General features: G+C 47.2%; 2 protein-coding genes and 1 long non-coding RNA gene across 7 annotated transcripts in view; 2 read left to right on the top strand and 1 right to left on the bottom strand.

The window, feature by feature from the left end:
- ELP4 (elongator acetyltransferase complex subunit 4) overlaps positions 1-10430 on the top strand; it is a 255115-nt gene extending 244685 nt beyond the window's left edge. The window contains exon 10 of one of the 2 annotated variants that reach the window (XM_073904814.1): positions 10043-10430. In XM_073904814.1, coding sequence (XP_073760915.1) covers positions 10043-10081 — 39 coding nt within the window. In that variant the 3' untranslated portion in view covers positions 10082-10430. Of the gene's footprint in view, positions 394-10042 lie in introns of those variants that run through there. The other variant, XM_025878935.2, reaches the window with a different exon arrangement.
- On the bottom strand, positions 4851-22439 carry PAX6 (paired box 6). 4 transcript variants are annotated; one of them, XM_025878934.2, is made up of 12 exons: positions 22361-22439; positions 21928-21988; positions 18125-18255; positions 17276-17317; positions 16966-17181; positions 16011-16176; positions 9988-10146; positions 9394-9476; positions 9035-9185; positions 8823-8938; positions 5877-6027; positions 4851-5164 (listed from the first exon to the last, which is right to left on the bottom strand). In XM_025878934.2, the coding sequence occupies exons 2-12, from the start codon at positions 21935-21937 to the stop codon at positions 5079-5081; spliced, it is 1311 nt and encodes a 436-aa protein (XP_025734719.1). In that variant the 5' UTR covers positions 21938-21988; positions 22361-22439; the 3' UTR covers positions 4851-5078. The 4 variants fall into 4 exon arrangements, with proteins under 4 accessions (XP_025734719.1, XP_073760912.1, XP_073760911.1 ...); XM_073904811.1 differs by having other exon boundaries at positions 17167-17181; XM_073904810.1 differs by lacking the exon at positions 17276-17317.
- Positions 22440-31998: 9559 nt separating this feature from the next.
- On the top strand, positions 31999-65094 carry LOC141374734 (uncharacterized). The gene is made up of 3 exons (XR_012381853.1): positions 31999-32102; positions 62325-62392; positions 64952-65094. It is a non-coding gene; the product is annotated as an uncharacterized lncRNA (long non-coding RNA).
- The last annotated feature ends 5756 nt before the right edge of the window (positions 65095-70850 follow it).

The following is a 70850-nucleotide window of genomic DNA, read 5'->3' as shown; positions in this document are numbered from 1 at the left end:
GGATGTCAAATCTCTCCATCATATCCTGTCACCACCAGTTTATTTTTTGTGATCAAAATCAAAAAGACAACTATTTTGTCACCCGCTATTTTATTAGTACTAAAAATCAGGTTTCTTCTATTTTTTTAGAATGTCTGGTTTATTTTTTTTCACTTCTTTTAATTCAAAAGACACAAATTCTTCCCCATTTTCTTTTCAAAATAAAGTTTCAGAATTGATCTGTCAGTTAAAATTAAAGGGCTTTTATATTAAGCAAAGGTGCTTTTAAAATTTAAAGCAACTTAAAAAAATCAATTTAGTCCATAGATAATAAATAATGTGCAGATACTCCACAAAAGCTTTGCTACGTCCTTTGAAAGCATTATGAACAATTTGAATAAATTTAAATGAATATTTTAGTTGGATTATTATTTTAATAACTAACCTTTTTCTTATGTTGTGATTCATTTTATACGAACACACAATGGAACAATTATATAGCATTGGACTCTGAAAAGGAAGTGTGAGGTCATCAGATATGTAAATTGCTTGTCAAAAATACTTAATAGGTCATTGATTTACTACCCTGGCTACCATGTCTATAAAATTAACACCCAATTACTAGTTAATATATGCTTTGCAAATAGATAAATACTATAAAAATTGAATGTGCATATTTGAACCGTTATTTTAAATATAAAAGAAACTTTTCAAACTCAGTAAAAGTGCATGTTGAACAATAATCGTAGCTGGGCTTTCCAAAACGCAGATCCAAATACTTTGTTGTTCTGATTCTCTAGGCAGGCTTTGCAAAAATAAGCTACAGAGGGATATATATTTTTGTTTTCCTCTGATAAAAACCCACTCTAAAAATGTGTTTTCCTTTCTTCTAGAAACATTATCAATTATCCATTTGCTAATAACTTACTACCCAAAAATACTGGTCTTCAGTAAAGCTACAGTAGGTATACAGACCATTTTGATACATTATGAACTCCATTAACAGATTTTTTTTTCAATCATCAACTTGTCTCAAAGATATAAATATTTAAGTAACAGTGCCAAACATAGTATTTGAAATGTCCTCATATCTTTTAAATGTTTCTAAAACTTCATAACCCTATCTAGCATTCATTTCTTACACTAGATTTGCCTTTCTTTAACATGAGGTAAATATTTTGACTACCGCACCCTGCTTTCAGGTGCTGAGGTTCTAAGACCTGAATTTCTTTCTAGTAGCCACCAGGAGATTTCCACTTTTCTCTTCCTCCTCTTCCATTTATTTTTTATCTCTACCTCCAAGATCTGCAAATACTAACATTAGCCAAAAAAAAAAAAAACACCACTTCAAAAGGAAGCAACACTCTTCATGCAATCAATTCCCTGTCTATCAATTTTAAAGAATCAGACACACGCATACACATACAAAAGGGAAGGGGGGGAACCCTTATTCATTTGTTTAGAGCCCATTATCAATGTCATTTCTAAAACATCCTCTTAATGCTTTCCAAAGATAGTCACCATCAGCACCGTCAAACTTTAATACTAACCCTAAGCACTTGCACTTTGAACTTTAAAAATGAGCAGTGAAATCATTTCAGGACCAGGCAAAAAATAAAAACAAAAAACGCTACAGATGAGGTTTTTGCTTGAGAAACAGAAAAGGGAAGCATTTGTGCTTGGCCTTGGTGAGCCAAACATTATAGAGAAAAGAAAAGCATTTTTTTTAATCTTGCTAACATTAAGGCCCAGTGCAAAAAGAAATAAGCAGGAGAATATAGACACCGTGCCAAGATGGCAAAAATTCACAAAACAAAGCTAAATCTTACTACTGTGTAAGTGAATTTGAGGAAACCTAGTTCTGAGGGGGGTGGAAAGGGTAGGCAGAAATGATTGTGAGCCACATCAAGAAGCCAGTTGTTTACCAGCTTTGGGGGAGGAATATTCTGGAAACTCGTTGTAGTAAAAAGCAGTTTTTTACTCAAAGTAATTTGAATGTTTCCTATTCAGACACTCAGCTCTAATTCTGTTCACCTGGTCTTCCTAAGTCGGTCAAGTTAAGAGAAAAATCATAGGCTGTGGAGCCTTGGGATTCTACTGAGGACAGCACAGGTAGGTAGGTGGGCACCATCCTGGACGATGGCATCAGGGCATCCGTGCAGCGTTCCCATGGATAAATTATATAAATATACCTATCAGTAAATAAAAATGAATTCTTTCAACGACGAGTAAAAGGCCACCTCCGGAGCCCTGCTTCCACATACTGGCCCCGGGGGAGCGCCTGGAGCGCCACTCGGAAGGACGGTTCATCTCCCTGGGGTGAGGGCAGAAGGCAGGGCAGCCGCTCTGTCCTGCTGGACCCGGGAGCTTCTGCAGCTGAGCCTCCGCTGCTTCAGACGAAACCAGGCTGTGCCGCGGCGCCCTGGCAGCCTTGACCCTCGGAGGACACGGATCCGTGCCCAAGCGCGCGTGCGCACACACGGACCCTCCGCACACAGCGCTCCACCCCCCCTTCTCCCATCCGCGGCTCCAAGCACCCAGAGAGCCGCACCAAGGGCTCCGAAGTCTGTGCTCTCTGCACCACGGAGCCGTGGGCCAGGCCTGGCTGCCTGACCCTGGCCCACGTTGGAGCCAGTTGGAAAGTGTCCCTCCTTTGCAGGGAAGAAGTGAGCCAGCCAGCAGCTGCAGCACGCACCACACAGCCCTTCTCTGACAGTGCCCTGGGCACCGTCCCTCGGGGAATCGAGGCTGCAAAATGTCAGGAGGTGGAAGTATCTGCGCAGGCAAGTGCGCCGACCGAGCGCCCGTGTGCGCACTGCAGAAGCGTGCAAGCGTACAGCGAAGGCTGACACTGAATCCACCGACATGCACACACATCTAAAAACCGCAATCAACCGAGGAAGTTGTCCCTAAACGTGCAGCAACTCTGGTGGAATACAATGATTAACACCTGTAATGCCACAGAGATGAATCACAGCTATCTGTCCCCAAGTAAGCCCTTCGCCAGAAAAGAGTGGATGGGGAACTAGAAGTCTCTTTCTTAAAGCCTCCAATTAATTTCTATATTTCTGACCATTTGCCTTTGGGGATTCAAAACAAAACAAAACAAAAGAGCAGAGTACAATTCAGTGGAAGTGTGTCTTTGTCCCCAGAGCTTTCTGCCTGTGCAAGCATTTCATGGAGTCGGCCAGCAGCCCCAGCCTCCGCCTGAACTTGGCAGAAGAGAACTTATCTATATTGACTTATATGTTGCACAGAACAGACAGAAATAAAAGTCTCAGACGGGCCCCTTTTCACCCAACAAAGGCTTATTTTTTCCCCTCCTTCGCTGGGGCTCAAGCACTCCTGCCCTGCATGCTGCCACTTTAAACATGATCAGATCTGTGCTTCATTGCAAATAACAACTGACCGACAATAGGCCCTGCTTCATAGATTTGGGAATGTTTGGCTTCAGCTGCCAATGACTGAAGGCCTTTCGCTCCCATCGGCCAGTCACAGTCCGCTTTGTTGTTGTCTGTTGATGTGTGTGTGCTCATTATTCCTTGACATGCAACATCCCCCCTCCACCCTCCAACCATCCACCACCTCACAGAAAGCGAGATTCAAATGGGAACAGCTGTAGTGGTTCAATGGGAAATGATGCCTCTTGTGCAAAGGGGAGGGAGAGAGGAAAGGGAGAGGACCTATTGGAGAAAGGCGACAGCTTTCAGAGAGTCTTGTATGAGAAATCTACTTTTGAATATACTTCAGTGAAATCGCTGTTGAAATAGGCCGACAATGGAAATCTGCCCAGATTGAAAATGCCAGCCCTAATTCCAAAGACAATTCCTAGTTAATAGCTGTTGCATTTTTTAAATCATTTCTAGCCTTTGAGCTTTTGAACTAAATGGCTAGCTGGGGAATGTGACCATTTTATGTGTATGTTGTGGGTACAGATGGGCACAGATCTACACAGAGCTCTAAGTGGAATTTTTTTCCTAACACATTTCAAATTAATGAAATGATAAGAATTATTTCTTTAAGAATTAGTGTATGTATGAAAGGAACCGTTGGTTTAGAATGATAATCTAACATGGAAACAAAATTTGTAACACCACACTATAAGGTTAAAAAGAAAATAGTATAATAAAGGAAATACAAAGGCTTTGGCATGGTTCTTACAATCAACAATGGTTAATTTTGATATGTAGTTGTGAACAACTTCAAAACACTTAAGTTTAAAACTCTTGCAAGCACTTTTAATTGATTAGGAATGAATTCTAGATGCACAAAATGATTGGACTGTGAACAGTAATACAACTATATCTAAGAACAATTAATTTTTGCTGGCCAAAAAAGAAACGTATGATTGCATGAAAATGTGTATAAAACATCTATAGAGTATTCTTGTCAAATATAAATGAAATTAACTTTATTATAGAAATCATTCTGAGGATTTCTAGGGAAGACAAATACTTACATTTTGACATAAAACAAATTGGATTTTATCGAAGACACACTCTACCTTTTAGCTATCAACTTTTTTCTTCCTTGAATTTATATCTTACCCTTTTTTGCACATAAACTTCATCTGTTAACAACCTTTGGAAAACCAACAGATATTCTTACATAAATCTAGTGCATGTTGTTCCAGGTTTAATTATATGCAAAGGAATGATACAAACTTGGAACATCAGTCCATAAACTATGAACAGATGGGTAGAAGTATTTGATATATCTTGATAAAACTCTTAAATTCGTGGCAAAGCTTGTTGATCATGGTTTCCTTTTTTTTTTAAACAACTTCATGACCAACACAGATCAAACATCCATCCAGTCTACGTTGTTCTTTTTGTCATAACATACAAATGCCCATTTACAAATAATACACCAAAATGAATAAAAGTTTGGATACCAAAATGAAGATTTGTTCCAACTGATACCGTGCCTTCTGTATACAAAGGTCCTTGTTTCAAGTCCATTCCCCAGTGGTACAATACAGGACACAATTGCAGAACTGAAGTGCTTCTAATAGCCATTTTTCTTTCCTTCCTGAACGCCCAACTGTTGTGTCCGCATAGTCACTGACTGAATTAACACAATATATCCTTTTTTTTTTTTTACTGTAATCTTGGCCAATACTGAGACATATCAGGTTCACTTCCAGGAACTTGAACTGGAACTGACACACCAGGGGAAATGAGTCCTAGAAGTGGATGAAAGAAATAGCCATGTAGAAATTCCCTTCGAGAGACAAGCACGGAGTATGAATTTATAGGTTAAAAAATAATCTCTAATAATCTCTAACGTTCTAACTGTATTTTTAAAAATACACAAACAGAAGAAGCACCTTCAGAAACCAGATAACATGTTTATACATATCTATTCAATCCCAAGTCCTCCCACACGAAAGAGAACAACAACACCAAAAAAAAAACTCCATTTGTTTGTATGTTTGGAACTTCAGCAATACAACTATCTCTGGAAAGCCCTTGTGGTACTTCTTCATTTGCAGTGAAAGACAGGGAGGAGTCGGGAAGGTGAGAAGTCTTCTGACAACACTCACCATGCTGCTCCCTCGCTTGGGCCCTCACCCCCTCACCACTGAGCTCTGGCTAATAACCCCTCTTCAGAAAACTTACATTCTCAGGTATTGTCTTCATATACAACTTCTGTGACCAAATTCGGGAAAAACAACTTTGCTTTTTGTCCACATGGTATCAGGTTACTAACTCACTTGACTGAATTTCCCCCTTCCAATCAGTTTTCCCCAGAGAAGCGAGCAGCAAAGAGTTAAAACACACCATGACACAAGGCCAGGAGGTTCTTTTGAGGTTCACTTTGAGTGAAGGGAGATCACGTGGCAAAAGAAGCTGTGAAGGCCACCTCCGTGTAGCCTACAGGGAACGGTGGCTCACCTGTGGAAGTGGTGCCCGAGGTGCCCATCGGCTGACTGTTCATGTGTGTCTGCATATGGGGGGGGGTGTAGGTGTCGTAACTCCGCCCGTTCACCGAAGGGCTGGTGGGCAGCATGCAGGAGTACGAGGAGGTCTGGCTGGGGACGGGGGGCTAAGAGGAGAAAGGCAAACCAATGGTTACCGAGCAGCACATCCCACGGCCACATCCCCAGGCTCTCTCCTCCCCAGGAACTGTGCCAACAAGTCAGACCATTAAAGATGCCCTCGTGTAAAGTATTGGAATTCCAAAGGATAGCTTGGCATTCAGGCCTCCAACCAGGCCTTCCATTGACCACTGCTAGAGTAAAGTTGCCTAAAAGTACTATGCATTCAGACAACTGTCTAGCTAGATGGTGGGCACTATCCATAAAATTAATAGGGTTTTTGTCCATTTTTATCTTGGCCCTCTGACGGCATCTTCAGAGAAGCTATAGCATGAGGACTTCCATTAAAACACCCCCTCTTCTGCAAATCCAATCTATTTGGGAATCTAGTGACCCCCAAATCCTGTATCTCAAGCTTTCGGCAGAGACCTGTGTGAGGAGTTCTCTAGAAAGTCTGCTTCAGAGACCCTGGGAGCCTTTCATAGTTGGACTCATGGGATTAAAGATTCTTTGAAGAGGCAGATCAGTAATCTCAGATTAAAATGGTCAAAAGTGTCAGTAAATATCTAGCCCCATTCTGAGAATTAGCTGTGACTTCCTTATAGATCTAAAAACCCATATTGGTTTTTTTTTTTAAGATTTTATTTATTTATTTATTTATTTATTTATTTGAGAGAGAGAGAGAGAGAGAGAGAGGGAGAAACAGTATAAGAGGGGAGAGGGTGAGAGGGAGAAGCAGGCTCCCCACTGAGCCGGGAGCCCAATGCGGGACTTGATCCCAGGATTCCGGGATCATGACCTGAGCCGAAGGCAGTCGCCTAACCAACTGAGCCACCCAGGCGCCCCCAGATTAGGTTTTATCCATAAAATTGGGTTGCTACCCTCTAACTGTTTGGACTGGTGGTACTGAGGAGGTAAACCTTTCTCTGAAGTGAATAAGAAATACACAGCTGGGACAAATGAGCTCACATGGACCTATTCCAGGGCAGCAAGATTGGGATGAATTAATAGAAACATAATGCCAGGAATAAGGGAAATGATAGTACTACTACTCTGTTCTGCAAACTGCAGAAATGTTTAACATTTCAAGATTCACCTTCTCAGAAAGGGTGACCCATTAGAGAAGGTTCAGCGGAAGACACCCACCCTTTGTAAAATGGTTGAAGATTTTGGTCAACAAGATGAACTAATGGACCTACAGACCAGCACCCGCCCCCCAACTCCAAAATTCAGAGGGTAAATTTTCTCTGAATAGTAGTATTATTAGTAACTTTTTACTTTATGCTTTATGAATGTATATATGTTTTGTTTTGTATAAATTGTGTAACTTAAAAGTTAGTGTTTGAAATAAATTGACCCCACACCAGTCTACAGGTGGAAACAACCTTAATAGAATAGTAGCACCTATGTAATTGCTTCTAAATATTTTCTCATATACAAATTTTGTTATTTTGGCAGAAATCTAGATGTTGCTATAATTTGCAAAACTAAACAAGACACTCGGCGGCCTTATTAAAGTCAGAGGGTGACTGCTAACATCAGGTTCAAAGAGGCAAGCAGGCCTTGAGGGCCCTGCCAGAATTTCAGCTTGCATTTGTTTCTAATTCCCAAAATCATTTCCTCTAGGCAACCTGACTTCTGGAAAATTCCACAGCAGTTGTAGTAATACCAACCAATGGGCTGGTAATCTCTTAAGATACATTAATTGCACTATGGCTACTAATATCCAGATGCAATGTGAATAAATTCCTCTGAAGTTGCCTATGTAGCTGCTCCTATTTTAGTCTGAAGACTGTGAAACATTTATTTTGCTGTTATTTGGAGTTGAAATTCATCAAAAGACATTCAGGGGTGAGTAAACAATCTGTGTAACCCCAGCACTGTTTCCAGCAGGGGCTCAGGCTGGCCAATCTCACGCCACCCGGCATCTTGCAAGTACTGCACAAACAGGAGTCCTGGCAAAGTCACCACAGAAGGCCCACTAGAAGACCAGTTTTTTTCCCATCAAGAATCCATCCAGATCCAGAGCTGTAGTCCACCCCACCTGCCTTAAGCAACTTCCATCAGAAAGGGCTAGCAGCCTAGTACAGGGCCTTGCACATGTAGGAGCTGATAACCGTTCACAGCAGAACTGAGAGTAGAGACAGGTTGTTATACCAAGTGAAGACCATCAACGTATCCAGGCAGCTGGCGTGCCACAGACTCATTATGTAATTCATGGCAAAGATGTGCTAAATTTTTAGCAAGTACTTCTCTTCCTTTTTTTATTGTAAGATATAGAAAGAAAACTCTCCGTTCCTGTATATTAAAGTATATCCCACTATGCAAACAGAAATCTTATTTCTGATCCTTTTTTCCTTCCTCACTGGTTCATCACATATACTCTAAATAATATCCCAAAATGCGTACACAGGTTATGTGATCATTAATATGAACACATTAATATAAACCCAAATTTACGTATACTAACCCCTTACTATCAAATAATGTGCCAGCATTATTTCCACTTTCTGGTACCCAAAACATGGCCCGTCCCCATCCAACGTTATCAAGCTACCATTCCCTCTGAGCAAAAGGCAGATTAACTTGGTTTTTATGTTTTCTTCAGAGCATGAACCCATCAATCCATCAGTCCGACTAAAAGACTGGATTGACTGTTAAAACTTGACTGGTGAAGCCTATCACCGTGGCGAGCAAGGCTCCCCAGGGCGCGCGTGGCCGGGGAGGTCTGCAGGCCCTGACCCCCTCCTCACTACTTCTCCCAGGCACCCGTTTCACGCAGGCAGTCAGCGGCCTCACTTACTTGCATAGGCAGGTTATTCGCCATGGTGAAACTGGGCATGGGGGGCAGAGCGCTGTACGTGTTTGTGAGGGCTGTGTCTGTCCGGCCCAACATGGAGCCAGAGGTGAAGGAGGAAACTGCAGAAGAAGGACACCACGGTCAGTCATGCCGCGAGTCAGAGCCAGGGCAAACAGGTGCGGCACATTTATGAGGACTATGAATATTCCAATTACCAGGCGTGGTGGGTTGTGGGATCGGCTGATAGACACTGGTGCTGAAGCTACTACTGATGGGGATGTGACTAGGTGTGTTGCTGGCCTGTCTTCTCTGGTTCCTCAGTTTTTCTTCTCTTCTCCATTTGGCCCTCCGATTAGAAAACCATACCTGGAAATCAGATGGACCAGGTCAGGCCTGTGCCTACCCCCAGCTCAACCTCCCCCCTGGTGCCGCCACTGCTCCCCACCTCCCAGGCCCCGTCCCCCAGGGGCAGCAAATCATTTAGCAGACTGAATATTCCTTAGAAGCGCCTTGGTCTCCAGAAAGGGCAAATGTTAGGCGTCACAAAGCATGAAACCACATGGCCCCTGGGTACCTGTATTCTCGCTTCAGGTAGATCGATTTTGGCCGCTAGTCTTTCTCGGGCAAAAACATCCGGATAATGGGTTCTCTCAAACTCTGAAAGAGGAAGTTGAGTTTTCCATGTTGTGCCAGAACTACACAAAGTGTGTCAACCAAGCCCCGGCTCAAGCTGGTTCCTACCTCCCCATTTCTGTCACCTCCAACCACTTCCCTTAAAAATGCTACTACCACAGGGATTGACTGTACTTGGAAGAGCTATCCCACCAAAACCAAGTTAAAATTTCTTTGGAATGACATTCATTCAAGGACCCTTCTGTGGCCTGAATTAGCCAAATCATCATTTTCTTCTTTATGAGAAGTCAGACTCTTAGCCTTTGAATTATGGGTACAAGAAAAGAAGAAAGAAAACACACACACACACACACACACACGCACACACGCACACAGAAAAAATGCGGGGGGGGGGGGGGGGGGGGGGGCGGCCAAAAGGAAAAAGAAACCTTTTCAGTCCTCTATGCAAAGGGCCCTGGCTAAATTTAGCTCTTTGTACTGAAGATGGGGCATTTAGTTTGATTTACTGCTTGTCTACTTTGAAAAACTCCATCACCTTTCTCCAGGGCCTCAATTTGCTCTTGGGTAAAGGATGTTCTATTTCTCTGCAGCTTCCGCTTCAGCTGAAGTCGCATTTGGGCCTCATCTGAATCTTCTCCGTTGGAACTGATGGAGTTGGTATTCTCTCCCCCTCCTTCCTGTTGCTGGCAGCCATCTGGAACAAAAAGCATAGGGCAGTAAGAGAAATCTGGAATAACTTGGAGCCGGGGTATAGCCATAAACTCCAAGAACAGTACATTCTGACAGTCTCACCAGGACATCCCCTAGGTCACTAAGTGTCTCCTAATAAAAGACATGAGTGACATCCGTTATCTTTCTTTTTTTTTAAATCAAGTTTTTATCTTTTTATCTGTTTTTGTCAGGAAGAGACTGTACAATATAGACGTTACGGAGTAACATGTCTTTGAAGAACAAAACAAGCCCTGAAGTTTCCAATTCAAATGGTCTCATAACTAACCTTGAGTCCCAAATGCCCCGCTCAGTTCCCTTTCCCTACAGAATTTATTTACCTATAGCTCTGTTGGGAAAATAGAAGAGTGATGTTCAAGATTTCAGCTGATCTATAATCAGTAATTCCTATCTAATCAATTAGATGTTGATAGGTTTGTAGAAAATGCTATTAAGAAACCAAACCAAGCTTGTAATCTTTTTAAAAAAATATTTATCTAGTTTTTATTTGAATTCTGCACAGTCAATTTCATTTTAAAGGTTGTGAATTTAGAAATGCTCGCATTGTTCTGCAGTTTTATTCAACTATTGTATGAGTGCGCTTTGCCTTGACACCTATTACGAGCACAGCTGTAATTATATCATCACCAAGAACAGGCTATAATTGCTGAAAATGGAATTTTATATTTAGATAAAAGGACTGTCCATTCTTTGTAATGTGTTGCACCAGAGAAAAGTAAGATTTCTTTTAAATTTTTAACGTGTAATTTTAAAAAAGAAATAGTAGAGAGTTCACTAACTAGCTAAATATGCTATGCTGCAGCTGAGTCCCTGGCATATCATTTAAGTGGTACATTTTTAATTAGGGCATTTCCACCACTTTTAATGTAATTTCTATCATTAAACAGGGGAAAGTTTTATTGTTTTCCCTTGCTGCTTGGAGGGCAAGATGTACACTTGGGCTAGCTGCATCTTGCCTTACCTCTTGCTCCTGTCTGAAGGGAGGACTCAGCCCTCACGGGGCCTCCAGGGCCACTGCAAACTGGGTCCCGGGTTTTAGGTCCTGAGGCTCCCAAGGGATACCAACAGGGGCTGCCCCCCCAATCCTAGAAATTTCGCGGGGGGGGGAGGGGCGTCTTGGTGGGAATCGACTTGGCCAGGAATATCATTTATAACCAGGAGACAATAGGCAGCGCCTTCAAAGAGTTCAGGGAATTGTGACAGGATCTAGTGGGATCTTTTCAGGAACTTTGAAATGTTTTAAAACCCCAACTTTCTCCCCCATTTAAACAGGCGGATTCATCGGCACTGGCCACCATATGGGCCCTTGGAGATCTATTGAGATGACCACCAACACTTGAATAGCGAGGGGCTGCTTTTCAGCGCTGCACAATGCCCCGCGAGTAAGGGAAACTATTAAACTCCTGGGGCAGGAGCGTTGGCAAACTTTCGTGGGCAGAATTTTGAGGCCACAATGAGCGCGGACAACAAAAGGATTCTCTTGAGGCGTGCAGCGGGCCACATTGTGTTACAAGAAGCCCAGTCAACAGACTTTTCAGTGAAGTGTGTTAACCCCTCTGCTCTGCTATCATTAATCACTGTCCGAAGAGCGGGCGCCTCAATGCTATTTAGGGCGCTTGGCTGGGGGGATGGAGGGTGGATGGGGGGCCAGAGCAGGGGGTGGGGGGAGGCAGAGAAAGTGGACGGGGACCAGGCAGGCTTGTGTGGGAGGGGCGGATGGGGAAGGCAGGGAGGATGGAGACCAGGTCTGGGGTGGAGGAGGGAGACAGAAGGGAGGATGGAGCCAGGGGGGCGGGTTGGAGGGGAGGCAGGAGGGGGCGGAAAAAGACCGAGGAAGAGAGAAGGCCTCAAAGAGACAGAGACCAGAAAGGTATAAGAAGGACAGAAAAAAGTGCTGAGGGGGAAAAAAGGGCAAGAGGGTCTAAGGAGACGGAGAGAAAGGAGAAAGGGAAGACAAGGGAGAGACAGTTACTAAATAGACCGGCTCTACTTTGGGTCTTCCTGCGCTACTTCAGAGAGGTAGAGGGGTCTGGGGAGGGCTACTTAGCTGAGGGAGACGCTGGACTCACGTGTGTGGGCACAAGTGTCTGTACTCATTTACTGCCCCAAGTTTCCAGGTGACTTTCCAAAGTAAAAAGAAAGAATAGTCACCCCCCCCCATTTTCAGATTCAGCGAACGGGGAAGACTTTAGAAATAGACCTTTTTGGCCAGTTAACTAGAAACTAGGCCTGTGGGTTATTCCTTTTGGAAAACACAAAAATCTCCGACCATCTGACGTTTAGGGACCGGGGCGTTGAGAAGAACACGATCCGATCTCGCGGGAGTGGTGACTCGTGCCTGCCAGGTCACTCATGCCCACCCCAGTCCTTTTTCTAGCATATTTGATCTCACCAATGAGACAAAGCTGCCCAGGTTTCCCTCAGAAGACCCCCGCAGATAGCATTCTCTATTCTCGTTTGCTTCTCTGACATTTTACTAATTTTAAAACTTGGAGATTTGCACGCTCTCATTCCCCCCTCCTCCCCCCATCTCTCTCTGTCTCCTGTCTCTCACACACAAACGCAGGCGTGGCTCTCACTTGGGAACAGACATTTAAGGGGTAGGGGAAGTCAAAGGGGATGGAGAGCCCTTTGGGGGGCGGGGACGGCGGAATTGAGGCCCGTCAGGAGAAACCCGGGGCGGCAGGATCCCTCCACGACCCTGCAGAGCGGGCGTACCCCGCTGAAAGTTTGTTCGCTACTTTCAAAGTAGCAACTGTTCGCAGCCAGGCGCTGAAGGAGAGGTCACTCTTAGATTGGGCGCCCCCCTTTTCCTCCCCTTCAGTGGATTTACCTTCCACTCTTAAAGCTTTTAACAAAATAAAACTAAAAGTTGGATCTCAAATTCTCCAAATGATAAACCTAAGTGGCAGACAATTAAGATATCTTCTTTAAAAGGCGCCCCCTCGGAGCGCGCAAAGAAGGGGCCTTCAATGGTCGCCGTCCACCTTCCAGCCTAATCCGTGAGAAGGCGAGTGAAAGCGCCTCCCATTATCCCAGCCCCAGGACCATCTGACGCTGGGGATAGGATTTGTTTCCTGGAAGAAGGAGAGGAGAAAAAAAAAAAAAAAAGACGCTGGGAAATAAAATCATTCCTTAGTTTCTTAGTGTCTTAATCAGTGAGGCGGAAAACAAGCAAGAAAAGATAGCAACCCGGTTGCGGCACCTTTTCAGCTCTGGAGCGCGGATCAAAACATTGTAGCATCTGTTGAAAAGAGACTGACTAAATCCTATAGAGGGCCGGGGTATTATGGGAGTGGGGGGTGGGGGGAGGAGATAAGAAAAAGTGTCTCCGTGATCCCTAAAACCACCAAATCACTAGAGAATTGGGGCTGGATAGAGTTGTCTCTTGTTGTTGTCAGCCCACGTCGTCACGATTTTATTCACCGCCGCATGGCGTTGATCAGATGGAAACCATATTTGTCTCCCTCTGAGACCTAACCTCGCCTTATGCTTTCGGAGTAATGGACTCTTTAAACCCCAAAACGGCTTCCCGGGCCGGGAGAGGGGGCGAAGGAGGGAGGGGGGCCTTCTTAGCACCAACAGGTCTGAGGATTCCAGGGGCGCGTCGGCTGAAGCCCGCCACCAGCTCCCCGCGCCCCCACGCCCGGGACTCCGCCCCGGTGGCCCGGCGTGTCCTGCCCCCGCAGCGAGGGCGGCGGTCGGCACCCGCGGTCGCTGCATCGGAGTGGGTTTCTCGCGGGGGCAGAGGGGGAATTGGCAGTGGGTGAGTCAGAATTCTCCAGCTATTGGGCGCCTAAAAGTTAAAAGCTCCTGAATTAGCGCCACCTCCCGCCGCAACCATCACCACGGGGTCCTTGCGTGAGGGTCTCGCTTCCTGCCCTCCAGCTTCCCAGGACGGAAAGCTGCCCTAATCAGGCGCCACCTCTGGTGGAAACAGAGGGGCTGGCAAAACTGCTGCCCTGGGCTTCTGTCCGGGCTCTGGGAAGCAGGAGGGTGGACGTCCTCTAGGCCCCAAGCTAACGTGAGCCCTGGCACCGAGGGGGTAAAAGCTCTGGGCTCAGCCCTCCCAGACCCGGCCACCGCGCCCCGCGCCCTCCCCAAGAGTTCTCGGACCCTGGCGGCCAGCCTCGGCGGGGGAGGGGTCACAAGGACCTCCGGTTTGCTGGGGGTTGGGGGCGGGCGCTGGGGAGTGCCAAGTTCGGGTGTCTCTTGGGTGTGTCCAGTGTGCGCACGTGGGACTCCAATAGTTTCAGAGGTCAGGTGAGGGTGTGGTGGTCTACACTCAGCCCTGTCACTCCCTGTCAACCCAGGCGGCAGTGGGCCTAGGCCTGCGGCCGGAGTGGAGGCAGCGCCTCCTCGGGTGTGCCCGTTGCACCCCGGGAGGCCGCTGGGTCGGGGCCGGATCCGACAAGAGGGCCCGCGGGGTCGCCCCGGGGAGGCCGGGCCCCGCGCATCAGGAGGCCTCCGCCGGCCCAGCGGCCGCGCTGGGAAACACTGAGCGAGCGCTTTGCTCCCTATCTTCCCAGTGTCCGTCCTATATTGTTTTCTGCTCTTAAAACTGACATGTCTAATTGGCAATTGGTGCCGAATCGTGTCCAGAGGTCTCTTGTGGAACATTTCTACAGCTGTCTCCTTCAACTAGACGCTTATTCATGTCGCCTTAATGAGAAACAAAACGTTCTCTAATGAGCAATTACAGAGCGACAGGATTGTTCCCATAACAAATTCTTGCGAGTGACAGAAGCATCCTTTGTACCAGATATTTCGCATACTGTTACCGATTTTCCCTTCTCTAGCCCGGCTCCGTGGAGGCGCGGGGCACCCGGAGCTGGTCCGGGAGCTCACTGACGCGCGGGCAGCCCCGTCGGCGTCCCCGCGCCGCCGCCCCCGGCCTGGAGCCCCCAGGCTTCGTCGTGCTCCGGGGAGTGAGACGCCACGTCCCATTATCCCGCATATTATCTCCTTGTCACAAGGACAACAAATACCGATTAATCTTCGGAGTAAACTGTTTCCTATTCTTGACCAAGCTACCTCTGGGTGTGTAGGGGAGGGGAAAGCCAACCGGCCCCACCCCCCCCCCACCCGCCCCCCTTCCCCCCTTCCTTCTCCCAGATTCTGCGACAGTCCAGATTTCTTCTCTCCCCCCCGCCCCCCCCCCCCGAGCCAGCGGCTCCCGACACCCCGCAGGCCGGTTCACAGTATCCTCACCCCACCCTTCTGTGCAGTCGCCACCCACAGAGGGTGAGAACTGGGGGCCCAGGGAAGCGGAGGGAATCCGACCAGAGATGATGGGGTTGTTTGAGTTGGGAGCCCACCACTTCCAGTGCCCCATCCTGTACTCCGCCCTGCACCTCGCCGCTCGCCCTTTCATATGCACCCTACTCATAGTCACATAATTTGTCAATTACGGCAAAAAGCAAAACGATACAATTATGTTTACCTCGCAGTCTGTCAGTGTGTTAACTTGTCACACTTCTACAGCAAGGGGGCTCTCCGTGCATTTTAATGGCAAATTTGAATAGGGCACCACTCAGCTAACTCTTACACACGCACATATTCCTGCCCATAACCTACGCGCGCGCGCGCACGCACCAGCCACATTCTTACTACTCCTGACATCCACCACCCTCAAATTCGAAGGCCAATGAGATAGTTCAACAAATACTACCCTTATACAGGGCAAGTCAGTGTGTCCCAAGCCCTTAAAAGAGTCTCTCCACTACGTTCTTCCAGCACAGAAGTGAGGAGAGCGGAGAAGTTGGGGGAGAAGTTGGACAAGTGGCTCCCTATATGGAGACTTTTGAGGGTGAGTGCTCAGGTTTTTACCTTGCGTAGGTTGCCCTGGCACAGAAGTCCCCGGATACCAACCCGGGCGGGTGCCCCAGCTTCCGGTCTGCCCGTTCAACATCCTTAGTTTATCATACATGCCGTCTGCGCCCATCTGTTGCTTTTCGCTAGCCAGGTTGCGAAGAACTCTGTTTATTGATGACACCTGCAAATCAAACCAAAATCAAACCAAATGGTAGCGTCTCCCGAAGACAGTTGCCCTATCTTTAGTCCCCAATTCAGCACACCCACTCTCTTAAAGAACAACCCTTAACACGTTAAAACACACACACACACACACACACACACACACACACACACACACACACACACACACAAACTCCCAGCCATCCTGGGACAGTGGGTGGATTTGCAGAGACATTTTGGACAGAATGACAGCCATCACTTTGGGCGTGGAAACTGGGTTGGGCAGAGAATGCGGGATGGAGAGGGCATTTCTTCCTTCACTGCTGCTGGATGTCTGCGGTGACCTAATCTTTGTTAAAAGACTTCCTCAAAAAAAGACTATGACTTGGTTTAGAGCTTTCTTTCACTTTGTTTCATATTAGGGCAGAAGTGGATGTTTGACACCTGAAGGAAGGTTCAGGCAGTCTGAGTTGGAGGACGTTAGAATTTGGTTTTCATTTTCATTTTCCTTCTTGATTCAAGGGCCTTTCCCTGAGTGCCTCCACCCTCTACTCTGCAGCATGCAAATAAGGTGAACAGCTCCCCACACTTGACTCCCATTTTCCAGAAGATCAAAAAAAAAAAGAAAGATCAGTGTCCTCCTGTCAACACCCCGAGATACAGAGGTGACATAGATGGAGCAGGGAGGGGACAGAGGCAGAATGACACTGGTAGGGAGGAGATGGGTAGGCAGGTGAAGAGAAAGATGGTAGAGAGGAAAGAGCATGGGGCTTAGGGCAGGGAGGGGGAATGTGATCGGTGAACTTACACTTGGTATGTTATCGTTGGTACAGACCCCCTCGGACAGTAATCTGTCTCGGATTTCCCAAGCAAAGATGGACGGGCACTCCCGCTTATACTGGGCTATTTTGCTTACAACTTCTGGAGTCGCTACTCTTGGTTTACTACCACCGATTGCCCTGGGTCTGATGGAGCCAGTCTCGTAATACCTGCCCAGAATTTTACTCACACATCCGTTGGACACCTGCATAGGGGAAGTGGACAGAAAACCACATTATTAATAATTTCAAGACAAAAATAAAATTGTTTAAGTATGCATTAAACAATGACAAGCTTACGTTTTGATTGTCCAGCACTTGGACTTTTGCATCTGCATGGGTCTATAACACAAAAATATACCTTCAATGGTATGAGAACTTACTGTAGAGAGCTTTTTTTCTTAAAATTACATTTGTAGCCCTAAAAACTACAAATATGATGATACTTTCAAACAGTTTGAACTAAAAAAAAACTAATTTAAAAGTTTTTTAAAAAAAAACTGTTTTCTTAAACATTTGCCTGAAGATGCATCAAAACGAAGTCAGATTAATTTTTTTGTGCTGACCTTGCTTAAAGTGGTGTTATATTTTAATGAGCAAAAGAGGAAAATAAACTAAAATTGTACTTATTTTCCTTTAAAAAAATATGCCCAGTCGAGTAAATGTGAGTGAGGTAGGGAGGTAAATAGCATTTGCCTTTTAAAATCAATATATATCCTTCATGAATATGAAGAATGCAAACAAATATCTCAGAATCTGAGGTGAGCATGGGATGAGGGAAAAGAGAATGAAATTATGCTGGTTTATACAACTCAGCTTATTATAGTTCATAAACTGTTACCACATTTGATGTTTTTACCAAATGAAAAGAGAAAGGTGCTTGGTTTTTTGTTTTTTTTTTTTAATTCACACACACTTTTTTTTTTTTCTTAAGCAGATGAGTTATCTTATGTGACTGACCCAGGTTGAAAGAGATAGGGAAGGATGTTGGAAGGAAAGGGGAAAGCGGGAATGGCAGGGGAGTGGGGTAGGGACTGGGGTGGGGTGGGGGGGTCCATAATTAGCAGCGTTTACAGTAAGAAATGAAGAGAGGGCGTTGAGAGTGGAGGGCCGCGGGGGCGGCGAGTGGGGCGGCGCCGGGAGGATCACCTGCAGAATTCGGGAAATGTCGCACGGCCGGGCCCCGCTGTGAGCTAGCTCTACGATCTTCTGCCGGGTGGAGTCCGGCAGTGGCCGCCCGTTGACAAACACACCACCGAGCTGATTCACTCCGCTGTGACCTGAGGAAAAGGGAGAGGAGAGGAGAGGAGAGGAGAGCAGAGCAAGGAGGAGAGGAGAGGTAGAGGAGTAAAGAGAAAGAGGAGAAGGAAGACGAGGAAGAGGAAGAGAAGACAACCACAATGCATCCTCAGCTCCCTGCCAGAGCATGCCAAGCTCAGCAATCGGGTCCCTGCTATCGATCAAAAACGACAATGGGACCACGCAAGCACGCAGGGCGGCAGGCGGCCCAGCCCAGCACAGCCGCGCTCCTGCCCCCCGGACTGCAGGAGCACCGTGCAGACACCTGCCAATGAGCAAGAACACATGCACCTCACTCCCGCTCTCACTCCTGCCGTGCCCCAGCCCACTTGCCCCTCTTCATAGACATCTCAGCCAGCCTCTGAACCCACAAGGTGCAAACAGTCTTCCAAAAAATATCCTCCCAAAGATCCCCTCTGAATGTCACGGCAGAACGTGGGTTCTGTGGAACCCACACTCAATCTCCAAGGTCTCTCTGCATTGTTGGAACTGTGATAGCAAATCCTACAGCTCTTGAGCGTTCCCTTGGACGCCAGAGTCCAGAAACGTTTGCTGTCACGCTCCAAACTTTGGCGAAGGCACAATCAGCAGAGTTGAAAAAAAATTACATGTATATCTATTATATTACATTATATATATATGTATATATATATGTGTACACACACACACACACACACACACACACACACACACATATATGAAGAGATGGGAAGGGAGTAGAGAAGAACCAGAGCAGCAAATCTGTGGCTGGTGAACCCCAACCTGCGCATCCAGTCCAGAGCCCCAGATCGGCTCCAAACACAAAGTAGTTCGGCTTGCAGCAGTGGGGCCGAGAGCCTGGAGTGCATTCACACCGGCCACAGCTTGTTTTACTTCCACTGCTAACCTCGGCCTTCCACACAGCCAAGCACAGATATCAGCAAAAAGCGACAGGAAAAAGAAAGGAGCACACCACAGTGTCTTCTAGCCCTCCTTTATCTTGTTATTTTCCCGACCTCATCCCCATTGTCTAATCTCAGAGAATAGAGAAAGGGAGTTAGCACCTCTCAGTAGCCCCCTCCCCAGTAACCACAGGCACACAAATAAAGCCAATTGCCAATTTCCACTTCCTTAAAAATCTCCAACCTGCAGCCCCGACTCTAGAGAGCAGCCCTTCCAGGAGAAGACGTGGCTCCCTGCTCAGCTCCCTGCTCTCTCCTCTCCTCTTCTCTCTTCTCCTTGGAGCCTCTGATAAATTGACTCCAGGAGCCTGAGCTTCTTAGCAATAAATAAGCTCCAAATATAGAAGAGGGGGGAAAATATGATGAGCCTCTCTGACATTTGTCTTTAAAATAAAACTAGCTGCACGTCAAGTTTGAGCTTAATTTCTGGAAATAGGCGGAAGTCGCTCCGGATCATGCATGGAAGGCTAATTGAAAAGATCAGTCGGGGCGCTTGTGGCAGCCTTGTCACTTTGTGACAGTGCTCCGCTCCGGGAAATTGCATCGTCACGACAAACGGGACCGTGATAAAACGACCCTTTCCGTCCCTATTTGTAGATCACTCAGACGAGATTGAACTGCACTCGTTTCCCCTTCGAGGGGAGCTGCGTTTTCAGGGTAGCCAAAGGCTTGGGGCGGAGGGGGGCCCTCACCGACGGGGGCGGGGGCAGAGCCTCAACTCGATGAGAAGTGACAGGCGTTTGGGGGATCTGGGCTCCGGCCGGGCCCAGCGCGAGCGGGGACATCTCGGGGACACCGCTTCTCCAACAGAGCGAGGCCTAGTCCCCGCTTCCGGTTTCTCCTAAGTTCCCTTTATTGCCTTCCTTTGCCTCCCAAGACCAATCTACTGCTCCAGCAGCGGAGCCTTCCCTTTGGGCAAAGGGAGCCTTCCCGGGAAGCGAAAGGCTGTCCCAGAGAGAGACTGAGGAAGACTTTCCAAACTTCACGCACAGCCTGGGCAATTCCCAATCTATGCCTGCCAAGGTGTGTGAGGCCGCCTAATCCGAGACTTCCCTCCTTCTCCCCCCATTGCAAAAACTAACGGGTCGGCCACCTCCGCAGCGACCGCCGGCCGGTGCTCGGTGCTCGCCCAGGGGACGCCAGGGCCAGGTTGCCTCTGCCAGCGTCGAAAAGGCAGCGAGGAAGCGCCACTCTCAGTTCCCCTTCAGAGGTTAAGCCTCAATCATTGTGTCCCTTCCCTAGGGACGGCTGGAGCTCTCGCCCAGTGGCGATGATTATGCGCCTAGAATTCGACCGCGAAGCATCTAATAGGAAAACATATGGTGTCAATTTGGATGCTCTGCGCCTCGCGCACACCCGAGAGCGAGCGGCACAAAGCCCTGCAGGCCGGCCCGCGACCCCGCGCCCCTCGGGGCCTGCCAGCCAGGCCGCAGCCGCAAACGCTCAGCGCCGCACGCCCGGGCCGGAACCGGCCCGAGAGCCTACGGCTGCGGAGGCTGAGCTGCAGGGCGAGAACCCAGCAGCCAGGAGAGGTGGGCAGAAGCCCTTGCCTCGCCAAGGAGGGTCCCTCCCGGGCCTGGCAGGTTCCGCACAACTAACCCGCCCTAAAGCTCGCCACCTTTGAGTCCCCTCGTGGGCTTCGCGCCCAGCAGCCACGGAAGCACCTGGGTTGGCTAGCGCTTCCAGGACACATGGATCGGGCATTGGAGACCCTCCGAAGTCTGCAGTTCGCCAAGGGAAGGTTGCTAGAAGACAGGCCTTTCCGCACTCCAACCACAGCTGAACCCTTAAATCGCGTCCAGACTCTGCACCTCACAACCCAGGCCTAGTTTCACTGGGTCTCGAGGCTCCCAGGCCCGGGCTCCAGACTAGCCCTGCCACATACCAGTACCCACGGACGGAGCAGGAAGGTGGGCTGGGGCCCAAGGGGCCTGGGCAGAGAGAGGATGGGAGGCACAGGAACGGGGAATCAAAGGCACTGCGGGCCTGGAACGATCAGAACCCGCATAGCTACCAGGGCAGGGCTTCTCCAGCTCCAAGGCTCGACACCCACTCTCTTCCCAAACCCAGTAAACCTGCTCTGGCCAGTAACAGCCCCAGGGTCCCAGTTTTACCACCTTCCCCTGAGCCTCCCCCCGCCCACCACCGCAGGCTGGGGTGCCCTGCTCCCTTTGCCTTCTAGGCCCAAAGCTGGGGTGGGGGAGGGGAGGAGCTGTCCTGAGAGTGACTGGGGGAGGGGAGCCCCCCACCCCACCCCACCCCACCCCGCCCGGATGGCAGAGACGTTCAGTCTTGGCTAAACCCAAAGGGGCCTCCTTCTCCTCGCGCAACTAGGAGAAGCCTCCGCCCCGCCCTGTTCAGCCCAGCCTCTCTCTCTCTGGGGTCAGAGCCCGGGCAGGGGCGGGGAGGGGGGTGTGAGTTACAGGATTTGGGGGGGGGATGGGGTTTCTCTACCTCAGCTTCGCAAACTCTAGCGGGCTGTTCTGAAGGGCCCAGCCCCTGTTCTTCCAGGAGCGAGAACAGCAGAACAAACGTCCTCCCCTCTCGGGTTGCCGTGAGCGAAGGGGGGCGCAGCTGCCTCAGGTCCCCGGGCCTCTTCCCTCGCGCCAGACGGCCTGGCCAATGTGGACACCGCGAACCTCTCCGCCCTCCCCTGACCCGCCAGTCCGCGTGTCCCCAGCCCGAAGTCTGAGAAAGACCAGAGGCACTTACTGTTCTGCATGCTGGCACTGGCTGGGGGCCGCGGGATCCCACGGGGTTCGAATATGGGGCTCTGTTAGCAAGAACATAGGCGTTAATCCTGGGCCCACGCCAGGTAGGCCTACCTCCCAACAGAGGATGACCTGGAGCCAGGACAGCAGAATGCCCCTTCTTGAGGAAATGATCCACTCAATTGCTTGGGGCCATCTGAGGGGCATCCACCTCTGCCCTCCAGTGCATGCAAAATCTACCCTTTGGGTTACAAATAAAATACTCCAATATTCCCAAACTGTTTTCCCCAAACCCCCTAGTAGTTCACTCTTGAATCAGAAGAAATGACCCAATTTCGATTTTTTTCTTCTTCTTCTTCCATGTGAACAACAATGAAGAAGTATTTCTGACTCTTTCACATTTTGGAACCCAAAGCAGCCACCGCAGAACTTGCCTGAAATCTGGGATGTCTGTCCACTCTTACAATAAAAGGTCTCACACATCTGCGCACCCCTAGTTAAAGTCTTCCCCCTAAGACAAAACAAAAGGAGAGAAAGGTACGTCAAACTGTGGCTCAAAAGCATAGGCCCATGGGCTCTCAGAGCCACACTCAGAAAAACACAACAAAACAAAACATGCATCTAGGGCTCAAACTACCATAAAACCCTAAATCCCAGAGTTACAACCACATTTCCAGCTGCCTCTCTTGCAGAAGTTCCCACCTTTTAAAAGTGGCTACTCTGGCCTGGCTTGGGAGAACTGGAGAATCTGACAAGTCAGGGAACCATTTTGCAAAAATATCAAGAATCGGTTAAAGAGAAAGGGGAGAACAAGAGACACAGTGGTGTTAGGACAAGAGGCTAAAGACTAATACCTGAAGTTTAGAGGTGAGGGGAGGAGGATCTCTAAACTTCGGGGTGCCCGAGGGTGCAGGCTGGGGCAGATCAGAAGGACCGCAGAGCCCATACTCCCTCCTTAAGGAGTTTCACCACCGGAGTTCCCCCAACGCCCCCGGCACCCAACTCTCTGGCTACCCCTTCATCTTCCACTCTCTCCCTCAAAGCTTCCCAGCCAGGCCCCCACTCCACCCACCTCCCACCCTTTCTGGGACTTTGAAAGTAGCGAGCCCAACCTCCCCCCCCCCAAACCTCACTTATTGTGATTAACTTCTCTTTTGGTGTTTAGATCTTCCCCCCTTTTACTGTACTGTGACACACGCTGTCTACCTCGCCTCACTGCTTTAAAAAGTACGAACAGGAGGGGGTGAGCGTGGTCGACAAAGCCTACAGACAGCGAACAATGGCTTCTATTCTCCAGCTCTCCCCAAACCCAAAGAGCAAAAACGAGTCTCCCTAACCAGCAACACAGCTTCCAACCAAATGTACCAACAACCCACCAACTCACAAAGGGAACAGAGGGACACTTCTAGCTTTGTAAGTCCTGACCCAGCGCAGGTCCCCCAAGGTTCGCCCTCCACCACCCCCTCCCTGCCTTGCCCTAAAAAGAGGGGGGGAGGTGGAGAAAATAGAAAAGTAATTTCTTGTTATAAATATCTGGAGGTAATTGTGTTACTGGTGTGAGTTGTTAGGGGCTGTAAAAAGATACAACGGCACCGTGGGGAGCTCAATTGGGAAGAGAGAGTTACAATAAAGAACCTATTCAAGAGGTTTGCAAAAAAAAAAAAAAAAGAGGTAAAATAATTAAATAGTCACAGCATTATTTCTCCGTTTAAAAAAAACTAAAATATTCATTCTTTTTTTCTGTTTTGCTTATTGTGATTATTAATCTTGCCTGCCTACAAGCAAAGAATTCCAAGAAGTACATTTTTTCTCTTCAAGGCCATTCATGGTCTAATTTATTAACTAGCTGGGAGGCAGCTTAAATCCATAAAAATAAACTTAAGAGGAGGAATTTTCCCAGCTTCCGAATGTGGCCTGGTAAATACCAGAGACAGCAGAGGGCTACCTAGTTACCTCTAGCTGGGTTGGCTCCGAGGGCCTTCCTCCTGTCTCTCAGTCCCCACAACCAGAGTCAGATCCAGAATGGGGAGAAACCCCAACTTCTTGAAGAATGTGCCTCCCCCACCTCAGAGTGGGACTCTGAAACTGCAAAGTAGTCGTGGCCAGGGAGAGGGGAAGTGGAATTCTCCTAGAAGGGGTAAAACTTCCTGAACTCCTCTCTCTAATTCACACTGTACTCAGCCACAACTGAATGCCCCCATCCTGGCCCAGACATTTTTGAAGCCATTAAAAAAAAAAAATTACTAGCCAATTCCAGAGAGGCCCACCCGATTAATTTTTGAGGCAACCGGGAAGGTGGAAGCATTTCAAGTTCCAGTTCTGCTCCATTCCCACCTCGATCTCATCTAAGAAGATATTTAATTACTTAAGTAATCATTAAAACTTAGTGCAAAAGCCACCAGGGGAGCTGGCCATGCGGACACCTGGAAGCAGTCGTGGACGGGGAGGCTAGAACCCCCAGTTGCAGCCAGAACACCCCCCCATCGCCCCCCAGCTCAGCCCAGCGCTTTCTACAGCCCTAGTCCAGTCAGAGACTCACTCGGGGAAAGAAAGAGTCTTCAGACACCTCAGAGTCCAATGGGGCCTCAGTCCTCTAGACCACTGGGCCACTGCCACCCCCATCCCTGACTCAAGCCTCTGCTTTCAAATGCAGTGGTTTTAATCACTTAATTCTCAAAATCCATCCCAAACTCCTCAGCTGGGGTGAAGGGGAGAGCTCACTTTCGGCCCTACCGGCCCCCAGCCAAAGAGTAATTAGCAATTAAGATGACAAAGTTTCACTCTCTAGGGCCAAATAAGATAACAACTTATCAAATTGTCTTCAGACATTTGCAAAGGTCGCTGGCTATGAAAAATGTAATGTCAACGGCAACAACTATTATTTCTCCTTGGTAAACTCACCAGGCTTTCAAGCTCTTTCCTTTTCATTTCATTTTCTGCCTCTGCCCCCTCCTCAAATCTTCCCAAGTTCGAGTTAAACGTCCAAAATGGCTTAGGAAGCTTTAGAGAGTATTGGGGCGGGGGGGAGAAACCACGTTCACTTTGTTTTTAAACTTTCTAGAAATCACTCATGACTGGAGGGCCGGGTTTAAGCACTCGAAAAAGAAAGCATTTCCACTTGAAATTCAACTCCATTTCCCCCCAATTACACTTGCTAAAATTCAGGGCTATTATGATCCAGGGAGACTGAGAAAATCTGCACAAGGAAAGAGGCAACAACTTTATGAACTTTGAAAAGACACTTTTCCTCCTGGGGTCTTAGAATCGAAAAGCTCTCAAATTACTCAGACTAATTAGCTGGGAAGAGGATGTGATCAGACGAAGGGGAAAGCCAAATCTTTCATATTGATTTTTTTTTTTTTGAGGCCTCACAAAGAAAAAAATCAGGAGATTTGTTTGTTTTTTTTTTTTTTTTTAAAGCAATCCACCTTTCCACCTCGAAACTTGTTGAAATGGCTACACCGGGTGCAGCTTTGTCAGAGGAAGACAAGGAAAAATACCCACCGAGCGCTGGGAGCTGGAGGATAGGGAAGACCCCAGCTTTCGCAGGGCGAGGGCGACGGTTGGGGGGAAGCCTGGGGAGCAGAGAGTTTTCAAGTTCCGAGCTCTACGCTCAACTTGGGGGCAAGAGCCTGGGGGCTTGATGGAAGCTGACAATCCTCCCGCTCGGCTCTGAGCTCCCTTGGAGCGCGCGTTCGCCCGCCTTGGCCTGGTGGCTTCCTTCCCGGCTCACGCTCACTCGCTCTTTCTCTCTGCCTCCAGCGTGTGGCTGCCTTGCCGACTGACTCTGCTCCGGCTGTCGGCGGACGCGGTGCCCCTCGGCGCTCGAGTGCCCGCGGACTCGTCGGTGCCCGAGCCGAGCGCCGCACAAAGCCGGAGGGCGGGCGGGCGGCGACGCGGCGAGCTGGCTCCTTGGCGCTCCCTCCGCACGCTCGCTCCGTGCGCGCTCGCTGGGCCCTCGGCCGGACAAAGCAGCCGGCGGAGCCGGGTCTCCGAAGCCGTTCCCGGGCCTGGGGCACCGCAGAGCCTCTTCGTCCTCTGCCGCCGGCCGGGGGCATTTGGCGACGTTGGGGTCGGGAGCCGCGGCTGCTGCTGCGCCCGGAGCCTCGGTTCTTCCAGCGAGCCTAGCTCGTGCTGGCGCTGGGACTGAGCCGGCCGCCTGCCCCGAGCCCTGCGCCGCTCCCGCTCGCCGGCTGTCGCCCTCCGACGCGGGCTTTCGCTGGAAGTAGAAAGTTTGGGCTCCTGCGTGGAAACTTCTCCGGCCCAACTCTCCCGGCGTAGCAGTGGGGGAGGGGACCGGCCAGAGGGAGGAAGGAAGGAGGGAGGAAAGGGGAGACCTGCCTGAATATTGCAGTAAAAATGAAGCAAGAAGAAAGAAGCGGACTCACCTTTATGAGGCATCCTCTCTCGTCAAAGCTCTCCTGTCAAGAGTTTTGGTTGGTTGGGGTTTTTTTGCTGTTGTTGTTGCTTAAAGACCACAATGGTTTGCAATGACGGTGTTTTAAAGGAGTTGCTGGTGAGAGTTTTCTCCACGGACGCTGCTGGTTTGGTGTGTGAGAGCAATTCTCAGATCCCTGGGAAGGAGACAGAGATTGACAATAAAATGGGCTGTCAGCGGCTGGAGAGTGAGAGATAAAGAGTGTGGGTGAGGGAAGTGGCTGCAGCCAGCACACCTATGCTGATTGGTGATGGCTCAAGTGTGTTAATGTGTGTGTGCCGGCGCCCGGCCTCGCCTCCACCGCTCCTCACTGGCCCATTAGCGAAGCCTGACCTCTGTCATCATCCTCCAGCAAAACACTTCCTCCTGCGCCTGAACCAGAGCGGGAAATGAGGCCGAGCCACGGTTCGCTTTTCAAACCCACTAATCACTCCGCAACATGCAAATGCTCCGCTCGCTCCCACACAAAATATTGCTTTATGCAAAGCAGCGCCGGGGCCTCGCGCCAGCCGATTGGATGCTCCCTCTCCCCGCCTGGTGCAATTGGTCCGTTTGTTTGAATATGAATACACTTGTTTTCGGCTCGGATGGTGGGTCCCGGCTTCTCTCCCCGGCGCTGGGCCCCCGAGCCCGGGCTCTGGAGCTGGCGCTCGGCGACATCTCTAGGCTCCGAGCGCTCCGGTAGTCAGCGCTGCCCGCACTGTGGCCACGAACTTGAGGGGTCGAGAGAAGGCCGCTGGGCGGTGGGTCGCGCGCCCCCCCCCCACTCCCCTAAGCTGGGCGCGGGACTCCCAGCGCGTGGAGGGAGCAAGTTCCTGCAGCTTCTCTCAGCCCTTTCTTGCCAACTCCGGCGCAGCGTGGCCTGCCGCCCCGCCCCCGCCCGCCCCTCCCGCCCTACTTCATCCCCGCCTGGGCGCTGGGACGCGGAGCACAGCAGCGGCCGCGCCTTTGCCCACCTGGCCGCAGGGAACGAGAAGAGGAAAGGGGCGTGAACGGCACTGGGTCCCGGCAGCAACACTCCGGCGGAGGCCGAGGCGAAGCCTAGGCCGAGAGGAGGCCGCCTGGCTGGGAACTCGGCGAGGCCCGGTGGCCTCCCTAGTCCAGGCCTCTGGGCCTGCCCACTCCCCCACTCTTGCTCCCCCGGCCCTTTCTTCAGTCCTTTCTCCTTTCGGAAGCCGCGGTGCGCAGCGGAGCGGAGGCACAGCCGGGGCTGGAGAGGCCCGAGCAAACACGCCGCTTACTTTGTGTACAGAGGGTTCTTGTGAAAAGCCCTGAAGAGTCCTTACCAAACACTCACCAACTTCTCCCACGTGCCATTTGTTGACTAAGTGCGGCTGCTTTTCCAGGAGCCTGAGAGGAGGGGACTCGAGGGGGAGATGAGAGGGGAGGAGGGGTGGTGGAGGCCTGGGGTGGAGGAAGATGACCAATGCTGGGGAAGAGTCGTGTGTGTGTGTCCTCGCCAGCGATGTCCGTGTGTCAGCGTGTGTCGTTGTGTTCCACTGGTTATCTGTGTGCGATGCGTGTGTCTCCACACCGCAATTCCTTCTCCAGGGTCTGCTCAGTCCCAGGAGGCAGCTCTCCTTCAGCTGTGGCCAGAAAACGGGGAGGAAAGTAAGCAAGTGGCTTTTCTCTTCTGACCACACACCAGAAGTCCATTTGTTGAATGCCCGACGATTAGGACACACCTCAGTACACTCCAAAGGCGCCCCTTGGCGCACGCAGTTAAGGTGACGGGGGAGGGAGCGGCTGCCTGGTCCTGAGAAGTCTGGAGTTACCTCGGAGCTTGCTGGCCAAGTCGCAGGGGAGGTGGAAGGTTTGGGATGGAGGACACACCCCAGGACCCAGCAAAGGAGAATGGGGAAGGCATAGCTGAGGCAGGGAGGCTGAAATGAAGCCACGCCGGGTACACTTGACTCCTCTTGACTTATGAAAAGTGCTGAAAGTCAGAGCTCACCACCAAAGTCTGTGCACCCTGAACTCGCCGCTGACAGGCGATGGGACAGTTGATTCCTGGGAGCTGGAACCAGGAGGACCACGTTGCAGGCTGCCTTGGGCCGCTGGCCTAGTGTGGGCCTCACGCTGTCATCCCCAACCTGGACCCACTAATGCCGCGACCAAGGAGCCAGTGCAGAGCTCCAGAGAAACAGAGGCCTCCTCCGACAGGGCCAGGCTCGGGCTTGCACAACCCGCTGACCATCTCCGCCGGCGGATGGCCCTTCCTGCGGCCCAGGAGCACTCAGAGCGGGAAGAAAACCCAGGCCAGAAGCGAAGGAGGTGGTGCCAGGAGCTGGGGTCAGCGGCCTCCTGTGCGAGAATTCGTAGGACCGCGACTTTCAGAGGAACCCCGGGAAGTGGGGCAGCGGGCTCAGGTCCCAGAGCAGCAGGAATCTGTGTTCTTTTTCTCTTCCTTTTTACTTCTCAAACAAGTGTTAAAGAAGCTTGAACTCAAGTCCTTGGGCATAAGCAAGAGTGGGGGGGGGGAGAGGCCCAGAGACTGTCCGAACTGGAGGCGAATATCATTTTTACAACCTTTCAATTAGCGACCGAGTGGATTAGCACCTTCTTAAGCTTTGCCACGGAAAGAAGCCGCCATAATCTTGTTGCTATTTCCCCCCAGGGCACTGGCTCTTTGAATTAGCTCCTTCTCCCACCCCTCAACCCCCACCTCACCTCGGAGAAAAGTTTTAACAACAAAAAATCATAACAGGCAAGGAGCTGGGAGTGAATGCCACTGACGTCATTGGGTGAGGGTGGGGGCTAGGGAAGGACTCTTGGTAACCCCTCTGCACAAACAAGAAACAAAAAGGACTTGGCTGCTTCCAATGTGTCAATATTTTGGGCGGGGGGAGCCCATCCCGGAGGGAGGCAGAGTTTTCAAAGTTTAAGGAGAGACGGGTGGAGAGCGAGATTTCCTGTTCTCCCTGGAGGGAGAGAGTCTCTGGAATCTCGACGAGGATGGAAGTGCTGTTCTACTTGGTGGGGCGCCTCTCGCCCTCTGCCTAGTACCTGTTCCGGTGGCAGCGCGGCCGGTTGCAGAGCTGAGACCGAGGTGCAGCACACCAGGGCCAGAGGTGTATGTAAAATTGAGACAACTCTCAGGTCGCCATTTTAATTGCAACTTCCCACAGGACCGAGGCCCACTTGCTGCCCTCCAGGGCGGGGAAATCGCGCCTTCCGTTTCTGTGTCGCCTTTTCCCGCCTCTTGCCAGGTACTCCTGCTCCCCCCGCCCTCTGGCGCCCGAGAGGGACGTCTTTTCGGCCTGTTCCTGCAGGGGCCGCCGAGGTCATCCCACCCGGTAGGGGAGGCTATCTGTGCCGAGGGAGTCACGCTGGGGGATCGCTGCTCACCAGAGAGTGCCCTGAGCCTCTGGCCAGCGTTGGCGCGTAAGGGTGAGATCGGGCAGCGTTTCACCCCCAGTGGCCCCTGGCATTTGCCTGTACCCACTCCCCAGGTTTTCGGTCCAGAGCCGGCCTCTGGCAAGGCAAAGACGTGTCCAGTTCTTGAGGAATGTGCTTTCGGCTCCCGACTTCAGAACCAGGAGTCTCCCACCCAGTGTTGCAACACCTCTGAACTGCCGCTTTCCACCGCCAAGCAGAGGCACGGTGCTGGTGTGCAGGGAAGGGTAGAGAGGAGCTTTTCTTTGAAGGAGGAAAGTCTCCACAGACACCTGCTCACTTAGCAGAGCCTCAGACAACTCTGTCTCTGCAGGCCCTAGGAAAGTGGGTTCCCAGGGTACCTTAGCTGATGAATCAGGGCAAACCAGCACAAAAGGCTAAGGTGACCACCCCTGCCGCCCAGTTCGGTGTGCCTCCTCAACTCGGGGTCTTTCTCTCTCTCCTTTCTCCAGCAACCTGCAGGTTTCCATCATACCCAGCAGCCTCCCCGAGCCCAGAGCATTGGAAAGCCAAGGAGAGCCGGGAGCCTGCAGGGTGCCGCCTCCAGGCTGTGGCCACGCTGGGCTCGGGGAAAGCCGCGGTGCTCTCGCCCTTTCTCGGCTTCTGCCAAATGACAAGTGTGTCGGGGCGGTCTCTGGGTACAGTCTTCTTTCATTCACATTAGGCTGCAGGAGTCTCTCTTTCTCTCCTCCCCCCACTCTCCGCGGGAAAAATACTTTTAAAAAAGCATTGTCCAACGGGGTCTCCCAGCGAAGAGATCCCTACAGCCTGCAGGCAGGTGGGACTCCCAAGCCTTTGCTTCGGGGACTCTACAAGCTATTGTCCAGATAGGGACCAGGTTTAAAACTCCTGGTGTGTAGAACACTTGAAAAGCAGTGGTACTCTCCGATTTTTGCAAATAAGTTTCTCAGGAAAGTTTGCTTTCCATTTCGTCACCCTGCACGGTTCCCCATTTCTCCTTTGCCTGTAACCTCCTCCCTCCAGAGGTAAGAGTTCAGCGTTAAACGAAAAGCAAGCCAAGGCCACCTCAGTCCTTTCTCCCTGTAGATTCCCTCTTAAAACAGCTGCTTATTTTAAAGTCCAGGGACTGAGTCCTGCAGTTTGTCCTGGAGTGAAGCAGGGAACAAGCGGGCTGGGAACTGGGGGCTCTGCTGGGGGATTTGAGACTGGGGAAGGGGGAGGGAGCAAATGTCATGGCTGGCTCGCTCGAGCAGCCAGGGAACCGGAGCTAAGCGAATCGGGCTTTTAAAATGACATTGATTGGGACAAGCTGTTCCCCACCCCAGTAAGAGTTAATCTGCCTGTTAATCAAGGCACTAAGGGGCTCAATGCGAGTTTTATTAGCGATTGGAGACAGAGGCGGCAGCGAGGGATCAAAAGCCGGGATCCCAGATATTTGTCGGTGCGGTCACCAAAAAAAAAAAAAAAAAAAAAATATTTTTAATTAGAGAAAAATTCGGCGCTTTTCATCACTTTCTAACTCTGACTCCTAGACGGTGACTTACAAACCTGGCTAGTGGGGGAGGGGTTGGGGTGGGGGTCGGAGGGTCGGGGTCGGGGAGGGAATCGAAGCCGGGGGTAGCCGAGGGACTAGAGGCGGGGGAGAAGCTGCGGGTTGGCTTCGCGGAGTTCCGCCGGGGAGAGTTTAAGAACCCTCGACCTGGGGCCCTGAAGTCTGAGATTCCTCCGAAGGGGAGAAAGAATGCAAAATAAAACAACAAACAGCACCACCAAGAGCGGCATCCATCCCTCCCTGTCAGCTCCCCGCTGCTCAGGCCGCCTCTGGCGCCCGGTGGCGTCTGGGCCCCGCGCGCAGCAGCCGGGCGGGCCGGAAAGTTTGCGCAGCGCAGCGAGAGGGACTCTCCTTCCGTCTCTCCCGCGCTGCCCCCTTCTGCCCTGGAGGGGTGTTAGGTTCCTTCGGTTTTCCTTTCAGATTCTAAAAAAAATAAATAAACGCCCAGGCCCTGGGGAAACTTGAATAGTAACTCATTCAATAATCCAAATTATATGAGAGGGTCTGAGAAAAAAGGACAAGGCAACCACATACGCCCTCCGATCAAGGAGGGCACGGGAGTGAGAAGGCGACAGAGGAGGTCCCCAGCTCGCCCTGGGCGCGGGGAGAGGACTCTGGTCAGAGGTAATTATGTCACTGCGTTTTCTTGCCGTGACAGCCGAATAAACACGATCTCCAATAAACATCTCTAATGAGGGAGGAGGCCCGAGGATGACTGGGTTTGATTTATGACTGGAGGAGAAGGTCCACTTCCCACTGCGAAGCGGGCAACCTGCTTGCCGCCCAGCTCTGGGGAAAGGAAACCGCGAAGGAGAGGACCCAGGCCCAGGTAAGGTGCACAGCCGGTTGGCCACTTCTCTCACTCTGCTGCTTCCCAGGCAAGGTGGGCACGGGTGGCCACCAATCCCAGTTGGGCGGTGATCCCAAGCACCTGTCACAGGTGCCTGAGGTACAAACGTCCTCCGAAGGTGCCCCCCAAAAGTCTAGAGAGGGGAAGCCAGGGCACGAGTGGGAGCAAGGGGCGAGCCCAGGCCTGAAGCAGAGGCCTCCCGGGCCAGTGCCCCTGTGCCCTGCCTAAGCCCGCTTTGGAGTCTGCGGCCGCTTGGGGCTGGACTTTCGGAACTTTCGCTCCGCGGAACCACCGGTTAGTCTGAGTCTGGGGTGGGCCCTTCCCTGACCCACTTCGGAGAAACTTCTGGCACCCGGCTTGGGCCGTCCCGGGGCAGGAGAGTGGCCCGGCGCTGCTCTCCCCGGCGCTCAGCGGCCAGGCTCCCCTGGCGCCCACAAGCTTCCCACCGAGACTGCGAGCACAGCGCCCGCGGTAACCCGAGCCCGCGTTCTAGCTCAGTGAGAATCGCTAATTATTAGGTCTTCCGAAGTGAAGCTCAAATCACACGCTGGGGCTTTACGCGCTGCCCAGCTCTGCGGGCAGCATTCTTTCGTCCTCCGCTCCCTTCTGAGAAACGAACTCCCATCTCTAAGACTTTGTTTCGGTCCAACCATCTACACTTTGCAACCGCTGGAAACTTTTGTTGCTCTCCGCCCGACCCGCGGCGGGGCATTTCCACGAGCTCCGGGCTTTGCTGGGGACTTCACGAGCGCATGTCGTGAACTGCGATTCCGGGGAGTTCTGGGTGCACACTGCATCCCCTCCTGCATTTCTCACGGTTGCGAGCGGCTTCTGCAGACAGTAGCAGCAGATCCCCGGCTCCCTCTCCCCGCCCCTCCCCCCCCAGCTCAGCACCCAACTAGAAGTCCACTCTGGGAACTGGAACATTTTGCTACTTTTGCAGAAAATCTCACTCGGCAAAGACAAGACCCCCGCCCTTCATACTATCCCGCCCTCACCAAATCCACCTTTGCAATGCCTCCTTTTAAAAGCAAAAGTCAAGCCCCTGGGCTCCTTGGCGGTAGGCTTGGATTTGGGGGACCCATCGCAGGCAGCGGAGAGGCGGCGCGGGCCCCGAGCCGGACCGGGGCCGGAGCCTGGGCGGTTACCTGGGAGTGGAGGGCGGGGAGGCAGGTGAGCCTGGCGGCGCGGGTTCCCACACGTCTCACCGCCGCTCGGCGGGGGAAGTGGCAGATCTGACAGCCGCGTTCTACGCGAGGACCTGCCCCAGAGTTTAAATGTCAATGATAAGAAAAGAGGGTGCTCAGGCAGGCGCTAACTTTCCTTAATATCCATGCCAGCGCGGTCCTCATTGGCTGCCCGACCCGCGTGACGTCATGGCGGCTAGAGTTGGGCTCAGCTCGGCGCAGACCTGCGCTGGGGCGCGGCGGGAGCCTTCCCCTCCCCACCCCGAGTCCGGCCCGCTCTATGCCCAGTCGTGGTCTTCCTGAGCCCGGCCCGTGGCTACCCGCGCCCAACCCGGCCCCAGTCCGCCCAGCCCTCCTTTAGGGCGTAGAGTCAACTACAGGAAACCAGTCCTCCTGAGTGCTCTCTTCCTTCCCGCTGGCACAACGGGACCCTGCCCCTAGGCTGGTCAGCTACCTTCCCAGGTGCCCATCCGGTCCCCTTCTCCGATCGCAGAGGGAGTCACTTCATCCGAGGGACTTGGAAGCTGCGCCCGGGTTGAGAGGGGCCTCTGGAAGGAATCATTTTCAGGAGGAGCTCGAGGAACGATGGGTACCCCAATCTGGCTTTCCAGCTTGCAAGTCACCAGCTGGGCACAGACTAGGGCTCCCGGGAGAGGACAAGGGAGCCCTTACCCCAGGCTACGCCAAAGTCCTGGCCAGGCCAACTAGGTTCTTGTGAGGGATCCCCAAACAGCGCCTGCTCCAGGTTCCCTCGCCTCTTTGGGCTGAAAGGCTCCAGTCACATAGAAAACATAGTTGATTTTATTAATCTTTGGCTTGGTGGTTAACTGCTGACTTTGTGGCCTAGAGGAGGAAAATAGGAAAGCCCCAGATTCTGAAGTCAAGATTCTCTTACCAGGGATCAAGAAAACAACAGAAATTGGGGCTAGGTGTGCAGGATACTGATCTGGTGGTCTGATTGTTTTCCCCTCACACCCTCTGTTGACTGGGAGACGGCGCAGCAGAGCTGGGCCTGGCTATCCTTGGATGGGTACTTAGACCTGCGTTGTCATTGCCGTGTCCCCCTCCCCCCACCAAACAGGGAAGGGGGCTTCTCCTTGCCCAATCCCTTCCTTCTCTGCCTCCATCCGGGTCTCGAACTTGGACGTGACCGAGGTCCAGCCTGGAAGGGGGAGCCTGACAAGGTGGCAGGAGGGGATGTGCTGGGGTGTGGAATTGCCTTCAGGCAGCTCCTGGGAAGCCTAGTCCCGGTAGACCTGGGGGCATCTGTGTGTGGAGGCTAGGAGGGGGAGACCTAGGCCGGAGGAGGGTGCCAGGGCCAGTTCCTACGCACTTTGCTGGGGGGGGGGCAGGGGGGTGGAGAAGGGAGAGCACAGCACACAGATGGCGCCCAGGCTCCAGAGGTGGAGCGGTTCCTGCTCCCAACCCCAGCACACCTGGACAGGTGGAGGATTTTGTAACAGGCCTGAAGGCAGCTCCAAGTAGCCCTACTGCCGGCTCCTCCTGGCCTGGTCAGCTCCCCGCCAGAGCTGATTTTTTAAATTTTTATTTTTTGCTCAGCCGGTGGAGGCCCTGAGGGTAGGGTAGAGGTGGGGAGGAGAATGGGAGCCTGCTGTCCGAGAGGTCTAAGCGTGGTGTTCTTCCTTATTTTAAAAAAAGTTCCCCACACTTCTCCCCATCTCAACACTCTGGTCTTCCCGTGTCAGGGGCAAGGAGCGTCCATCCCCGCACCCGCTACTCCAGTCTGGGCCAGGACCCCACCGCTGTCCTGTTTTCCGAAGCCGAGCTCCGCTGGGGATTGGCGCTCAGAGAGGCGTTTGCTCGGGTTTCTCTGCCGCCATCGGCCCTCTCCTGTGACCTAGTTTCTTGGTAATCTTCTAGTTCCCCTCCAGGACGTGGTCCAGCCCCCGGCCCCAGATGTCCTGAGGTCTCCCGGGCTCCCTGGTCTGCCTTAGAGTCTGGACGGCGGGTAGGCCCCGAGCTTAAGTAGGCCTCCCTACTCTCTAGTTTCTGCCCGCGACTTGCTCCCCACCCGCCCCCTCTGTCCGGACCGGAGGCCGCCGGGAAGGCTGCTCCGGTCTTGTTTGGAGTCCAGGCCATTAAGTGTGCGCGGATCCCTGCAACCCAGCAGGGTGCTCGAGAGCGACGCTGGAAACGCCACGGCCCCCGCCTGCTTATCTGCCTGTCAATAAAGGGCGCGCTGGGGCCGCGCGGGAGCGCGGGGCGGTGGAGGCGAGGCCGGACTAGGCCCTTCTTCCGAGCTCCGGGCCAACGCCGAAGCCGCTCTCCATTTGCCCCGGGCACAGCAGTCAGGGCGGGAGGAGGCGAGGGAAGCCCGTGCTGGGGTCGCCACCAGGGAAGGTGCAAGTTGAGCGGCTGCCGAAGCTCGGTACCCTGTGTCGTTTGTTACCCGGGAGAACTCTGGAGATCCTCCCAGAAACCAAGAGCTGGGGGCTCCCCTTCCAGCCTGCCACCGGTCTTGTGGACGGCTCCGCCCGGCCCGGCCCCTCGTGGTGCTCAGCCTGCGAGGCCCGGCCTTGCCCGACCTGGGCAGACTCTCTAGGCCGCACCGGGCAGAAGGGCACGGCGGGAGGCCCGGGGGCGTCATCGACGACTGGCAACCCGGGATGCAGAGTGCGACCTAAGGCAGGCTGTAGGTGGGGTGCAAAAGGCCAGAAACGGGAAAGAAACCCCTTTCCTTCCAGGCTTCCCCTCAGTTCAGGCTAGCCCAGACTGAAATTCTCCGACCCCCAGGTCAGTCCCAAGGTTTGATTCTCCACAGTGAGCGAGCTCCGCAGCCGCCGGGTGTGCCGGAGGGGGGTGGGGGTGGGGGCTCCCAGGTCAGCCCTGGCCTACCACTGCCCGGAAGCCCAGAGCTACCCCTCCAGCCCAAAGAAGCCAAGTGGGGAGTGGGGATGGAGGTGAGGGGCATGAGGTGGGGGGTAGGGGTGGAATAAGGGAAGGAAAGGAAAGAAAAGATTAGAGAGCAAGGCTTGGTTGGAAGGAGAGAGGGAAAGGGGATGGTAGATAGATCGGTTTTAGCTTGAACTGTAGCTGCAATCTGTTGTTCTTGTCCAAGGTATGTTTCTCTCTCTCTCGCTCTCTCTCTCCTTAACTACTTCATGCAAATAAAGCAGCTTCCAGACTGGAGGAGCCCCTACGTTGGATCTGTGCTACAGGGTGGGTAGGAATTGATTTAGTGTTTTTCCTTTCACTGAGAATGGGCATTGAGTCATGCAACAATGGAAAAGTAGAAGTGGATTTTTCCCCTTCAGTATTTTAATTTCATTTTTCTAAGTTGACGGATAACACATCCTGTTAACGTCTACTTTTAAAAAGTATTATTTTAAAATAATATAATATAATTTAAAATTATTCCTGGGTGGGCACCAGTTTATAAAGGGGTTTAATAAAACTCTTCCATGTAAAGATTAATAGAGGAAGAGGCAAAAAGTCCCTAATTGAGAAAAAAAAATACATGTGTATATTGTGTTTCATTTCAAAGAGCTATACAAGCCAGAAATCCATATCTTATCTCAGGAATTAAATTTACTGGGCAGTGCATGTGGTTCTTGGTCTTCCTTCCCTCTCCTCCACTTCCTCAAGATTTTGATATTAAATAAAAACTGGAGAAATGTTTTGTAAATCTGAGTGTCAAAAAAGGAAATATGGAGCAAAGCTACAATAATTGCTATCTCTTCACCCAGGTCTAAAGAACTGCATAAAGGCATGATTTATGCAAGAGTGTGGCTTCTCTGCTATTCAATTATTTTCCTGCTCTCAATCAAAGAAATACTTAGTTTCTTCCCTTTTCTGTCCACTCTACCCCACCACAAAGTTCTCTTGGAGATTTGGGAAAATCTCCAAATCCTTCCAGTTTGCTTTCCCACTAAGGAACTCTCTAGTGCAATCAATTCAAGAAAACTCTGCATTTCCTCTCCTTCTAAACGTTTTCATGTTAAGTTAGTCTGTGGCACCATGTTTGATTTCTTTCTCTCCCTTGTCCGGTTGGAGACTGAGACATTAACTGAATTCCCTGGGGGTGATTGGATGCAATTCGCTGAAAGTAGACAGGCACGTCCTGGATGTTAGAAATTCACTTTTTCTCAACGTGACAAGGCCGCCTTCGATCTACAATTGTATTTGAATGGGCAATGAGCGGAAAGATCTCTCATCATTAAATCTGCTTCTACTTTAGCAAAATAACAAGAGCCTTCATTTGCACACAAATGCTCATAAAACTCGGATTCCCGGTAACTCTTTAATAAAAAGGGATGGCTGCGTAATTTAAACTGGAGGTGAGAAGGCAGAAGCAGAGAGAGAGAGAGAGAGAGAGAGAGAGATGGGGGGTTTCAAAGCATCCCCTCCCCTCCCCCAAAAGGTCCATGTGATGGAGTTGACTTTTTTTTACTTTAAATCTTAAATAAGATGTGAGTTGTAACAAGAGGATTGGCACTTACTCCGTGACCCTTATAATTGGATTAAATATAGACTGAGACATACAAAAACACACCAAGATTGACACCTGCCAACTGGACTTCCTTATGATTGATTGTGATGCGTCGTGCTGGCAACAATAATGAAATAAATTGTACGGATAAAACAGCACATTTGTCATTTCCGTGCCATGAGTGAGGAAGTCAACGAGTTAGGCAAGCTGTTAGCTGACAGGCGCGAGCGGGAGGCAAGCTAAAGAGATAAATAAGAATTCCAGGCATTGACAGGACAAATTATAACTTGTCACAACCTTTTTAAATTCAGAAGTTTTCAATTAACATATATATTGCTGTTACATATAAGATAAGGGGGCGCACACGTAAACATGCGCGGTGCGTAGGGACCCCCCAGGGCCAAGGGCTTGGGCGCCCAGGCCTCTCCGTCTGCGTTCTCGGGTGAGAGCCGGAGCGCCCCTGCGGGCCACGGGTGCCCGCCAGTCCGCGGGCGCCGCGGGACTCGGTAAGATGGGTGAGGGCGTATTAGGCCGAGGGGGCGGTTCCTTCTTTTCCTCAGACACGCAAGTCGCGGCTCCAGCGCCCTTTCTTCACAGAAGCAGAATTCCCAGCCCAAGGGAGAGCCCGGGGAAGGCCTGCGCCCAAGTCTGGCAGGACGGACCTCGAGTGCTCTGCCGACCCAAGTCGCCGTGCAGGGAGTAAGAGGTACAGGGCAGAGGCGTCCCCCCTTTCACACTCCAAAGTCTCGCCCTCAGGAGAAAGTCTGAGCTCCCGGACTCGGGATATCAGCAATGGCCACGTCCTGGGTCCAGGCCTAGGCCGAAGACCCCTGGTATGACCTGAGGACACTCCGAGGCTCTGGACACCTCCTCTGATTGCCGGGCCCAGAGTTGCCCTGGAGGAAGTCACAAAACCAGCTCTTTTCGTCCTACCCAGGAAGAGGAGCTGCTTTTCCCTCATCATCCCTCGATTTTTGTGCACGGTTTCAGGGGCTCCTCGTTCGCTGGAGGGTACTGACGAGCCCAGCAGCAGTTTCCTGGGTGACAAAGCGCCGGGGCTTCAAGTTAGGGGTGGTCGTGGGATTTCTGAGGGAGTCTAGGCTCTGTGGGTGGAGATCAATGTGGGTCAAGTTTGACGAGAGTTGGACAAGTGTGTGGGGAGTGTAAACTCCTTAACCGTCTCCACCCTAAAGGAGGCTGACCTCTTAGTTTCAAAGCTTACGCCCACCCGCAAGCTAACATCTGCACTTTGCGGTGTCTCTCCGTATTCCGGATCCCTCTCTGCATGTGTGTCCAGGCCTCCCACGAAACTCCAGTTGGAACTTGGGAAAAGTTAGCGGCGGCAAGTGAACATCCCCAGGTTCCTGGGGCTTCTGGTCTCTAAGTGCGGCCTGGGAGGGCGAGTGGGGTACAGAACAGGGCCTCATCCGTGTCCTGCCCAAGGACTTGAGGCCAAAAGAAGCGGGGCAGGTCCAGTTTCAGGCGGGCCTGGGAAGGCGCAGCGCTTCTTCCCGAAGCCGTGGTCCGCCTTTGCTGCCCATGCTCCGCTCCAGCCCGAGTCTCTGTGCCTGGTGCACGGAGTCCGCGCCCTAGTCCTGGTCCTTGTGCGGAAGAGCCCCGCCTTGATGTCGAGGCCACAACTTGTCACCACAAATACTCTGAGAAAAAGCACATCAAGCCCAAGCTCCAGCGTCCTAGCCTTCCGGATCAGGCCACCAAATTAAACACCGCGAAGCTCTCAGTCGTTCCTAAGACGGAGCTGGAGAAGAAGGGGAGGAAGGGAAAGGGAGGCAAAAAACAAGTTACATGGAATTAGTTGGATGCAGCCGCATTCCCCAGTGACCGCAGCCATTAACATTATAATCTCAAACGCCATTTTTTATGTAACACTATTGTTAGTAAATCAACTCCTCAGGTCCTCTGAGACGCTGACCCCTGGCAATTCAGTGAAAGTGTAATTATCTCCCCGAATCTTGGACAGATTTAAGAGATTACATTTCAACTAAATCTATATCAATGCTAATTCCCCTCACCCCCTCCCCACCCCAGCCTGCAGGTGCTAGGCACGGGAAATGGCGTCAGGCCCCAGCAGAATGCTTCACAAAGAGGAGAGGGCTTGCTGCGCACAGGGCCAAAAGAAATGAAGCCCCACATAAAATTGCACCTATTTTTTTTTTTTTTGCTACAAAACCTGGTTCTTATATAGCAAAGTTAAACAAAGCAGCTATGCTAAATTAGCGTTACATAAAGGCGAGTTTAATGCTCGGTTACAGTCAACTGGTGTATCTCTGATGGCTAATTGTCTATCAAAATTAAAGAGAAAAGAACAAATGATTCGTTATAAGAAGGTGTTAAAAGCTTCAACAAAAGGACATTTCACAAATATAATATCGGCAGCTCGGGGATTGCCCGCGGGGTTGTTCAGGCCTCAGCCCTGCACAGCTATGAAAAGTGGGGTGCGGGGTGCTATTTGCCCGGCAAGAGCTCATTTCCTCCAAAATGAGTATAATAAAAACCCGAGAGGCGATATTAGTGTAAAGATCGGGATTAATCCTAATAGGCGCGATGGACGTGTGCTTCAAAGGCGACCCCTACTCTCTCTGCCTGGGCTGGGGGTGGAGGGCGCCTTGCCATCCCGCGAGGACACCACATCCAACTCGCCACTGCCTCACGTTCAGGGACAACAGGGAGCGAGCACGGGTCTGGGGGTAGTTTCGACAAAGGAGAGCGGGCTCCACCGGTCCCAGCTCTTCCCTGCCTTCTCCCGGCTGGAAGAAGACGGACCGGGGCTCTCTCAGAGATCTCGGAGACTCGGGCACGGTCCAGCACGTGCCTTTCTGACGCATGGCGCTGGCCTCCGGGGACGCAGGCTGCTGCAGCCAGCCCACCCTCCTAGGCTGGGGAGGATGCAGAATATAATACGACGGCCCCCTTCCCCAAGGCGACACCAGATCTACATCTCCAGGCATATTTGTTGTTCAAAGTTAATTAAACCTGAAAGGAACCAAAATACGCGCGCCAGGCGCACGGAGGCCAATTCTGGACTCGGGTAGCAGGCACACAGCGCCAGAGAAGCGGCGAGGGCCGACCGGGCTCGCTCACTCCGTCGGAGTCTCTGTAGGAGACTCTGAGGCTGGGGAATAAAAGCCGAAACCAAATCAGGCAGCAAGAGCAACAAACCGTCTGGAAAATGGACCCACGGAGCCGCAAGAATGTACTTTTTTTTTTTTTTTTTTATCTTTGACAACTTGTGTCCTAAAGAAAGTGTATTGAAGATAATTGAAATGGTTACAATTCATTGCTGCCTGACTTTGAATATGAACAGTCACATAATGACATCCCCGCCATACAACAACAGTTTAATTTCCATTATCCGACTTCGGGATCCTCGCCTCAGCCGCCGGGGCAACGCGGCACTAATGCTGAAATCTTGGCTCCTGACTACATTATTCATTTCGGGGACGCGGGGGTGGGATAGGGGTGGGGTATGGGTTTGTTCCCTCCTTCTCCGAAACTTGTTCTGAAAATTCCAGGGAGCAGTGGACACGGAGGAGCCGACAGCCGAGACACTCGCTGTCAAAGGGCCACTTTGCCCGACGGGGCTGCCGGCGCTGGCGCTGCTCTGCTATTTTGTTGTCCCCAGGGGTTCTCGGACCCGCAGGGGACCCGTCCCCGAGCTCCCACCCTAGGCGGTCCGGGTCTAGGGAGGGCCTAGGCTGGGGCACGCTCGCCAGGTTGCCCTCTCGGGCAAAGCCACCCTTCTCTCTTCCTTTCCCCTTCCTTGGAGCCCTAGCGTTCTTCTGCTTCTGAGCTTCCAGGCTAGCGCGCAAGGCAGGGTGGGGCTGGCTCCGGGAGCGCCCTCGCGGATTTGGAAGTTGCTTTGGCCTTGAATTTGCCCCAGCCTCCCCTGCTGCCACCCTACACCCCGAAACCCCAGGAAAAGAGCGAAGAAAGCCAGGGTATTTTGGCACCACTGGGACGCGGGCGGTCACCTTGGGGCGCGACCTCTGGGCTCAGAGCCGGGAGTGGGGCGGGGGTGAGGGGAGCGGGGATGGGCACCGGGCCTATACTTACGCAGTGCGCAAGCGCCACTCGGGCCCGCCGCCCCCTACCCCGGCACGGGGTCCCGGGGACAGACCCTGCGCCCCTCTCCAGGAAACTACCGCCTCTCAAAAAAAAAAAAAAAAAAAAAAAAAAAAAGACCATCTGGTAATTGTCTTTCTTTAGATCTTCCCTTAATTATGCTTTTAATTAAAGACGGTTCAAGGCACTGGACCACATGAAGGGCAGTAATTACAAATTACATTACAAACCCGACAGATGTAGCGGGATCTGCTGGGGAAAAGGTACCGGAATAAAAATTTGACTAAACTTTGGGATAAATTAATCGGCGGCTTGGAGCATAGAAGCACAGTTCTGATTATGTAGGCTCCAGCCAGGATTTAAGTTTTGTGTCATGATTGTTTTCATATTTCTTTGACGTCTATTGATTTGGAGGCAGCTGCAAGCCTTTGTCACAGGAGAGAAGAGCAGTCACAATATATTAGCTTGATGGCATAACTCGAACCGGAGAGGCGAGGGGAGCCGGAGCGACGCGGGCACACGTGACCCCGCCCGGGGCCTCCCAGCCCAACCCTTACGTTCACTTGTTCTAACAGGGATAATGGAGTATTACTACTAATGGTCGGAAGGTGCTTTTCTGTCTCGAATGCGGGCGGCGGGAGCTGCGCGGCCCTGGCCGGGCAGGCGGAGGTGTCTCCGCGCCCGGTGCCGCCGCCTCCTCGCGGGCCGCAGCCCCGCCCCCGTTGAGTCTAGGCCGGGCTCGGGGACGGCTTCGGGTCCCGTTTCTGGACGCCCAGCTCCGCTCCTACGTCGAGGGGCGCCGGGAAGGGAGAGGTTCCGTGTCCCAGGTTGGCCCGGAGGAGCCAGGCCAAGTCCACACTTCGGCCTTTCTCGGGGGACCTCCTGCAAGGCAGCGTCGGAGCGGAAGGCCCCGGGCCGGGAAGGGGACCGCGGGACGAGAGCCCGGCGTGACCTGGCGTTCGCGGCCGCCCGCTCGCCTGCCGCCGGCTCGGAGCGTCCAGAAGCGTGACGCAGATCGTGAACACAGAAGGGAGGGAGCTGGGTCATTTCCTTCGCTAATCATCGTCCCCGCCTGCTCCTTCCTCCACCCCCACCCCATCCCCGCCGCCGCCCAGCTTCGAACACGTTTCCACGCCAGAATCTGACTCAATTGGAGCCAGTGGCTGCACTTTACGGAAAATATATACGTGCCCATCACTCATCCCGGTATTTACAGAGCGCGGGTGCAGCGCCCCGGGGAACACGCTTGACAATTAAACACGCCCACTTACGGCTTTCTTTCACCCACACGCTCTCAGAAACTGATACAACCCTAATTTGGACACAAAATTCTGCTCATGCACCTGCCATAGAGGAACGTTCGCCGGAAAGGTGTGTTATCCACGCCTGATCTAAACGAAGAGAACAGGACTGTCGTTGGAGAAAACCCAGCGGCCTGACACTTTTTCTCGCTCCCGGGGAAGGAAAGTTTTCCTTTTGATTCGTCCTCTCACTATGTTTCTCTTTTCCTTGGCGGTACAGTTTCTGAGAGGAATGTAAATATTTTGACTAGACCTCTGCAGGGGCCTTCTTAAACACCAGGCACAATCATCTGTGGAATACTGTAGTTTATAGTTTTAAAACTTGAATGTTAGAGTTTGTCTTGCTCCTGAGAAAACCCATAGAACTAGGAGCGACCTCTCAACTCCCTATTCGTATAATGAAGTATTCCTTAGTGATTGTCCAAGTTTTAAGGACTTTTTCTGTTGCTGCTGTTTCCCAATTGTTTGCAGGGAAGGAAAATCAATCTAACAGGCGTTTGCTAGGGTTGTGGCAAAATCACATTTCACCATGCTTCACTCAGCTCTTCTGTCTTCCCTCCTGTGGGGGTGTACACGAGGTATGCAAAAGTGGAAATCATTTTTGAAAAAATTAAAACCCTGTTTAGCTCTTCTCTGTATCTGAAGTGGGGATTTGTTTCTTTTCCTGTTTAGTATTTAATAGAAAGCAGATATGTTGAAACAGAACGCAATGTTCAGAAAAACCAAAATAAGGAAAAATATAATGCTAAGGTTTACCTAGTTTCTGTACATAATACAAATAATATAATGTGGGTTTTTTCCCTCCAAAAGGAAGCAAAAATTGCCAGGAGGCATAACACGTCAATGAATGTGTGTTTTCCAGTATATATATATATACACACACACATATATGTATGTATATATATATATACACACACATATATATGTATGTATATATATATACACACACACATATGTATGTATATATACACACACACACATATATGTATGTATATATAAACACACACACACAACAAACATTCCCCAGTATTGATGTACCTGTGATTTCATAGTCTGAAAATATTTCTAAACACATTTATGGTATAAAAACATTGATTTCAAATCTAGTTTTGTTGTTATTAAGGTGGTAATATTTTGTTCTTGATTTTTAAATACCTTCACTGTTAATGTTAGTTGTGGCCATCTTAGGGCCTGGATGCTCTATGAAAACCATCTATAATGTGCTTATTTCTTTATCCCATTCTCCTATAGTATAATGAATATTTCACATAAAATATTTCGGGCATCCTTAAGTCCCTTTTAAAATAAAGTACTCCATGTCTGTGACAAATAAGGCTGAAAATTTTATTTTGTTTATAAGACAAGTTCATTTTAATGAAATAAAGCATAATACTGAAAATTTAAAATGATCCCATATGATGCCCACAAAAAAGTTTCAATTAGAATAAAGAAAATATTGTTAGAACTGCCCATAATATTCTTTGTGATCCTAATGTGTGTGTGTGTGTGTGTGTGTGTAGGGAATCTGAGTTTTCCAGATAATATTATTCTGTTATTTTATTCTATGTTTCTGTTAGAATACTCATCAATGCTATGTCTCCCCGCAGCTTATGTGTGCACCATGAATTTCAATAAATATAAATTACTGCTTAAAAGAGTAAAGAATGGCTACTTTATGTCTCATTGTTCTCGCTTTACAATATACTTCAAAATCTTCTCTTTTCTTTTAACGAATCCTATTGCAGCTGTTTTCCTTTACTTCTATATGAAAGTGAATGGCAAATGCCATTCAATTTAAAGGAACTCAAGCACAGAGAATATAGTGATTTTGTTCAAAGTCTCCCTCAAATCTATTTTCGGACTTGGAAACAGAGCTGGACTGGAGGCAACATCAGTATACATCTCTGACTCCGTATGAGGCTACTTGAAGCAGGTGGCTTTGGGGTTCATTCTGGAAACAGAAGACATACATGGAAGTTTGTGTTCCTTAGAGACTGACAAGCTTTGGTGGATCTCAGGAGCAATAAAATAACCCATGCTCTCATTTGCCTTTGAGTTGCAGGCAAGGAAGAGTTTCCTCTCATTTTCTTGCCTACATTACTTTTTCTGTGTTTGGCAGCTGAACCAGAGAGCAGCCTGCAACATCTTGCCTTTGGGGACTTCCTGTGGCTTTGCGGCATTCCCTAGAGAAGTTCAGAATCCCAGAATCGATGGAGGGATTACAGAGAGCCACAAACATCATTCTCCCTCTAATCCATCTGGGGCTGATGCAGTATTGATAACAACCTTTCTTTTACTTGACACTTTCAGACCATTCAAATGAGAATAAATAATAGGAATTTGGTAGTGGAGGTGGGGATAAAGTAGGGACAATTGGTATACTCTTTTGGAGTGAAAAGATCGGTTTCTACTCCAAAATCATGGAACCAAGTACAAGATTTACAAATTCCCACTCATTTTTTTCAGAGTGATTTCTTCTGTCTTGTAGAGCATTTGGGTTGGGGCATTGGCACATGTATTTACCAAGAAATCTTACATTGTCCCTAGGACAAGGCAATGCTCGGTTGCTTGAATTTTGTAGCTTCAGTTTGCCTGGCTTTCTCTGCTCTAAGCTACTATGTTAGGTAATAAGGAAGCCCATTTGCATTAGATAATAAGAATCAGGGACAAGACAGACACAATGCTGATTAAACAAGGACTCATATCCCACTTTGAGAGCTCTCTGATAACCAGAGCCACAATCACATCAGTAGGTCAAGCAAGAATCTGAAGATAAAATCAATGTCAGTTTTCTGTCTTGGTGACAGACAGACCCACCAGAATCATATCCAGTAAACCCTGTCATCAAGTACTTCACTGTCATCGATGAATTCAGTTATGCTGTGCGTCAGATCATGCCCCCACCTCCATGATGTTGTTTATAGCATCCCTCCCTATGACACAGACTTGCAAAAACAATATTCTAACAATTCTAGCTGTCTGACAACTGGATAGGCTGCTTTGTAAGGTAAGTGTGAGTGGAGACATTGGAAATGTTCAAGTAGAATTTGGTTAAATCTGCATGAAGGGGTGGCTGAGAAAATTGACTTATATCCCAAACTGCTGTTCAGGGCCAGCTTTACCAGGATTTTTCCATTTTTCCAAGAACATGTATTTATCTATTGGTTAATGTATTAAATAATTTTAATCTGATTATTTTTAATATAATTATACATTTGTGTGATACTGAGTTTTAACAATTAAAAAAAAAGTTGTAAAAATTCTCCTTCCTACCCTGTCATCAGGCCACTCAGTTCTTAAAGCAACCAATATTACCAGTTTCTTGACTATAGGGGATTTAAAATACAGAATCCCAAGGCCTACTTAATGCACCTCTTTGAAGAGATGGGCCTTGCCATCTGTCTTTTTAAAAGCTTTCCAGATAATTCTGTAGGGTTGAGTACTATTGGCTTAATTAACTTCTAGACTCACTTCATGCACTGAGATTCTATGGAAACCTGTAATGTAATAGTATTCATTCCATACATTCCCATAATGTATACAAAGTATTTTCCAAAACCAGTGTACTTGCTGATCCTCTTTGCAATCCTGTGAAATAAGTATTATTTTCGGGCTCTCTTCTCATTTTACTGGAGATGGAAACTGCATCTCAGAGTTTAAAGGACTTGAATAAGGTAACTCAGCTAGTAAACAGCAAAGACAGGTAGCATTTAAGGCCACACCAAGACCTAACCACGTTTACTTTGAGGCCCGACTCCACATCATATCAAATAATAAAACGTACCCACAGTTCTATAGAATTGTTTGCTGTAAACTTTTTTGAGAGAGTTTTGAACTCTGCTAGGAATGAATTGTTCATTTTGTTTTTATGATTTAGACTTTATTATATTTATATATAACATATGATTTGAATTGTAGCTGGTGTGTTGACATAATGTTAACTCTTTTTTATTCATGTAAATATTTATTAATGCTGACTTTATAGTTTTTTTTAAAGATTGTATTTATTTATTTGACAGAGAAAGACACAGCGAGAGAGGGAACACAAGTGAGGGAGAGGAAGAAGCAGGCTTCCCACTGAGCAGGGAGCCCGATGTGGGGTTCAATCCCAGGACCCCGGGACCATGACGTGGGCTGGAGGCAGACACTTAATTACTGAGCCACCCAGGCACCCTACAGTTTGTTTTTCATATTTTGGAACTACTCATTTTGGGGGGGAGAGGATGCCTTTTCTGAGAGAGAGAGAATGCATGAGCGGTGGAGGGGCAGAGGGACAGGGGGAGAGAGACTCTTAAGCAGGCTCCATGCCCAGCATGGAGCCTGAGCCCCGCCATGCAGGGCTCAATCTCAGGACCCTGAGATCATGACCTGAGTTGAAATCAAGAGTTGGACGCTTAAGCGAATGAACCACCCAGGCGCCCCATCATCAAACCCTTTCTTAAAAAGCTTTTATGTTTTAGGTTCTCTACCTGAGCTTCCAATGTTAAACAGCATAAGTCTAAGCTTCTGTAATTCAGGGATTAAAAAGGATGGAAGATTGTTCTTCTCCCACCTAACAGTCTGAGGTGTGTGTTTCAGAGAGGCAGGAAGCTCTGCTTTATCTGATTATTCAGACATCTAGACTTCTCTATCTTCTTGTCTACATGGCTCACAGTGGACTTCAAATTCTGGCTCCTGGGAAGTGAAAAGACAATGCAGAAAGTATGCTCATGGTCCCTAAGTCTACTGTGGAAGTAGCGCACATCCCTTCTTCTTGCATTCCCTTATCCAGAATTTAGTCACGTGTCCACGGCAAACTACAAGTAGAAGTGGGAAATGTATCGAAGGATAATGCATTATGGTGAAGAACCAACAGTATCCACAAAGAACAATGCAGTCAGGAGACTGTTACAATACTCCAGGTAAGAGCTAGTGATGAGAGCAGTGGAAGTTGTTAGAAGTGATTAGATTCTGGATGTATTAATTTTTTTTCTAATGGATTAAGTAGGGTTATGAGAGTAAATGGAGTGAAGATTTTGGCTGGAGAAATTAGAAAACTGAATTTACCATTTACAGAGATGAGGAAGACTGGGTGGGGAGGATTCTGGAGAAAAATGAGGAATTTGGTATTGGTATACTGAGTTTGAGATGCCTATTAGAAATCTAAGTGGAAATGTCAGATAAGAGTTAGATGTACTGAATTTGGAGTTCAGGGCAGCTGTCTAGCCTGGTGAATTTGGGAATCATTAACAAAGAAATACTTTTTAAAACTATGAGACTGAGTGAAATTGTGAGGTAGTCAATGAGGCAGAGAATTGGTCTGAGGATCAAGCTCTGGGGCATGTCGATATTGAAAGTCCGAGAGTTGAGGAGAAATAAGAAAGGAGATCCATGGAGCAGCCAGCTAAGCAAGAGGAGACCCAAGAGAGAGTGGTACGGGAGGCCAAGGAGAAAGAGTGTTTTAGGAAAGTGAGACAGAACAACTGGTAATCAAGGACAGCATCAAATGCTATAAATAGGTCAGATTGGATAAAATCTGAGAATTGGTTGTCTGGTTTGTCAGTGTGGAGGTCATTGGGGACCTTGTCATGAACTATTGGGCCAAGTGAACAAAATCTTGTTGGAGTGAGATTGAAACATGAGAGGAGAGAAATTTAAGGCAGTACAAGTGCACATAACTATTACTGCAATTTGTGTTGCAAAGAGGAGCAGAAAAATGAGATAATAGAAGTGAAGACATGTTTGCATTCTGATGGGAAATCTTCCATTAAAGAAGGAACCACTGATGATGCAGAGGACAGAGAACTGTCTCATCAGAGTCTATAAGAAGGCAAGAAGAAATAGGATGCAGTGCATACATGGAGGCTTGGTCTAGTTGGTAGCAGTAATGATTCTGTCAACAATAATGGGGGAAAGCAGAGTTGATGGGCTCAAAAACAGTTGGGTGAATGTGGTGGAGATGGAGCTTGTTCTTTTCTAGTTTTCTCAGTAAAATAGTAGGTAATAGCTCCCTCTAGGACCATCCTCTCTTGCTTCTATGGGACATGCTCTCTGTCCTCAAGTTCTTCCTCTGTCCTTCCTGTCATCTCTTTCATTCATCTTCCAGGTTTTCCATTTACTCTCTAATTTCCTTTCTCCCTCCCCACCCTCCCTCCCTGCCTTCCTTCCTTCCTTTCTTCCTCTCTCATCCTCTTCTTTTGTTCTAATTTCTTACTTCAGAAATAGGGTATGAAATGACAGAAGGAGAAAAAGGGGAAAAATGACAAGGGACTCCATCAGCTGTTAGCACTTGGTGGAGATAGGGAGTGGTGTCCCTGAGCATGAACTGTGGCTTTGCTACCTCCTCTCTTGCCATTGTGTTCCTGGACATTCATGTTCTAGTCACATAGACAGAGCTGGAAGTGGGGAGAACAACACTCTCTTAGGAGAGCCCTCGAAATAAAACTCAATGGCCAAATTTGATCTAGCACATTCAGCACTTAGTAGACCACCTTTTCTACACAAGGCCAGGGGTGGAAGCTCCAGGAAGGCATATCAAAGCAGCAGAAAATATACTCTTGTTTTTCAAGAAGATAGAGGAAGAAGACAGCCTTCAGAAAAGGGCAGTGGGAACGTATGATGCTGCCCAACCAGGGCATGATTCCCCCCTGGAAATACCTTCTGACTTCAGAAACATGTCCCAAGTGCCTTGGTACAGCCTGCCACCGAGTTGTCAGCCAAAGGTCACCCCTAATTCCCTACTTGGCGAGAAGTTTTGGCTGTGGGCTTATCAGTCTCTGTTTATATAGACCATAATTATTGAATATTGGACTTACAAGGGACTTTGAGAACATCTTTATAAAATGTATTGTTCAAATAGATAGGATGTCACTTGGGGGTTATTTTTATAGCTGAGGAAAACAAGAGTGAGAGAACATTGAGAGGGTTGCAATGATTTTTCTCCAGGCCATCAGAGGGTAGATAAGAGAACTGGTTCCAGAGCCTTCTAGCGCCACATCTAGCCCACCTTCCCCTATCTCTGGCTGCTTCTCCTGAGCTGAAGACTCAGCTAGAATCAATTGGATTGAGAAATTTGCTCAAGGCTCTGGAGAGTGCTGGAGCTTGAATGGACATCCAGTTTCCTGAGGCAATACCTTCTCTGCCTTCTGCTCAGGTACTTCCATCCCTGTCTCATAGTCCATTTGGCCCTCGAGTGTGGGTTCAGCCCCACCCCAGCCTTGGGGACCAATTAGGCTCAGAGGCAGAGAAAGCATAATGTTAATGAGATCCAGGGTTCATAGCTCAGCAGTGATCCTGCTCTGATCTCATATGTAGGCTAAGTAACAAGTAGCCACTTACCTTGCCACCCTGTGATGAATACCCTGCCTCAAAACTCAGTTTGACCATCAAAGCCCAGAGGCACTATCCTTTGTTTCTCCCCAGCATATCCTCTGGGTTGGGAGGAGCTAAGGGAACACAGAGTGTTCTCTAGAACAGAACCTTCACATGAGCTATTAAGTGTACAGATATAGGTCTGGTTCCTTTAAAAAAGGTATCATTTAAGAAATAACAGGAAACAGGGGCACCTGGGTGGCACAGTCGGGTAAGCATCTGACTCTTGGTTTCCGCTCAGGTCCTGATCTCAGGAATGTGAGATTGAGCCTCATATGGGACTCCATGCTCAGCGGGGAGTCTGCTTGAGATAGTCTCTCTGCCTCTCTCTCTGCCCCTCCCCCCACTCCCTCTCTCTCTCAAATGAATAAATAAATCTTTTTAAAAATATTTTATTTATTCATTTGAGAGAGAGAGCTTGAGCTAGAGAGCACAAGTGGGGGCACAACAGAGGGAGAAGCAGGGTCCCCACTGAGCAGGGAGCTAAACGCAGGGCTGGATCCCATGACCCTGGGATCATGACCTGAGCCAAAGGCAGCCGCTTAACCGACTGAACCACCCAGGTGCCCCTAAATAAATAAATCTTTAAAAAAAAGGAAAAAACAGTAAACATAATATGGACAAATTTCAAATTTAAACAATACGGAAATTGGAGGGGGTGATGCCTGGCTGGCTCAGTCGGTAAAGCATGCAACTCTCGATCTTGGGGTTGTGAGTTCAAGCCCCATGTTGGGTGTAGAGATTACTTTTAAAAATATATTTTAAAAAATAGAGAAAAAAATACAGAAATTGCCGAAGCAGGAAGTGAATTTTCCCTTCTTCAGTCCTAACCACAGCTTTTTAAAGAAGAATCCTTATTAACTGTAGGTATAGAAAACTTTCAAATTCTTCTCAGTGCTAACTAGACATTTACATACACATGTATCTATACACATTTAAGGAAATAAAGCGTTTACCCCCCTCTCCCCCAAGGGGGATCATTTAAAAGAGATAATCTTTCCACGTCGTGGCCATGATATTTCATTTTTAGTGGTTTTACAGTATTCCATTGTATGGATATGACATACTTTATTTAAATAGTGCCATAGTAAATGGATATTTAGGTTGTTTGGAACTTTTTCCATTATAAACATTGCTGCAGTATGCTTCCTTGCCCATATATCCTTGTGCTAGAATTTTGGAACCTAGACTCCTAGAAACAAAGTGCCACATGGTTTGTGCATTTTAAAGTTTGGTAGACACTGCCAAACTGTCCTTCTCCCCAAATCAGGTGCCAATCTGCACTCCCAGCAGCAGTGTACAAGTGTACCTCTATCCTCATACCCGTCCCAGCAATTTGCCTCCTTGTGGAGGTCTGCAAAGAAGCAATCTGTCAGAGGCAGAAGAAGCAAATGAGACTCTTTGTACAATGAATTCACCAGACACTTTGTTGAATGCCAGGGCTCATTCTGCTGATCTGGCTGCCTAAAGGGAGCCCCTTCCTCTCTCTTGGCTCCATGGGGAGCCCAGCTGAGGAATGGTTGATGAGGGGCACTGGGGCACTCTCCATTTTGAATTAAAGTCTGCTCCTCAGTCCACTGCTACTAGGGCACAACATGGTCTGATGGCTGGTAATATGCTCTATTTGTATTCTGGCTGGGCACAGGTATTAGAACCAAGTGTTTATTCATTTCCATCAGGGAAAGTCTGCGGGCACTGGGTGCTCACCTTGATCTTTAATTGCAATCATAAAATCAAAGCTCCACTGTCATCTCAAAGGCTCATTCAGACTCCAAACTTTAGAAGGTCTATTGGCCTTCAATCCAAGTATGTAGGACAGGTGGATGCCTCCATGACAGGCTCCCTTCCCATTGCTTTCCCCCCAATTTAAAGCACAGTGCAAAGGAAGAGAAAGCCAGTGTTTGCAAAGCCCAAGACTTTAAAAGCACCAATAATTTGCATGAACAACGATGACCACTTTTGTTTTTAAGACCCCTTAAAAGACTTCATTTCTTAAACCAAAACCAAAGATTAATCTTTCTGGGCTGAGTCTTTGGAAGAGAACATCTACAAATTTATTGAGAGGACTTCAAGCTGTAAAAATAATGTGCAATTCATTTTAATGGGTAGTAAAAGGACCCAAGGAAAATAGATCTTTTCATACATATAGTAGATGCTTTTCAAAGGAGATTCACTTATTCCCTTATGATGTTTTTTTTTAAAGAAGAGTTTGTTTATTTTGTGAAGTTGACACATTTACAGTAAAAAAAAAAAACTCAAACCGTGCAATGACCACCCTTGAAGCTAACTTTGCATATATCTTTATACATTTCCATATAATACATTCCAGAGAGTAAAACTGGTGGATTGAGGGAATTTGTACTTTTAAAAAAAAAGTTTATTTATTTAGGGGCGCCTGGGTGGTTCAGGCAGTTAAGCGTCTGACTTCAGCTCAGGTCATGATCTCAGAGTCCTGAGATCAAGTCTGCATTCAGCGGGGAGTCTGCTTCTCCCTCTCCTTCTGCCTCTCCCCCAGCTCCTGCTCTCTCTCTCTCTCTCCCTCTCAAATAAATAAATAAATAAAATCTTTTTTAAAAAGTTTATTTATTTGGGCGCCTGGGTGGCTCAGATGGTTAAGCGTCTGCCTTCGGCTCAGGTCATGATCCCAGGGTCCTGGGATGGAGTCCTGCATCGGGCTCCTTGCTCAGCGGGGAGTCTGCTTCTCCCTCTCCCTCTGCCTCTCCCCCTGCTTGTTCTCTGTCTCTCTCGCAAATGAATAAATAAAATCTTTAAAAAAATAATAAAAAGTTTATTTATTTAAGTAATCTCTACCCCCAGTGTGGGGCTTGAACTCACAACCCCGAGATCAAGTGTTGCATGCTCTACTAACTGAGCCAGCCAGATGCCCTGGGAATTTGTACTTTTTAAAGTAGTTTCACACAGCTTGCTAAATTACCCTTTAGAAAGGTAGTTACAATTGCATAGCAAATTTTGAAAGTGTTTATTTCCCCATATGGTAGCAGACATTGAATAGTAAAATTAATGTTTATCTTTGCTAACTTGATAGGTGAAATGAAACCAATTTCAATTTGCATTTCTTTATTAATGGAGTTTGACATTTTTTATACATTTTATGGCCAGTTCATATTCTTTTCTCTTTTAAAAAATTGGAATATTTATTTATTAATAGTAACCATTTGTCATATATGTTGCTTATAATTTTCTCATTAGTTTTCAATTTTTGTTATTTTAATTAAATTTACTTAATTATATTTTTGCATTTCCCTTTAAAAAATGAAAAATTCACTTTCTATTTTTTTAAAGATTTTTTTTTTTCTTGAACACCTTGTAAACTCAGGGGAAGGGCAGAGGGAAAGGGAGAGTCTTTTTTTTTTATTTTATTTGTCAGAGAGAGAGAGAGAGACAGAGCACAAGCAGGAGGAGCGGCAGGCAGAGGGAGAGGGAGAAGCAGGCTCCCCACTGAGCAAGGAGCCCAATGCAGGGCTCGATCTCAGGACCCTGGGATCATGACCTGAGCCGAAGGCAGACACTTAACTGACTGAGCCACCCAGGCATCCTGAAAAATTCACTTTTTAAAGTAAACTATACTCCTTAAGTGGGGTTCTAAATATTTTTTTTAATTTTATTTATTTTTGAGAGAGAGAGAATGACAGAGAGAGAGAGAATGAGAGGGGTGAGGGTCAGAGGGAGAAGCAGGCTCCCTGCCGAGCAGAGAGCCCGATGCGGGACTCGATCCCGGGACTCCAGGATCATGACCTGAGCCGAAGGCAGTCGCTTAACCAACTGAGCCACCCAGGCGCCCCCTTAAGTGGGGTTCTAACTTACAACCCCAAGATCAAGAGTCACAGGCTCTACTGACTGAGCCAGACAGGTGCCCCCCCAAATTCATTTTTTAAAAATTAGTTAATTAATTTTTAAATTAACATATAATGTATTATTGGTTTCAGAGGTATAGGTCTGTAATTCATCAGTCTTACATGATACCCAGTGCTCATTACATCACATGTCCTCCTTAATGTCCATCACCCAGCCACACCATCCCCCTACCCCCCGCCACTCCAGCAACCCTCAGTTTGTTTCCTATGATTAAGAGTCTCTTATGGTTTCTCTCCCTCTCTGGTTTTGTCTTGTTTTATTTTTTTCTCTCTTCCCCTATGATCCTCTGTTTTGTTTCTCAAATTCCACATATCAGTGAGATCATATGATAATTGTCTTTCTCTGATCGACTAATTTCGCTTAACATAATACCCTCTAGTTCCAACCATGTCATTGCAAATGGCAAGATTTCGTTTTTTTGATCACTGAGTAATATCCATTGTATATATACACCACAACTTCTTTATCCATTCATCTGTTGATGGACATCTAGGCTCTTTCCATAGTTTGGCTATTGTGGACAATGCTGCTATAAACATTGGGGTGCAGGTGTCCCTTTGGATCGCTACATTTGTAGCTTTGGGGTAAATACCCAGTAGTGTAATTGCTGGGTCATAGGGCAGCTCTATTTTCAACGTTTTGAGGAACCTCCATGCTGTTTTCCAGAGTGGCTACACCAGCTTGCATTCCTACCAACAGGGTAAGAGTGTTCTCCCTTTTTCACATCCTTGCCAACATCTATCATTTCCTGACCTGTTACATTTAGCCATTCTGACTGATGTGAAATGGTATCTCATTGTGGCTTTGATTTGTATTTCCCTGATGCCAAGGGACCAAAAATTCATTTTTAAAAAGATTTTATTTATTTGTTTATTTGTCAGAGAGAGACAGAGAGCACAAGTAGGGGGATCGGCAGGCACAGGGAGAGGGAGAAGCAGATTCCCTGCTGAGCAAGGAGCCCAATGCGGGACTCGATCCCAGGAGCCTGGGATCATGACCAGAGCAGAAGGCAGCCGCTTAACTGACTGAGCCACCCAGGCGTCCCATCAGAAATTCATTTTTAAAGGGGAATTGATACATGTATCCTAATGATACTGAGAGGTAGTGGGTAGTGGCAAAGTGCAGATGGCATCCTTGACTGAGGATACAGAAGGATCTGCTTGGCAGTTACTCTGCCAGAGGCTTTGAAGATATTCTAACACTATCTGCTTAAGTATTTCCCAAAAGCAGTGGAAAGAAAACCCAGTTGGAAATACCTGACTACAACACAAACTTATTTTTCATTGTTTCTCCCAAAGTTTTGTAAATTGCTCAGGTCACTTACAGCTAGGGTTGTTTTGAGGGAGACTTTGGGTGGTTATTACATCTGGGCTATGGAAACAAAAACATAATTGGATGAGTTATCTTTTACTATCATTTGGTTTCTTCCCTGCCCCCTCACCTCAAAAGGCTTCATGTCTAAAATCTGCCCAAAGATCAAATGTGTGGTCCATTACATAAGGGATTGACCTAGATTTAGCTTTACTTGACAATTAAAAGTTAAAGGCAAGGAACCAAACCAAAAATAGAACAACCTTGAAAAACATTATCCCAGATTTTGGTGTGCTTGATTTATAGTACTTAACAGATAGTGGTGGCTGAATAGGAAATCTGTATTCATTTGGGCTCAAATTGCTTTCAAAATTATAGGGGAATATGTTCCCTACTCAAAAGAATGCTCTACTTTCAAGAATCTTAATAATTTAATTTTCTAGAAGCAAATAAATATTGTATAAATTGGGGGGGGGACATTTACCGTAGGTCAGTGTTCTTAGCTCTTTTTTTTTTTAAGATTTTATTTATTTGACAGAGAGAGAGATATAGTGAGAGCAGGAACACAAGCAGGGGGAGTGGGAGAGGGAGAAGCAGGCTTCCTGCGGAGCAGGGAGCCCGATGTGGGGCTCGATCCCAGGACCCCAGGATCATGACCTGAGCCAAAGGCAGATGTTTAACGACTGGGCCACCCAGGGGCCCCGATGTGTTCTTAGTTTTTGACAAGAAGATATAAATCTATGTATTTTATATCTGTATATATGCTTACTTTGCTTGATATGGCTGCCGACTCCCTGAAATCACCTCCCAAGCTTTCTCCAGTCTTGAAGGAGGAAATCAAGGACACTTTAGAGTGGTCTGGGAGTTTTATGTCATGGAGAGGTATGATCCTTTGCATAAATACTTCAACCTCTTCTCAGGAGGATTGGAATGAACCAGATGAATATAACTATACTAAAACCAACAATAGGGACTCCTACTTCAGTCCATAGCAAAGCAAGATTGTGCTCTTAATTCCCAAACTTACTCATTTAAGGGTCAATCTAGTTTTGAAAAATCATTCCTTTATTTTTTAATAAGTAATCCACTCACATGGTAGAAAAATTTGCAATGTACCAAATAGCATACTCAGAAAGATCCATCTCCTCCCCTTTCCTGTATTACCCAGTTCCTCTTCAAAGAGGCAACTATTATTGCGTTGTGTATCAACCTAGAGATATTCTACGTAGTCATGCACTTATGCAGGTACACACACATATTCTCTCTGCACCCACTTCTTCACCATTTCCCCATAACACTGTCTCTTTTCTCACTTAATTCTGTATCTTGGAGATGTATTATTCCAATCCTCTGTATTGAAGTGCCTGATTTATTTAAATAGTTAAAAACAGTCTTTTGCTATTACAAACTAAAATGTAACAGTAAATGTTTTTAAATATACATCATTTTGCCTGAGTACAGGTATGTTTATTGGACAAGTTACCAAAAAGTGGAATTGCTAGTTCACAGGGTTTATGCATTTTTTTTAATTTTGAAAGATAATCAGGCTGTTTGATTAAGTAGAACAATTTAGCAGTTCTTATTTAATAAGATCATCCAGCTAAATAAACTAGTAGTGTCTAATTGGTCAGAAGGGACCTCAAAGTTTCCTTCTGAAAATGTCTCAACCCTGGGTGCAAACCATAAATCTCTGGAATGCATGGAAAAGGTATCACACTTGGTGATAGGGGGCCCACTTGTCAAAAGCAATGTCAAGGTAGACTCACAGAATGCTGCAGATTCTGATGGGCAATAGTAAGTGACCTTGGTGGCTTTGAAGTGTGACCTACAAGGTCTGCCAATGTTGTACACGGTAGGTGGTGCTGCCTGCTATGAATTAGGCTGAACCATGTGTAATTGTAGAAATTGTAGATGTTAGACCATTTTTTTACCTACAAATATTGCAATTTTCCTTTTCTCTTCATTAGTGGTTCAACTAACATTAAGTTCGTTTGTTTGTTCAGCATTCTAGGGAGAACTCCTCAGGGAACTGGGGGATTTTTCTTGGGGGAGGTGGGTTTTGATCCCGGGAAGTGGAGAGACAAGAGTGAGTATCAGGAAAGTGGACAAGAGCATTACAAATCAAGGGTATAGAATGCCTCAGGGTATGAGCCCGCATAAAAGGTAAAAGTGTGAGTCAAAGGACTGATGTCTCAAATTTCTATAAATTTTCATGAACTGAAGCTGACATCCCAGTTCCCTGTGTAAAGCAGAAAACCGTCATGCAGCAAGAAGGATTGCGTGAAGGCAGCGGTGGCTTACCTCCCCAGATATGTACATCTGGATCAGGGTTTTAACCTCAGAGCAGAAGCTGATGGGGATTGAAATTCTGGTCCATTTTGGGATTTGGTACTGAAAACTTCAGTTCAACACTGCAGTCAATATTTGCTCTACCGGTATATACTTCAAAGTAGCCCTGAAGTTCATTATCTTAAATGGTTGCTAAGGGCTTGATTATAGGGATTTGCCAACACGTGGAGAAGAGTCATCCTGGAACACTGGGATAAATATATAGTGAGGGAAAGAGCATTTCCTTTTAAAACTATAGATATAACATCCTTTAAAAATTGTAGCTATAATGTAAAACCTTAGAGAGAGTTTAGAAACAGAGGGGAAAACCCCACCTATAATCACCACCCTCACAAAACAGCTCTAAATGTTTGCATAATTTTTCCTACTCCTTGATCATTTGCTTTCATATTTTTATACCATTGCAGTCATAAGCTTTTCTCGTTTTACATCTCAGTTTTGCTAATTATCGTTTTAAGTGGCTGCATACTAGTCCCTGGAGTGGTTGTATTATAATTTCCCTATTCATTCTCCCCATTCTCAGACGTCTCAGGTTGCTTCCAATTTCTTGATATTAAAGTGCCTTTAAATCTCTGGGCCTGAAAATAGGCTTCCATCCACAGTTTTTTCTTATTAAAGTAAATTATCTGCCACATGGCTTCCCTCTGTCAACAGAGAAATCTATTTCTCTATTTTATTAATATTAAAGGTGATAATATGTATAGCAAAGTACTTAGAACAGTACTTGGCAAATACTGAGTGCTATATAAATGTGAATTATTATTTTTACCAGTCAATGTATTTTGTCACCAATGTCAGAAAAAGACCTGTAAATAAAGAAGTGGGAAGAAAGACTGTCGGAGACCTGGGGAGCCAATTGGCTAATTCCTTCACTTGCCCAGAGACTCCTCACCCACAATTGACTCAGTCAATAAAGAAAATTTCAACTCAGCTCACTGCCAGAAGGCAAAAATTTGGGGACAAACAGCAATTTCCCTATACCAGCAAAAATGCCCATGGAAAACCTTCTGTTGCCATTTTTTCCTTACTGAAAGAGGCTGTGAATAACAAAGGCTCAATTTGAGACTATGGCTCATATCACTGATGAGGTTTCTTTGTTTCCTGGGCTATCAGGTCCTGCTAAAATTAGCTAAATGTCTCTTCCCCTCCTCACCCCTAAAATAAGAACTGAAGTTGGAGATGGGGTCAGGATGAAACATAAATGATATGTTTCTTAGGAAATGTCATTAACAATTAGGAAATTTAATCCCTTCTCAAACATGAACAATACTGATTCAGGAAGCTAGGAACTATTCTCATTAAGAGAAAGAAGTTGCAACATAATTACATAATTTACCTAAAACTCTCCAGGGTTTTCCCACTACTTTAGTACAAAATCCTAAATTTTTTCCCCCGACCTTTAAGACCTTGAAGGATCTAGCCCCTGCCTTCCTATCTAGATCCCTCTCTCCACCCTTTAACCCCACTTCGTGGCTTGCTTTCTCACGACTTTCCTTCCTTTAGGTCCTTGTCATGCTGCTTCTTCTGAATGGAAGTGTCCCCTTTCTGCCCAAACAGTTCTCATCCCCGTCTAACACTACATTTCTAGTCTCAAGCTAAAACACCTTGTGCTTGAGGGAAACCTTCTCTAACCGTCAGAACAGGTTGGGTACCGTGTGACATGCGCCCGGAGCGCCCTGTCTTTTGTGCTACTCATTATGATTGTTATACCTGTTAGACTGTAAGTTCCATGAGTGTGGGAGACTCAGTCATCTTCAACACTGTTTCCCCAGTGCCTAGGACAGAGCAGACCCTCAAGAAACGTACAGAGAATGAACTAAATGAAAGAATAAATATTAGCTTTACCTAAGCTTACATTAAACATGCCCTTAAACGTGCAAATTATTAAAAAAATTTTTATTTTAAAATAAGTTCTGGTGTACAAAAGAGCTCCAAAGATAGTAGAGAGATCTCGTAAATCCTGCAACCAGTTTCCTCTAGCATTAACACTTTACAGAACCATACAACATTTATTGAAACTAAGAAATTAACATTGATACTAATCAGTAAAATACAGACTTTATTAAGATTTAAACCAGTTTTGCCATTAATATCCTCTTCTTTCTATTCAGGATCCAGTCCATGCTACTTTCAGTTACTATGTCTTCTTCGTCTCTTCCTATTAATGACCTTTTTTTCTCGTTTTTCTTTCTTTGTCTTTCATGACCTTGACATTATTGACATTATTTATCCCTCAGTTTGGGTTTATCTGATGTTTCCTCATGATTTCTGGAGTTATGGATTTGGGGGATGTATACCACAGAGGTGATGTGCCCTTCTTATTCTATCGTGTTAGGGGATACAAAATGTTGGTATATCTTATTACAGTGATATTAACCTTGATCACTTAGTTAAGGTGGTGTCTGCCAGACTTTGCCATGTAGAGTTACAATTTTTCTCTTTCTATATCTATTTGCTAGAGGCAAGTCATTAACTTGAGTTCACCTTGAAGGGAAGGGGAATGAAGTGCCACCTCTTGGAGACAGAAGGATCAAATAATTTGTGGACACATGTTAAAATCACCACCATAGGGGTCCCTGGGTGGCTCAGTTGTTAAACGTCTGCCTTCGGCTCAGGTCATGATCCCAGGGTCCTGGGATCGAGCCCCACATCGGGCTCCCTGCTCAGCGGGAGGCCTGCTTCTCCCTCTCCCACTCCCTCTGCTTGTGTTTCCTCTCTCGCTATGTCTCTCTCTGTCAAATAAATAAATAAAATCTTTAAAAAAAAATCACCACCACAATTTATTTTGGGGAGATATTTTGAGTCTATGCTACTATTCTGTTTCTCCTTAAAATTTCATCCACAGGATGCCTGGGTGGCTCAGGTGGTTAAGCGTCTGCCTTCAGCTCAGGTCATGATTGGGATTGAGTCCCACGTTGGGCTCCTTGCTCAGCGGGGAGCCTGATTCTCCCTCTGCCTGCCGCTCCCCCTGTTTGTATTCTCTCTCTCTCTCTCTGACAAATAAATAAAATCTTTAAAAAATTTCATCCACTAATTTTAGCATTCATCAGGGATCTTATCTCCCCTGCATCAATTATTATTATGGTGTCTATGGATTCATTTTTGTACAAAGAATGAAAATTCTTGCTCATAAACTAACTGAAAGTATTGTTCCTGCTGCAGAGTATTCATCCCGGAGGAATGAGAATGAGGGATTTAGGGGTTTTGCTTTTTCTCTTTTTCTAGCTGTAACTTTGAAGTCAAATCATAGCCCTTAATTTACAAAGTCAGTTCTCAGTTTTCAGCTCAGACTTTTTTTAAAGAAAATTAAGACGAAAGAGTGAAAGAAATCAGAGGAGGTGCCATGAGCAAAGTGGGGTGATTAAATAATTAGACGGAAATTAACAAGTGACAGAGAGGGTTGTTGTGTTTTCAGTTTCATCAGCAAATCTCAGCTTCTGGAATCTTAGATGTTACTCCATACACTAAGTCCTTATCCCTCACGCATGCTCTGTGGCATCATGAAACATATCACATGGTCAGCTCTCTCAAGAGAGGCCAGGATGGTGAGAGAATGGAGTGGCAGGAACTTTATAAATAGTAAAGCTCCTACAAAGGGGAGAGATTGGTATTATTATTATTATTATTCCAATTGCTCAATACAAAAAAGCAAAAACTTGGCAACACAATATTGTCTTGTTTCTTGGAACCAAAGTGGAGAATAACTTTGTCTCCATCTGCTCAGGACACTGAAAACAGGCCGGCTCTTTACTGAGTGTGTAATCTCGATGGGAAGTGGGATAGAATGAGATGGAAGCCACACCAGGAAGAATCCTGAGTTCTATATTTAAAAAAACGGCAGGGGCTCTGGAAAAGCTTCAAAATCAAGAGAAAAAAAACCCACAGTGATATCTGAATACTGAAGTGGGATTGTTAAATATTCAGAGGATGAAAAGCATGCAGATAGGAAACCATTCAAAGGATCAGGAGAAAGGTTATTATATGACTAAAAAAAAAAAAATCTTTCCCCCCTCCCTTTAACAAATATTTCCTAACAGTACTGTGGAACCTTGACTCTTGACTCTGGGCTGCACCTTGCATTCCAGATGACTTGTAAAGCAATGATTTATTGGTCTCAAAGCCAGTGAGCTTGGGAGCAGTTCAATAAGACTGTGGTCTGTGTGTCCTGAATCATTATTCTACCTGGCAACCTTATGACAGCTGCTGAATCTTGGAGAAGCCAGGAGAAAATGATGTTGATTTATAGAGGGAATGGAATTGTTTGTCAATGAAAATATAATTGTGCTTCTTCCAGGCTCAGGCATCTATAGGATACCAGCTCAGCCTTCTCTGACAATTTAACAGAGACTAAAATTTGGAAAAGTGAGTGTTGTCTTAAAATTCCTTAAGACCTTGTACTTTTGTTAAATGTTTCACTATAGTTCTATTAATACACTTTCTATAAGAGAAGTAGTATAAACTTCTCCTTTATGGTATATAATCTTCTGCATAATGGTAGTAAGTGATGCTCCAGTGGTGAGTGGGATACATAGTGTACATATTATATATCTTTATAAGACTAGTTTTGTATTTTGTAAATAATCATAATGCTTGCCTATGTGTACATATGTGATATGACATGCATAGTTTCATTTGCTCTTTCCAACAACCATGTGCTTAGCACATTTTGAAAAATGAGGAAACTGAGACTCAGAGACCTTAAGTAACTTGGTTAAGGTTAACCAGACAGTAACAGCTAGTAGCCCAAGACTGGAATGTGGCCCCTTGCGTAGTCTTTCCACTGCACTGGCCCCTCCCGATGTAGTCTTGTTCTGCTAGCTTCCTGTGACCCATTGAACAATAAAAGAAGTGCATGCATCGTGGACTTTGGAAGGATCAATCAAAAGCAATTCTATTTTCTCTACATTAAGCATCAAAAAATTAAAAGCCATTCAGGCTTGTACCGCAGATAGACAGGTAATAAGCTGTGACCGCTCTTAAGTGGAGCTTCCCAGGAAGATGCTCTCAGCTCTGGGTGGCAGACACATGAATAAATAGTCAAACCCCATCATAAGAATAATTCTGCTCAGGACTGGGATGGGACTGCTCAGGGAAAGTGGGGACGATGCTCCAATGGACTCCAGAGTCCAGAAGTTCAAAGTCAGAATAGGAAGAGCCTTGGGTGGGGGCACAGAACCTTGGGAGGAGATTTAAACCAGCAGAGAAAGTAATTACCTGAGTAGGAAATGGGTTGCAATTTACTTTCTCCAAAGGTGTACATTCTTTGGTTACTAAAAAGGCATTTGCTTTCAGTACAATAAATGGAGTTCAGACAGTCAATGGATTTTTTCATCCTTGCAATGGATTTTAAAATCCAAATGATGTGACTTGGGCTATAATTTTTTTCAATCCTACTATTATATATATATATATATAAATATATATACATATATATATCTCCCTAATTTTTAATTTGTAATATAATATATAATATAATACAAAATGTGTATCTCTAATATATGGGGATTAAAAAGTATATATGTTACAGATGTATGTGTTATATTTTTATAATTATTATATATTATTATAATGGGTTATATGTTAATGGTCTTATATCCAGTAAGTTAATGTAGGGTAAAATACCTGTTCAAAGCACCAATTTTGTTCTAATTAGGCCTGCAGTCTAAAGTTGCTTGTAGGAGAAATTAGGACAAGTTTTAAGCTATTCTAATTCGATGCAGCCCTTATTAAGAAGAGGATCCGGTGGAAAGAGTGAATGATATAATCAAATCCCAGTAATTATTTATATCCACACATTCAATGTTTATAATGCTGGTCTTCCAAGTATTTCCAAATATACAAAAGAACTTTTATTTCTTGAAGGCCTTTATTGAAGATGATTCCGAGATACCAATAAGGCTCAAGATTTGTTAAAAAATGTGAACATTTAATATCCACAATAATAAATAAACTACTCCTCAGAGGTCAGCTAAGTGAGTCCAGGGGTCCTGGACAGTAATCCTGGGGCCTAAAAGTCAGTATCTCACCCTCTGCCATGTGTGAGGGTAGCTTTTGTTTACTGCACCTGGTTTTAGATTCCTTCCCATCAGGGAATTACCATTCCCTAGGAGGTTGCCAGGGAAATCTGGGAGCACTTGTCCACTCTCTGACTGGGCTTCGTTGGGAAGCAGAAGAGCCAAGGTGGGCTAACTCCTCTGCTAGGATTCATGGGGTACGCAGGTTTCCCTCCCTGAAAGACTAGGAGATCTAAGACCCAGTCACACTACTTCTTAGTGTCTCCTTTCTCCTCTTGCCCATGGCAGGCCTTTAAATATTTAAGAACTGAAGAAGTTTTGGGAGAAAAGTGTAACATTGAATATTGCTGAGAGATCAGAGTAAGGCAGTGGTTGAGAAGGTAAGTATTTTAAAGTAAAAAAAAAGTGCACTATATAGTATTCATGTTTTTCCTCTTTGAGCCTTTCTTTGAGTCTGCATCACGAGATTAATTGGGTGTTTGTGGTTAGCCCTCAGTGAGTCACAGGGTGGGCCTCAGGACCTCTACTTAAAACAGGCCCGTTGGAGCACTTGCTGACCTTGGCAGTCCAGGAACGTTCTGTACAGAGCTGCACAGTACCCTGTGGCATGAGACCATTCACATCCCCAGCTTCTTCTAAAATGCCTTTCCAGGCAAATACCACTCCACATTGCTGGCTTGGGTGCACTGGGAGAAGGGGAAATGGGGCTCCAATGTAAAGGTTCTCATTACATTCCAATATTATGGAGATAACTCCAGAAAAACTCACTTTCAACAAGGTTTTACCTTAAAGGTTTTTTTTTTTCCCTTCTGCTTCCTTTGCCCAGATGAATTCCAGAAAACTTGGAGAGATTTTTGCCTATCACCCTAGTAAAGTAGAATTTCATTTTTCTCCTTGTCCTTTGCAGATAATGACAGACGAGCTAGCTGTGTTTCCAACGGGCTCTGATTCTGCATTTTCTACAGCATAAAGGAAAAACACTTCATTCCTTTTGCAGAAATGCAATCCCCTGAGGTCAGCCCTTAAAAGCTGTTTTGATCCATGGATGTTGTTGCTGTCAAATGCTCCAGCTCCCGAACTACCATTCTGCATTTTCTCTCGGACCCAGAACTCCAGGGTCAGACCTCCTGACCCCATAATAAAGCATTTATTCCTCTCTGAGATGAAGCCTCATTTATTTTTTCCTTATTTCTCCTTGGCAATGATCTCTATCACTACCCATAATCTCCCAATCTTTTTCAATAACATCTTGTGGTTAAAGCCAGTTGGCGGGACACGTGGGGGGTTTAGGCGTTAAGCATCTGCCTTCGGCTCAGGTCATGATCCCAGGATCCTGGGATCAAGCCTCACATTGGACTCCTTGCTCTGTGGGAAGCCTGCTTCTCCCTCTCCCACTCCCCCCTGCTTGTGTTCTCTCTCTCGCTGTCTCTCTCTGTGTCAAATAAATAAATAAAATATTTTAAAAAAATAAAAAAAATAAATCCAATTGGCTCATGTTGAAGATAAAGGAAAGGTAACCAGGCACAGAAATATCACCCTTGGATTAAAGAAGGCCAACTTTCAGTAGGCTGATGCTTGAGAGACTTTTGATGGGGAAAGGTGGATATTGACCTAATATTTCAGTTAAAAAAAATTCAGATGTGAGGGTGATCTGGCTGCGACATCTGTCACCCCATTGATCGCCAGGGTTGATTTGGCTGATCTGGCTGGCTAGGCAGGTGTCCCCTTCCTCCCTCACCGCTCCATGTGCGTCCCTCCCAAAGCTGCGTGCTCGTTCGAAGAGGACGACCTTCCCTGATAGAGGAGGACCATTCTTTGGTCGAGCTGTGCTCCCTTGCTAGAACCTCCAAACAAGCTCTCAAGGTCCATTTATAGGAGAAAGTAGGGTAGTCAAGCTTCCAAGACTCCAGACACAACCAAATGAGGTGCTGCACGTGGCAGTCTGCCTTTGAAAAAAAAAATCAGTGTTTAAAATAAGGCTGAGTAACATGGTACTTCCTTACAGCAGACCAAAGGAAAGATCTGCCTGCAAATGAGGTCAAAGGATATCTTGATTTTCCAATATTGTCCCAATTATTATACTGGGCATCATTTCAGAAGACAAGGAACCAGGGAATCTTAATAAAGATGATGATAATATTAATAGTAATAGCCTCCACTTATTTAGCTGAGTCCTTTGCACTTATTAACTCATCAAATTCTTTCTCTAACTCTTTAATATAGGCATTATTATCTTCATTTCATAGAAAGGCTATATGTTTTGCTCAAGGTCACCCAGCTAGTAAGTAGCAGGGCAAAGATTTGAACTTGCGTGAGTCTGAGTGTCCAAGTTATGTTCTGCCCAGCACTGTGCTTGACCTTGGTGGGGAATATGAAAGAAGCACAAACACTGTTCTTGCCCTTGAGTTAAGAGTCTGGTTTGGGATAGATAATACACTGGAAACTCTTAAAGAGCAACAAACAATCATATACAATTAAATCCCCTTAGTTCTTAATCCCCTGTTACTAGGTAATTTTTTTTTATTAGATAGTCCCTGTTCAAATTACTAGTATAGCTTCTGTCCTCCGATTGGATCCCTGCCATAAGGCACACACACCCATGGGAGCTCAGAGATGATGGAAGACTTTGGGGGTGCGGGGGTCAGTATTTGAAGCCTGGAGCCACTGTTTATTGGTTGTAAAACCTCATGCAAATTACTTATTCTCTCAGTTTCCTCATCTAAAAGATGTGACTAATACCTACCCCCCACACAAGTGTTGTTGAAAAAGTGAAATAGTGTGAGGAAAGTGGTTTGCACAAAATAAGGTCTCCTGTAACAACAACAACAACAACAACAGAACAACACCAATAACATAAGTAACGACATAAAGGTTCAGAAACAGGGCTATTAAAATTCAAATCTATTGTCAATAAAAGGCATACCATCACTACGTGTTTTCAGTACAAACCTTTTTACTTGGGCTGGATTTTGAAACTGGTGAACCTGATCTATTGTCTCAACTCCTGGATGTCTCCTTTGAAAATGCTAAATAACACATGACAGAGTGCTTTGTCCTTGCTCTATGATTTTGTGAGTTCTTTTGGCATTTCTGACCAGATAGTAAGTTTCTGAAGGGAAGGAATGACAAATTTTATTTCGTGGTTCTTAGCTCTCCTTGATGTCAAGTAGAGTGCCTTGTGCACATCAATTCACATGCAGTGAGTGATTTCTGTTAATAGTGTACTTTTCTACTTAAGGGCCCCCTTCTCAAATATCTCCCCCATTAAGGTGGCACAGTGGGTAAATTCCACCATTTTGGAATTCTAAATGTGTAGTTTCACACCCAGTCTCTCCTTCTGCATCAGGCTGTTTCAATGAGCCCATCCATTTCCGCGTGCAGTGCTGATGGCCCTGTTATTCCAAAGGCTGGTAACTGTAATATCACCTGCCTTGGATGAAACCTTCAAGTAATGCTGCAAAAGTTGAAAAACAAGAAATGCAGTCGGTTGGGAAATTGACACCTTCCCTGAAGAGGACAGAATTACAGTATGAAAAAGGAGTTGAGTATTGCACACACGTGGGTACATTTATTCTATAAACTATCACTTGTATTATTATAAATATTTTAATTCAATGTGATCAACTGAGTCCTCACTTCCTGATTCATCTATGCGTTCTGGCTTTCAACTTCTCTGAGGAGATGTTTCTGGGAGAAACAAAGGGCTGTGGATTGTCCTTGTTGTACAGAGAAACCTCTCACCTGCTCAGATACCTGCCCAGGTGAGAGAATGTGGTTTAGAAAAAGAACTAGTGAATAAGGTCATGCACTCCCTTTACTGTATCATGTGAAATCAACCCAAGGAAGGAATCAATAAGAATGTGTGCACATGCATCAGATCACTGGCTTATTGGAATCTGAGCTTTCCATTTTTTTAACTAGGAGCAAACGGGAGGTTGATTTAGGATTTTAACTTCCTTCATTTCACATCTCTTGCTGTTCTTCCGTCAGACTCTTCCAGGCTTGAATTTCCAGGTGACCTTTTGCCTTTGTTCAGGACTACCCTTGTCCCTCCTAATTCCTTCTCTCTTACTAGTGGGGACATCAGGAGTCAGAATACCCGACTTCCAGTCCAGCTCTGCCTTTGACCGGCTGTGTTCCACTCTCTGAGCCTTAAGTTTTCCATCTCATCTTCCCAATCTACAAAGTGGGACTTCTGATTCCTGTCCATCTCATGAGGTTATTAGGATCCTGGATTAAATGAATAATGTTGGTACAAGGGCTCTGTAAGTGTAAATCTATTCCCAGTCTGACTGCTTGGCTGCCAAGCCTGTGGGAAGGATAAGAAGGTGCTAAAATATTGAATCTTGATCTTTACTCTATGTTTTTGAAACTAACAGAGATTCAGATGACACAACAAAGACAATTTTATGTCAATATTGAGAAGACCAATATGCTCAGCTTTTAGAAAACGTTACTGAGTAGGTTATAAACCACACTCAATGTGGAAAGTTAAAAATTTCCAGAATATGAAGGTTTTCATTTGGAATTTAATGACTATTTCAAAATTGGAATGAAAATAACATTCTTATGAATACATGAGTTTTCAAGTATGGATTAATAAAAACAAATCTTTTGCATTAGTTTCTGGATTCTTTCCCATATGCCCCACCTTGTCTATCACACAGAGTTGTGAGCTACAGAGGTGTCTAGGAAAGGCACATGCTAAGATCATCAATCTAAAGCATTTTTGAACCAGATGTTGTTAATAAAGGTCAACTACCACCAGTCCCCTTCCTATATTGCTTTATATCTCTTTGGGCTAGGGTTCCTTCAAGGTCACTTTGCAGTAGGCAAGACCTGACTGGGAATAGTAGATAATGCTGACGGAACACTTTTCATGTTCTAGCCACTGTGCTTTATCAGCGTATGTCATTCAACCCTTGAAAAGTGAACCTGTCAGTGTTCTCTTATATGGCAAAAAAGGGTCTTTGCAGATAGAAGAATTGTCCAAGTGGGCCCTGACTCAGTCCGGGTTCTCCAGAGATTATGGAGGCTGTGAAGTCGTATGATATGCTGTCTGCATACTGGAAGCCCAGGAAAGTTGATGGTTTAGTTCCGTTGGAATCTGAAGGCCTGAGAACCAGGGGAGCTGATGGTGTAAATCCCAGCGCAAGGGCTAGAGAAGATGAGATGAGATGAGATGTCCCTGCTCAAGCAGAGAGGCAGGTAAAAAGGGACACACCCCTCCTTCGTCTGCCTTTTGATCTGTTCAGGCTGTCAATGGATTAGAAGATGCCCACCCTTCTTTGGGGAGGGTAATCTACTCTGCTGAGTCTACTGATTCAAATGATAGTCATCCAGAAGCACCCTCACAAGCATACCCAGAAACAATGTTTCATCTGGGTCTCCCACGGCTGGTCATTTGATACATCACTGGCCCAAGAATGCAGTCACAGACACTTTTATAAATGTCCGTAGAGGGACGTTTGATACACAGAAGGGGAGAAGGTGAGGTGGCTGTGGAGGGGGAGACAAGAGTGATCAGTCCTCAAGCCAAGGAATGCTGACAGCCACCAAAAGCTGGGAAAGGCTTGGAATAAATTTTTCCTTAGAGCTTTCAGAGGAACATGAACCTGCCGACACCTTGATTTCAGTGAAACTGATTTTGGACTTCTGGCCTCCAGAACTGTGAGAGAATATGTTTCTATTGTTGGAAGCCACCAATTTGTGATATTTTCGTATAGCAACCAAAGGAAATGAATACAGCAGGTATTAATATTATCATCATACCCATTTACATATGAAAAAAACAAATTTGAGGAAAGCCAAGAAACAGGGCCAAAGTCAAAAGTAACAGAGTCAGGATTTGAACCCTGGGAGTCAAACTCCAGAGTCGGCACATGTGACCAGTGAGCTGACCCTTGACAGTCCACATCAGTTTTGGCAAATGCTGGTCCAATGTGTGGCACTTGCTGTGATCATGCACAGTATCATTGCTGTGTTCTTTTTTCTTTTTTAATATTTATTTATTTAAGTAATTTCTATCCGCAATGTGGGGCTTGAACTCATGACCCCAAGACCAAAAGTCACATGCTCTTCCGACTGAGCCAGCCAGGCGACCCATTGCTGTCTTCTCAAAGAGTCATTTTTTTTAAGACTGTGGGATGCAGAAGAGTTGTCCACTTCTGCTTTGAAACTGCTCAGTGTTCGGGTCCTGAGGAACTGAATCACCACCCCACTTCCCTCCCCATCCCTTCAGTTTGCAGTAAAGCATTTAGAGCTTCTAGATACATTCAGGATGAGGATGGTTTGTGAAGGGGGACACTGGATCCTGAATTGGCAGAAATTCACACCTCTGGTTACACCAGTGGTTTAGACTACAATTTATTGTTGAGTCCTGTAATTAGTTATACACAAGGATCTGTATCATCTTTTGGTCTAAACTACTATCCAGTTTCTCCATAGGCAAGAGGTATAGTGTAACTGCTCTACATAGATAGATCTGTGTATTGTGTACATATGACTGGATTTGTGTACTTACCCATTGTGGCTTACAAATAAAGATCCCAATTATAAACAGTGATTACCTGTTTAGTGAATACTGTCTATTGAGCACATTTCATGTGCTAGGGTCTTTTTAAAAAATATTTTATTTATTTATTTGAGAGAGAAAGAGCGAGCGAGAGAGCACAAGCAGAAGGAAAAACAGATGCCCCGCGGAGCAGGGAGCCCGATGTGGGGCTCGATCCCAGGACCCTGGGATCATGATCTGAGCCGAAGGCAGACGCTTAACTAACTTAACCTCTAGGGTCTTTCCACACATT

This window comes from Callorhinus ursinus, unplaced genomic scaffold (genome assembly GCF_003265705.2).
Source record: "Callorhinus ursinus isolate GAN/ISIS: 27379988/994484 unplaced genomic scaffold, GSC_fseal_2.0 scaffold21, whole genome shotgun sequence".
Taxonomy (NCBI): Eukaryota; Metazoa; Chordata; class Mammalia; order Carnivora; family Otariidae; genus Callorhinus; species Callorhinus ursinus.
This window is presented reverse-complemented; position numbering and strand designations above follow the sequence as displayed.

What these genes read in the sequence shown, in the direction of transcription:
- PAX6 (XM_025878934.2), bottom strand. An exon ending in AATTGAGGCCCTGGAGAAAG is followed by an intron (nt 9,477 to 9,987) that starts GTGATGGAGTTT and finishes TTCCTCTTTCAG; the next exon opens with AGTTTGAGAGAACCCATTAT. An exon ending in TACCTGAAGCGAGAATACAG is followed by an intron (nt 9,186 to 9,393) that starts GTACCCAGGGGC and finishes TCTGATTTCCAG; the next exon opens with GTATGGTTTTCTAATCGGAG.